General features: G+C 34.6%; 2 protein-coding genes across 2 annotated transcripts; both read right to left on the bottom strand.

Annotated features, from left to right (window-relative positions):
- Positions 1-13,843: 13,843 nt before the first annotated feature.
- Positions 13,844-14,449, bottom strand: LOC138334504 (uncharacterized). The gene has a single exon (XM_069283163.1). The coding sequence runs from the start codon at positions 14,447-14,449 to the stop codon at positions 13,844-13,846; it is 606 nt and encodes a 201-aa protein (XP_069139264.1).
- A 4,522-nt stretch (positions 14,450-18,971) lies between these two features.
- On the bottom strand, positions 18,972-54,195 carry LOC138334505 (pyrokinin-1 receptor-like). The gene is made up of 3 exons (XM_069283164.1): positions 53,853-54,195; positions 19,627-19,810; positions 18,972-19,287 (listed from the first exon to the last, which is right to left on the bottom strand). Exons 1-3 carry the CDS (start codon positions 54,193-54,195, stop codon positions 18,972-18,974), a joined length of 843 nt encoding a protein of 280 aa, XP_069139265.1.
- Positions 54,196-60,313: the final 6,118 nt, after the last annotated feature.

Here is a 60,313-nt window from a genome sequence, read left to right on the forward strand (position 1 = left end):
GGGGAAATATAATATATACGTGATCAAGTTATAAATAGGGTTTTTTCCACTTCCTAGGCATGTCCGCAGGTATATAATGTATTTTGTCAGATAAGGAACTTTTTATATCTTAATTTGAATTCATGCTGCGTATCACTTTTGTAAATAATCACGTTACCAACAATTTTATAGCTTAGCAACCATAAATCTTCCTTCATTTATTACTATGGCAGATGCAGAGTTACAGTAAAAAATTAATCTAATATCCGATTATTTAAAACCCCATATGTTTCATGTCGTATTTGGTGCAAAGGGATTAATAAAATGTACAAGGACTGTCGAGACATGCAGCACAACCAATTTGAAATAAATTGACAGATAAAATGAAAATCAGAAAATAAAAACAAAGTGAATATATGCTAGTACATTAACAATTCAACCCGGAAGATCCTTGAGCGAGAAAGTGTCCCGATATGTGAATATTTTAAGAATTAGAATGTTGAACTTTACGCTCTATTAAGAGATCATTAAAGGTACTATGTTTGGGTTTTAACAAATTGTGAAGATGAGATACTTTACAGACGAATAATTTCTTAAATATCGCATCGCTGAAGGCGAGGGTATCTCAGTATCTCGGAGTTGGACAGGGATAGGCTTGTGTTGATCCAAAATGAGAAAAGTTGGCTTCAGGAATAGCTTAAAATTATTTTAAAGAGGTGCCAACATAAACCAATTTTAATTTGTAATCGGATATTAAAAAAAAGATATATATATATATATATAAGCAACAAAAGGAATCTCGATTTATTATATAGATATCCAAATTTAATAAAGCCCTTCGAAAAATCTTTTCAAACTGCGTTGACTTGCACCAGATTAATTGCACTTTGAATTCTTTTCATTATAGTAGAGCATTTTATTTAATTTTTTTTTTGCAAAAACATTAATTGCCACAGAAACCTGTACGTCTGAAAGCTGCCAAGGCTGATTCTAAGGCCCCAACCTTGGCAGCCTTCAGACGTACAGGTTTCTGTGGCATTTAATGTTTTTACAAAAAAAGCTCTACCATTATAAAAACAAACATTGAGCTACTATGCTTTTCAACGAACATCGACATAAACATCAAATGAATGATAATTGAAGCATATTCCTTGTCATCTTCGATTTAACATTGTTTAGTATCATTTCCTTAATATCCACACCAGAAATATGTCATAAAAAACTGAAGGTTATGTGTGTGATAGCAAATAAGACAAATACGATCAATAAATAACAAATAAACAGCAAATAAGACAAATAAGATCAATAAATAACAAATAAACAGCAAATAAGACAAATACGATCAATAAATAACAAATAAACAGCAAATAAGACAAATAAGATCAATAAATAACAAATAAACAGCAAATAAGACAAATAAGATCAATACATAACAAATAAACAGCAAATAAGACAAATAAGATCAATAAATAACAAATAAACAGCAAATAAGAGAGGTAGTTTAGTCCTTTGATGTACATCAATGGAATCGAAAAACGTTACACGATGGTTGACAGTAGGGGTTTGAAGTTAAACGTCGCTCTATTATATAACCTCCAAAGAAAGGCTCTGTATGCCAGGTGAGCTGTCAGGTGTTTTTTTTCTCCTGGAATACCTTCAGTTTTGATATGAAATAATTCAGGGGTATATATAACCCCTAGAATATCGAGATATATTACTGTGATGAGATATATATAAGAGTTACCTCCCTGACACCATGACTAGATAGACAAAATAAAAGATTGACGGTCCAGAATCATCTCCGTATTGTATATTGTTATAGACTAGTAGTCCTTGTTATAATATACATTTTGGAAAATCGAAGAATGTTGGTACATCGCATGTTTTATTCAAACTTAAAAGCCAAGTGAATTCATTAAAATCGACAACTGCAGATGGTACCTCATATATATTTCATGGCGTTGAATACACGAAAAAATGTTTATGAATCTTAAAGGACCATGACTGGTTTTCATTCAGATAAATTCAGAGTATAATATATTATGTGCATTACAGGGTTTGTACCTGATTTACGCGAATACCCAATACATGTTACACGCCAACGCTTGCCAAATAAATGACAATCAATCTTTGAAAGAGATCCAAAGTTTAAATGGCTGGTGTTGTCAAGGAAACAGATTTTGATTTGTTTTATTGGTTAACGTCCAAGGACCATCTACGTACGTGGCCCTGACGGGGAGGGTTTTTGATAATAGAGGGGTATCGTTCAATCATTTAGCCATGGCAGCAAAGAGTGCTTCCTCGTCCAAAACAACTACATAATGTGTTTATTTCATTCTCACTTTTTCTGGAAATCTTTGTATAGGCCTGGATTTCTCGAAACGAACTAAGTCAAAAACTCATGTAAGTCATATAAGTTACATAGGTCCGTGTTTTTATGTAGATTGTCCCGAGAACCCCGGACCTGTACAAAAATTTCCAGATATGCGAGGAGAATAGAATCAGTTCCATAAGAAGAAAAACTACAGCTTTTACTTAAGTCTGCACTTTTTTTCATAAAATTAGAATCATATTTTTGTTTTATGTACGTTTTGTTGCCGCCATATTCATTAAACAAAACCAGTCTATTGAAATGAGCAATATAATTATAATGTTCCAATAGCCTCGATCGTTATTTGCTAAAATTAACGAAATAAACCTTCATATATATTGACCACATACACTTTTGTTTGTTAAATAATAGGGTTCGAGAATTTCTTTGTAGGCGAAAGCTCAGCTAAACACTGAAACGCTAAAGCGGAGCCAACATAACAGGAACAAAGTGCTAATTTGCTTTAATCTGCTGTAGAATTCGCAACAAATATATATATATATATTTGTTAGTAAAAATAAACTTACATATATATTGACCACATATAAGACTTTTGTTTGTCAAATGATAGGGTTCGAGGCTTTCTTTGTTGGTGAAAGCTCAGCTCAACACTGAAGCCAATGTAACAGGAACAAACAGGAAAGGCTTCTCTAATTTTTCAAATAGGTTTAATGCATGGTTGTGGCAGTAATCCGCATTAAGACGTGATCTTATTACACCAGATGTTGTTAAATATAGCAACACAGAAAAAAATAGATTTTTTAATGTAAACTATTTTCGCTGATTTTATCTCCTAATAAAACCTTATTAAGTTGTTCGCAAACTGAAAACTGAATTAATCATTAGATTAGTGAACATTTTCCAATAACCAGTATAACAGAGAAGAGAGTACTTATGAAATTACAACAACTTTCTTCAAATTTTGAATAATCTAATCAGGATTTGAATACTGTTTAAATCACTTTGCCGCATCTGGGCTCTCAAAGCTCGATATCCATGTAAAGTATAATGATATAAAAACATGATTCGTAAAAAGTTTAAGATTTTCTTTTTAAAAATACCTGTTATGATGGTTACATTACGCCACAGAACAACATTATGTAGTAGTTAATAGCGCTGAAAATTCCACGAAGCGTCACAATGTATCGCTTAGAACGAAATATCATTCATTACTTTTGATAGCGTTGCAGTACCACCTATGGTCTACCAAATGCCCGCTGATTGGTAATTAGTCGGATATCTAAGTAAAAATGAAGTTTCGATTTATTGTTCTCTTCATCTATTGCATCCTCGATACTCCAGAGGTTCCGATCGCTTATGATATCTACACCCCTGGACTATCTCATAGTAAAACTGGAGGCAACAGAACAGAACAGGTAATTTAGTCCTTTGATGTACATCAAAAGAGCCGCATAACGGTACACTGTGGTTGACTGTGAGGCTTTGATGTTTGGCGTCGCTTTCTCTGTAGTCTTCAAAGGAAATCTTTGCTGGCCTGTGATTGGTAATATGTTTTCTGCTGAGCTGCCCCCAATTTTACTGAGATAGTCCATGGGTGTAGAGATCGTAAGTGATCGGAACCCCTAGAGTATCACGGATGCATCTATTGTAATTGAGAGAGCACTATACCTTCTTTTGAATTTTATTCACTTATCTTAATACTTATTTTTGTTTTTTTTAGCATTATTTTATATTTTATTATTGTACTTTATTGTTCTCTTCATCTATTGTAATTTTACTGAGATTTTTGGATTTTTTGGATTGCAAAAGGATCTGATTATGCGATTACATGAATGCTGTGAGGTACCCTTCCAAAGAAAACATTTTCTGTGTTTACAACGTCATCGGTCTAAAAATATTTCCAGAGACATATTGACAATTAAAATTTACTTTCAATTTCAATCTTAATTATCATGACATGGCGATAGCATATTAATGAGCACATTTTGTGGCTATATTAATACGCGACCCACTCTCACGATTATTGAAAGTTGAAATAACGAAGTATCTCTTAAGAAAAGTGATATTTTGATTTTCCTTTTAGTTGTAGGCCACCAGCTACGTATTTTAATAGTTTTGTCCATTGCAATGTTGCAAGACCATCATGTTATAATAATGACACAATACGTCTGCGTTCAGACTTTCGTCAATTCGATTTTGTGTCTGTCGAGGTGAGCCTTTTCGTGGCATGAAGTAGGCCTAACCATGTCGGTGCTAATCAAATAAAGCAAATAAGTGGAAAAGATTATGGATTTGAATTTGAATTTGTATAGTCTGTTCATATGGACTCCTCTTCATCCCTGATATGTAATCAATAAGTCATATCCGTTGTACATAGAAACTTCATTTATTCTAAAAAAATATTCTGGCAAAAACACACGACTTAGGTGAGAAAGAACTCACATTTTTTCTATACGATTGTCTCAGTATGGCTTACATGTATGACATTTGTTAAATTAAAAGTGACTGTCTGACTGTTTTATTTCCGACGTTTCGATCATTACACTGTAATAATCAGACGAAGGCGTAAAACGAATATATAGAATTCTCAGCGGAACCCCAGCCAAGAAGGACTATATCAAAAAAATAAATAATAATGATAATAATAGTAAAAACAGCCGGAGTCGCAGATCAACAAATCGGCTGTTATAGACAATGCAAACAGATGAACCACCTGGTGGACTGGAGAAGAACTCCTTATCATTAGACATAGAAAGTCATCCTTTGAAAGGGCGGATAAAAGAAGTCATCTGGATACGCTGCAGTGGGTCAGTATCAAACCGAGACAGTGATGAAGGGAGTCTATCGCATACATATGACTAGCTATAGGTGTTAGCCAAGAAGTAGCGAGGTCACAAAATGGTGGTAGGCCGTATTAAATGGTAAGATTGTAATAAAATAAAGCGGCTTTAAAGAATAGAAATACTCATTCATATGTGGATATGAAGGATAGGGATCAGAAATTGTTGTAAAACTCGAGTCAAGCCATTTTGTGACCCGGGGTAAGAATTCTCGAGTTTTTACAACATGTTATGACTCCGATGGCGGATTATCCATATCATTCATATCCACTTATGAAAGAGTCTTAAATATTTCACCTAGCAACCGAGCATTAGGGCAAAGTCATTTTTCTATTAAAAAATTGAACAATGTTCTAAAATAGAACTTTTTGTTGGGAATCTAATCATACTGTAAAGAATCTTATTTTCGCGAGAAAAATGAGCGCAATATTAAAATTTCTGACAAAATATAGTGTAGTTGCTAATATTCTCGGGGATCTATTTTACTAAATTTGTGGTTAAATCCAAATTCACGAAATTTAAAATCATACGAAATTTATCAAAATCATTAATTTATATATGGTAGCCTCTCTTATGAATGGCACTTTCAAAGCCTATGAAGATTTTTCGCGAAAATAAACTCACGCGAAAAAAGTTACAAACATTAAATCGCAATTTTTTACGCATTTTTAACAGCTGTACAATATAATTAACGCAAAAAATAACGTGGTTTACAGTAGTGTAAAACGCATGGGAAAAAAGTATACATGTTATGATTACTTAAAAATCAAAATAAATAAATAAATAAAACATTAGTCAATCACGTTAAAACACAGGAACACAGTATACACGTTACGATTACTTGAAAATCAAAATTAATAAAAAAAACATTAATCAATCACGTTAAAACACAGGAACAAAGTATACACGTTACGATTACTTGAAAATCAAAATTAATAAAAAAAACATTAGTCAATCACGTTAAAACACATGGGAACAAAGTATACACGTTACGATTACTTGAAAATCAAAATTAATAAAAAAAACATTAGTCAATCACGTTAAAACACAGGAACAAAGTATACACGTTACGATTACTTGAAAATCAAAATTAATAAAAAAAAAAACATTAGGCAATCACGTTAAAACACATGGGAACAAAGTATACACGTTACGATTACCTGAAAATCAAAATTAATAAAAAAAAACCAAAACCATAAGTCAATCACGTTAAAACACATAGGAACAAAGTATACACGTAATGATTACTTAAAAATCAAATAAATAACAAACAAAAAAACCATTAATCAATCACGTTAAAACACAGGAACAAAGTATAAACGTTATGATTACTTTAAAATCAAAATATATAAAAAAAAACATTAATCAATCACGTTAAAACACAGGAACAAAGTATACACGTTATGATTACTTAAAAATCAAAATAAATAAAAAAAAAACATTAATCAATCACGTTAAAACACAGGAACAAAGTATACACGTTATGATTACTTTAAAATCAAAATATATAAAAAAAAACATTAATCAATCACGATAAAACACATAGGAACAAAGTATACACGTTATGATTACTTAAAAATCAAAATAAATAAAAAAAAAACATTAATCAATCACGTTAAAACACAGGAACAAAGTATACACGTTATGATTACTTTAAAATCAAAATAAATAAAAAAAAAACATTAATCAATCACGTTAAAACACAGGAACAAAGTATACACGTTATGATTACTTTAAAATCTAAATAAATAAAAAAAACATTAATCAATCACGTTAAAACACAGGAACAAAGTATACACGTTATGATTACTTTAAAATCAAAATAAATAAAAAAAACCATTAATCAATCACGTTAAAACACATAGGAACAAAGTATAAAAGTTACGATTACTTCAAAATCAAAATCAGATCAATAATTAACTCCTCGTCAAACAGAGGAGAAGGCGTTATTACTGGATGTGAAACAAACCTACTGGAATACTGGTTTTACTCAACAATCATTAACATATTTCTTTCAATAGAGACATGTATCAATGTTTTTTCAATATTGGAAACCATTCTTCATCAATATTTTTTGTAATGTCACATTATCACCACAATGAGAAAGGGATTTTTTTACTTTGAACAGCAGAAAAAAATGTCAATATTTCAATTCCATGGGAAGACGTACTGTAAATTAATACACTCTCCTGAAACCTAACATGTTTGGCAGAACATTGCTGTAGAATTATGTACTGTGACAAAATAATCCTATGGCTTTCGTCCTTAAATTCTTACAATGTGATAAAAAATACCACTAAAGCAAGAATTACATGAGATATATCTGCATAAGGATTAAAAAAATGAATGTTTTCTCTTCTTTCATCAATGCATTCAACCCTAAAAATTGTTCAGATCCTTTGTAAGTATAATTTCGTTTTTAAATGAGTTTCCATTTAGGTCATTTTGTACGTACACTTGATGCATACAAGCCGCCATTTGCTAAATATGGTCCCTAGCGGATCGAGTCTCGGTCAAACAGACTCCTATTGACTACACATACTACGCCAGAAAGAATGCCTAGTATCAAGTGTTTGGATGAACAAAACTATTTGTGAAACCATTTCCTCCGTTACTCTAGTTTTTTCCTTATTTCAGCTAAATCCTTTTTGCTAATTCGTTTGGTTTGTCTGGTTTTGTGGGGGTGGGTGTGTGTGTGTGTGTGTTGGGACGCTGCGGTATATTCGTGTCGTGTTTCTTTGTAATAAAGAAACTTTTGCCCGTTGCAAAGAGCTATCTCACTGGAGTATGCTACCACAGATACCGAACGTGCGGAGCGGAGGAGTAATGGTATTAAGCCACAGAAATGCGACTAATATTTTATATAACTCTGCTATGTCCTTGGTTATTTATTACATATAGCATTTTTAATTGACATGGTGATATGGTATTTCTATTTTATCCACATCAAAAAACACATATAAATCTAATTTGCTGAAGTCACCGTATATATCTGCTATAATAGAGCCGTATAGAAAACAAATTTAATGACATTTGCACACTCCTTATCCTTTTTCCTGCCAACTCATTTGTAGGCCTTGGATTTTTGGATATAGTAATACCCTGCCATCTAAACTGTAGGCCTTGGGTTTTTGGGATTTATTAATACGCTGCACTGGAATAACCATAGTTTACATTCTAGAAAATGATAAGAATGCATAAATGCATTAATTAAGCAAAATGTTTGTCTGCCTTTTAGGCATCTTCAATTACAGCAAATATGGATATTTCATCATACACATTGCATTGCCAAAGCAAACCAAACCCCTTGTAACATATAAGAAAATGTACAACGCATAAGGAAATCAAAGTATGTATCCGAAAATAATAATGACCCAAAATAAAACCAAAAGTCTGTGTGGTGGGACTCGATAAAGCATTGTTCAATCTTCAAAACTGAAAACTACTGATAAAACCTAGGACAAATATGAAATTGAAAATCTGTTGAAATTTTTTTTCTGGCACGCAATACAAGAATACTTCCCATGATCCTTCGCTATTTCCAAAATACAGTTGTCAGTATAACGTGACCGGATGGGTTGTGTTGCTTGGTGTCTTCGACGGCATGCTTCTGTAATATAGCACTATACAAATTACAATAGTTTCACAAGAAGACACAGCACGAATATACAACAGTCTCCCAAAACACAAACCCGTAGTTCATACGCAAGACACAACATCAACAGAATGGCGTCCTTAAATGACTGGCTGTTAACAAGACGTAAACATATAGTACTAGTGAAGCCCATAAACGATACTCATTTACTTACTTTAACAATAATTGGCGTTTAATCGTGTATATATATGTCTTATTAACACAAAAAAAAAATAAGAAATAATTTATTTTGCTTTTGTGGATGCGCACAGAGTGCCACGTTTTTTAATTACTTATTTAATTTTAAATAATATTTTTGTCTTGAAGTAAAATTATCAGCTCAAACTTTTCATTTGTGGCAATAGTGTAAAGTAAGTAACTTATAACCGAAGAAAATACTTATTCGTCTTGTCCTGTTTTTGATAGAAAAAAACTACCATTTGTCAGCGGTGGAGCATCTTTAAGCAACCTAATGTTATAGTCTTGTTGGACACCAAACGAATATACTGGAATAGATCAACTCGGAAGTAAGTAAGAAGATATAGAATGTAACACTACTAGACATTCAAAGAAAAATTTTTATCATAAAATTAAGCACAAAAACTTCAAATGTCAGTGTAGCAAAACTATTATGTTGATAATAACAATAATAATATGTTAGATTTCTGTGATTGTTATAAAAATCTAGTTAGATAAAATGGCGACTTATCATGGAATACCTCATTAGACTGACAGACAAATGAATAGCTTTATATATATTTACATTTATTTTGGCTGTAAAACCGCGTTCCACCTATCGATAATGATTATATACAATGTACCTCTGTGTAAAATGTCTCCCATTTTGTAACGTTGTAACACGTCTACGTATATTATGACACAGTTTTTTGGACAAATCCTCACAATAATGGAGTCTTTGTTAAAGTTCTAAATCTAGCAGAATTACTTTCAATAATTGTTACAAAAAGCACGCATTTGACTCTCATTTATAAACACGAGTAATATTGTTGGAAGTGAATTACGAGTCGTACATCTATACGTATAAGGGTCCCGATTGATTACACGTGTCTAATAAACAAGTTAAGAATCCCGACCATGAAGATGAAGATCCTGGTGAGGTTCGGCATTGATCCCGCATTAGACAGTACATCCATAATCTGGTATTACAATCTATATCATAAAAGGCCATCATAGAAATACAGTCGACTTGATTTCTGTCTACGGACCGTCGCAGAAAACCATTGTGGATTGAATTAGCCAGGGATATCGCTGCTTCTGTCGCGTTTGCCTTGGTAACATTTGGTTCAGCGTTCAGGTCAATTTCGCTTCTTGGATGATGTCAATTTGGAACTCTGATTTAGGCGACGCCGAAAATGATCGCGTCTGCTTGGTGCTAGCGTTAAGTGAACCGCTGTAACCAAAACACGTGATTCCCTTGTCGTCCCTTTCTCCTTGTCCGCAATTCAATCAACTATTTTACCGGCAAATATGTCATGGTTAATATTAATAGCACATTTCGTTTTCACGAAGATGCGCATCATAGTAATATATTTATGTAACATATTACGGCCACACTGTAACGTGGTATCCCAGAAACTGTTCATGGTTTCCACAAACGAGTCTATAAACGCGCCTTTGATTGTCATGAACAAAAGATATTGGTCCGTCACGCTTAGCGAGCAGAATGACCCTCCCGAAGCTGGACCAGTGTAACAACTTGCATGAGATGCAAAGACTATATTCTTGATATCAGAACAACCGGGTTCCATTCAGTTACGAAACATTTCCTGACACCATCAATCTAAATCTGCCCATTTCTAGAAAACGACTGGTAATGGTCGGAATACAGTTCACAGAATTTTTCAGCGTATGTGATGGCACGGATATCGCTGCTCCAAACAGTCGTGGTACCAGGAACAAGTTTTACCATCGGGGCTGAAACACCAGAGCGGTAATGTTGTTCATGGTGTTAAGGTGGTCGTGGATGTCTGTGTTTTGTTAGGATCACAAGCACAGGTACTATTCACTTCTGGACCATCGCAATTATCAGACGATTCGCCCATACATTGATAATAGCAGTAAGATCTAGTGATGTCTTCGCAATGATGCTTTTGTCCGAAATTTTTAGATTTGGCTCTGATGTAATTGTCAGTCAATCATGTCGCCCATTGGGGAACATTATTGTACCTTGAAAATGCTACGCATTCGTAAGATCCTTAAGGTCCATTATATCTGTTACATGCTATAGTGAAACAAATACCTAACAGGTTGATCAAAGCTAGACCAGTCGCCATGTTCTCACTTCTAACAGAGTGACTAGTGTCTTAGAAGTGTAACAGCCGAGTGACAAAACAGAAAATCTCCTTTTTCTCCAATACTTCACAGGGATATCCCGTGGTTGCTAGGGAAAATAAAGTAACTCTGTCTTACACAGGGGTGTGTGAGATAGCTCATAGCTAGACACTGATGACATCAATTTTGACTCATAACGACGTTTCTGCATAATGGCGCAAAGAAACAACTGGAAGCAAACAGGAATTTCGTTTTTTCTACTAAGTATGGGAGAAAAAGAATTAGACATGGGTCTGCGAAGTGGACATGGGGATCTCAACCCTCGTGAAAGGTTTTGGAGTCAAAATCTTTCACTCGGGTTGAGATATCCCTGACCACTTAACAGACCAATGTAAGATTCTATTAATCTTTAATGTAACCATGATATAAGTGTTGAACGGAGTGTAATATCCATTGTAATGTTGCAGGTCCGAACCAGTTTTAATAGTACGTACATCGCTGTGTATATCCGTACACACTAAGTATTGCTACTAATTTTAGCGGTAGATGAACGGAACACCTATATATATTGCAAATATTTGAACCATTATGAGCATATTAAGTGTTTTCAAGCATTATTTCATTTATATAAATTTTCTAAGAGACATTCATAAGTTGTATGTTCTGTTGTTGAGGGAACGCTGTTTAATTTAGCATGGTCTGTCTAGTACAGCAATCACTTCATCAAATGAAGACGAATAACGAATGTAGATGTTTTAACCCATTAATATAGTAATGTTAGCTTCTACAGATATCTAAGGATGTATAAAAGCATGTAAGACATTTATAACGTATGTTAGTAGATCACGTGACAGACTACTGGGTTCTTATTGGATACACACATGGGTAATATTTGCCCTCTCAACCACACCATTGTAAATGGATATGGTCAGGAAAGTTATGAAAAGGACCGATGAAATGGGCGTTTTATACGATGTATTGTTTATTAATGAAACCTTTACTATACGGTGGATTGAGATTTCATAGAACGGGGAATTGCTCTGTAAGATCTCATAAACTTGAATGCTTCCCACCAAAGCAACCTATGTAACAAATAGTGACAATAGAAAAAAAATCGTTAAATTTGTACTAATCAATTTGTAGTAAAAATTATTAGTAAATATCATTATAAATAGGTATGAAATAAAGAATGAAGTATCTTTTATTAACAAAAATGATTGAAAAATTAAAAATATGTTCAATAGGTGGACACAATGAAACATCGTTTTAGGTCCTTTATGCATTTTTTCAAAAATACAAAATAGATTAAAATCTCATATAAAGTAGTTACTATGTATGTACCCAGACCTCTAACACTGCAAAATTTGAAAAAAAAAATCGGAACGTGAGCAGATTTTGCAACCCGACATTTGAAGTAAAAGCTGTTCAAATCTTAAGCTCTTCTGCAGCCTATTATGTGGATAGTATTTCAACGTATACCAGTATAAATGATATAACATGTTTTTCCCTACTAGATGTGAATGTAACACTATTGAAATCTCAACAACATCACAGACACATAAATCTAATTTGTAAAAGTCACCGTTTTGTCAGATGAAAAAATAAGAGATTACGGAAAATAAATTTAATAACTAAAAAGTGTTTCTTTGCACTATCCTACAAGAATTTTATCACGTTCAGATCTGGACTGCATTTAATCCACACTGAATTGCTTGATCTGATGAACAAACTACAGATAACGATGTGCATTATTGTTTGAGATAGCTTGTAGTATTTTCAGTGTTTTAGTGTGTGTCATTGTTTATCAACTTTGGGGCTAAAATAATTTCAAGGGGTCATTTTCGCGGCAATGAGTTTTGTTAGCTTTGCTAATCTTTCGATTGTTTCAAGCGATTTAATATCGCGAATTTTAAGTAATGTGATTTTAATGGAGATGTACCTTTAGTATTTTTGCAGCAATTTATTTTCACTATTTTCTTCTTGCCCACGAAATACCACGAAATTAAGTCCACAATATAGAATGCTTGGCATCTCATCTTACAATCAACAGTCGGCATGGCTAAAAACATATTTTTAAAATCAATCTGATTAAAATACATATCCTTATTATCACTACGTCTGATAAGATGATCTGACAACATACCAGTAGGGGTTACCTTCTGGTGACCTTTGGAAATAGCCAATCAAATTTCTGCCGCCAAAATCTTGACTGGGGACGAAATACATACGTAGTATGTAGTTTGAAAAAAAACTATCTGAATTATTTTAGTGTATGTAGCCATCTCCTCTAAAAAATACAACAATTTTTTATCTCATAGCAATCTGTATTTTAATCATAAAACATTACACATGATGAAAAAGAACAATGTTCTGTTTTTGAATGTATTTTTATTCATATCACAGAACTGTTTGTTGGTCCGTCCCGTATACAATTTCCAATGAGCCCTTTTATCTTTTATATACACAGACAAAATATAAAACACAAGCAATAAAATGATATATTGGAGTACTCTTTGGTGACACGTGACTAGCGTGTCAGACGGAAACAAACAACAGTATAAAAAGCACTGTTCTACTGTTTTATCTACTGTAATCTTTTTTATCTCACAAAAAAAACTTTTTTTTTCAAACAAAGGGAATATTCACTAACATAGCAAATATTATAAACCGAAGTTTCAACAGGTTCTCTCAACAGAAGCTGTACTCACAGGTAGCTTTCACCTGCTATCCAGCAGGCTTCTTCAGCCCTAATGACAGGGGACAGACTTAGTGGTGTTCCGAAATACCGCCGATGTATGGTATGGTAATGTGTCCCTTGGCTGGTTGGCGCTGGTGTGACCGTTCAGTAGTCTTGTTCCTGCTACCGGGGAGGTCCCAAGCCCACTTACTGTAGCCCGAAACACTGAGAACTTTCTTCAGGTGATCTTCTTCCTGCGTTTTGGCCTGATGGGTAGAGCGTATGGAGATGGCTCTATGGGTCAGAGTTCTTACAACAACCAGTTGATGACTGTCGAATTGGAGATATTGGTCATTGTTTGTGAGTTTAAGGTACACACTGAACACAAGGGATCCATCATCACGAAGCCGAATGTAGGTGACTTGTACTGGGATAGAGTTGTCTTTCATCCTCTCGATGGTTAACTTAATGGCTGGATGACAGTTGTTAAGATGGTCAGTAAAATCGTCTACCACATTGCTATGTATGATGTGCAAGATATCATCCACGTATCTCCCACAATACAACTGTATCTTGGGCTGTCCCGGAAGGTCCTCAGAGCCAATTCCTCGAATTGTTCCATGAAGAGGTTGGCTAAAATAGGGCTGTCTGGGAGCCCATCGCCACACCTTCGGTTTGTTGGTAAAATTTACCATCAATTACGAAGTAAATGATACTTAGGCAAACTTCTAGGAGGTCCGTGATCTGTTGGGGGATAGTATCGTTCGTTCGGCGAGTGTCTGATACATCTCGAGTCTCTGTCGGATGATAGTACGCTCTCCTGTATTGGTACACTGTTGAACAGGGCAGTCACATCGTATGACACTAAACACTCATATGGTTCAGGTTATACTGTGATAGTGTTTTCACCAGTTCAGTACTGTTCTTGATGTGGTGAGCTGTACGGCCTCACAGTGGAAATAGGATTTTGGCCAGGAACCTAGCTGTGTTATAAGTGATAAAGCCTCTAAACGCTACAATGAGTCTGAGAGGAACAGCTTCCTTATGTACCTTAGGGAGACCATAGAACTTAGGGACGTCTGTGGTTGTAGGATTAAGTTCCTTAACTTGTCAATAGTCAGAAGTCGTTGGTCCTTAAGAGACCTAAGAAGCTGTACTAGTTTGGTGTTATCTTTATTTCTAGCTGTAAGAATATCCTATCTCAAGGATCCGTTCTTGGCCCACTACTGTTTGTAATATTTGTGAACGATCTACCAATTATAGTAAGCTCAGATGTATATTTATTTGCTGATGACACAAAAATACTTAAAATAATAACAAATAGAGAAGACGAAATTTACATTAAATCAGGATCTGAACACTATGAGTACCTGGAGCGACACATGGCTTTTAAAGATGCAACCTGAGAAATGCACATTGGTCGTAAACATAAAACTGCTGAAGGGCGAATAGCATCATATAAATTACTATGAAACACTATGGTGAAATATGACAAGGAAAAAGATAATTGCGTAATTTTAAATACAGAACTTTGTTTCGAAAACAATATGAGCGAGAAAGTTGATAAGGTAATACAATTTTCGGACTTTTGAGAAGAACAAAAAGATTTATGAACTATATAACTTTCAATTTGATGTACAAAACTTTAGTACGGTCACAGCTAGATTGTACGCTAGCTCTGTGTGGTCTCCGTGGAAGGAAAAGACGTCGATTGATTGAAGGCAGTGCAACGAAGAGCAACCAAAAGTTTACCAGGAACGAGTCATCTACCGTAATCAGAGCGGCTCAGGAAAACTACCTTTTAAAAATAGCATACAGAAGGCTTCGCGGGAATATTATTGAACTTAACAAAACTTCAGTGTCATATATTATAAAGACTCCTGCGAGTTTATCAAGTTATGGAAAGAAGTGGCCGAACGGCACAGCAGTAGAGGAAACTCAAAAATGATAATTCCACAACCACCCAGGACCACACTGAGAAGCAAACCCTTCGCTAAGAGAACTGTTAGAATATGGAATAGTCTTCCTGAAGATGTTAGATCGGATAAATATAAACATTTTTAAGATAATATGATGAAATATGGAAAAACCAAGTCATTTTATACAATTATAAGGCAACCATAAGTGGAAATAAACTTTATATACAATGTAGATTAATAATATGAGTCCGGTGTAGAGAAACTTGTCAGTTCCTGTACTGGAAATCAACTATAACTATCTGGCCTGGCTAGGTTTTTTTCCTGTTTTTTGTGCCAAAAATTGCACGCACGCACGCACGCACGCACGCACGCACGCACACGCACGCACACCACCACCACACACACACACACACACACACACACACACACACACACACACACACACACACAACGTATTACATAAATGCAAGGTTTCATTGAATAACCTTTGTTGTAAATTGGAGTTGATAATAAAAATAAACCGGAACAAAGCACACTACACGCCGACGCTATCATGACGTTATCAGAAAAATCAATTGAATCGTTCGTTTAAGTGTATTTTATTAGGTCATCAGGATGACCTATTGTCATCGTGTTTTGTCCGTCGTCGTGCGCCTTCAGCCGTCCGCCGTCCGCCGTGCGCCGTGCGTCGTGCGTAAGACTATTTATACAAAAGCCTACTCCTCCTTCATCCTTCGATGGATTTCATCCATATTTGGTTTGAAACATCATTTTGGAAGGACAATCATATTTTATATAAATGAGCCTGGTCCGACCCCTTGGGGCTGAGGGATGGGGCCCCAAAAGGGCAAATATTCTTAATTTTAGCTTTAAAATCCTACTCCTCCTTCATCCTTGGATGGATTTCATCCATATTTGGTGTAAAACATCATTTAGGAAGGACAATCATATTTTATATAAATGAGCCTGGTCCGACCCCTTGGGGCTGAGGGATGGGGCCCCAAAAGGGCAAATATTCTTAATTTTAGCTTTAAAATCCTACTCCTCCTTCATCCTTGGATGGATTTCATCCATATTTGGTGTAAAACATCATTTAGGAAGGACAATCATATTTTATATAAATGAGTCTGGTCCTACCCCTAGGGGCTGAGGGGTGGGCCCCAAAAGGGCAAATTTTCTTAATTTTAGCTGGCCCACTTCTTGTTTTCAGGTTTCGGTCTCCGATCTCAATGAAAATTGGTCTATAGGAGTTATAATTGATGCCGAACAAAATTCAAACATTTTCGTAAAGATTTTGGTATTCCAAGATGGCCGCTGGCCCACTTTCTGTTTTAAGGTTTCAGTCTCTGATCTCAATGAAAATTGGTCTATAGGGGTTATAATTGATGCCGAACAACTTGAACATTTTCGTAAATATTTTGGTATTCCAAGATGGCCGCTGGCCCACTTCCTGTGTTCGGGTTCAGTCTAGGATCTCAATGAAAATTGGTCTATAGGGGTTTTAATTAATGCCGAATAACATGCAAACATTTTCGTAAATATTTTGGTATTCCAAGATGGCCGCTGGCCCACTTCCTGTGTTCGATTCAGTCTCCGATATCTCAATGAAAATTGGTCTATATGGGTTTTAATTGATTCAGAAGGGGGAACTTTAGATGAGGACAATCATATTTTATAAAGGACCGAGCTAAGACCCATGGGGATAGTACGGCGGAGGTCCAAAATGGGAGCTTTGCTGAAATTTGGCTTTAAAATCTGACTCCTTATATTAATCCTTGAATGGGTTACAACCATACCGTATATGGATGAAGGGCTACCAAGTTTGTTCAACAAATGACATTTACCTATTTCAGAAACTTACACATTCAACTAAGGAGTTCCTTGTATTGTTTATATTAATTGTTAACCACTACTATATACTGTGACTTTGTTGTTTTGTGCCATGAGTCAGATGACCGTTAAGGCAAATGGGCCTCTTGTTTTATCAAGTAGCCTGAAAAATGAATTAAAAGCATTGATGTCACTATTTCTTAACTTCATCGAGATATGAAATAAATTTTGTTTTCAAACTTTTGTAAGAATCCGCGTACTAATTCCTGCTTTATAGTACTGACTCACTGAACATTACCTCCGGATACGCCCTGTAGGAAACCCCCGACAACAACTTTGAAGTAACAAATATTGAACACTCTCTGCAAATCCCGAATTGCTCAACGTCAATAGTAGTTGGGATTCATACAGCTACATCTTGTAGATCTGTTCTCTTGATGGTAAAATCGCTATCATGTAAGATTTTGGCGAGTACCTGTCCCTCGGAAACCTTTACACATAACATGTTTAAAAGTAAATCATCACCAAAACGTTACGATCTAACCATTATCTCTACCTCAGGAAATTATTATCGCAAAACTTGTTCCATTAACACAAAGAGGTGAAATTTGAATAAAGTCTATTTGTTGCATTTATCTACCTTTCTCGTGGGAAATTCAAAATGTCTGCTGAGACTGTGTCTTATTTGGTTATCATATTTAACAACAACGATTCGTGTATTGCGGAATTTTTATTCTTCCCATAAAATACATATTATACACACATGCAGTTACATCTTACAATGCAGAAAAATCTGATTGAGCAAGTTTTAATCATAAAAATTACCAAATTGATAATATATATTGTACATATATATTTATATATACTACTAAGATATACCTGATAAAAATCCCAAATTAGCTGCCTTCTTTCAGATGTAAAGGATATAAACACCTAATAATATACAATTGTGCTATATTTATCGACTTTACTATTTAGCAAAAGTGTTTTGTAAAAAGAGTATTTGGGGGCAGTATATGTAGTATATAGTTCAGTATAAGTCCTATATCTTTAACTTTTTACACGCAGGTTTTGTATGTAATCCACATCATAATAAAAATATGCATTGTAAAAGAGAACGCGAACTAAAGTAACAAGTGTATGTGAATACATGTGAATATAGTTTCAATGCTGAAATGATCGTAAACAAATAATATATCCGAAAATATCTGTATTTACGGTAAGATAAAGTTAGTTTCCAACAGAATTATTTCATTTGTAAGCTGTTAGTGTCATTTTCCCTCTTGAGAGTATATGTTTAAACGTTATTATCTTGTATGAAATCCGCATTAACAAATACCATACCAGACATTACTTTTAAACAAAAAGACACCTTTGCCACCAATTAAACAACAAACTTTAACATATATACAAAATGTAGCATATACTCCCTTTGAAACCAGTATAAAATAAAGTGATAAGTAATAAATTATGTGATTGAGTGAAATGATATCTCTATACAGATTCTCCGGGAATTGTTACTATTATTAGTATCGAGCTGATTTGTTGTAAAGCGTTTCAAGGTCAAATCTTTCATGGCAACTTTCTGTCTGTTCTTGTAGAGACGCTGGCCTCTTACTGGACTATACGTGCCCCAAACCCTTCGCACGGCCAGTTTGAACTTAGTAGAGGTCAAGCTATATATGACCGGGTTACCTGCACTATTGAGGTAAAACATAGCCCTTGTAAAAGCTAGAAGGTTGAAAAAGCCCTCTATTCCCAGTGATTCCACGTTCTGTGGGGGACTATAAACGACCCACAACGTTACTATTCTTAATGGAAACATCGATAAAAAAAATAGCACTACTATGGCAACCAACATCCGCACCACCTGGTGGCGAGTTCTCTGATTATATATAGAACTTGGGTTTTTCCGTGATAAGATTGACGCTGAGTCGTATATCAAGCAGCGAATTATTTTAGCGTACATGAAAACAAGAATAAAGAAAGGTAATATAAAGAAAACGGAAAACATAGACAGGAGGTAGCCATGATGCCAGGTTTCCTCGATCTTGGTGCGGCACACCTGGCACGGCGTTCCGTCGTAGAAACGTGTGTCCTCTATAGATGTCATAAAAACAAACGGCATTGAAGTCACAAAGGACAACATCCAAATCACCCCAGTCACTTTGACAACCACACTAGCCGTGAATTTGAGCGATCTTCGAAGAGGGAAGCAAATGGCGTTAAAACGCTCCGTTGTTATGGCGAGGATAGTAAGAACAGAGGCATGCACCACAGCGTTTTCCAACAGTGGGATGGCTTTACCTGCAACGAGAGAAACACGAGAACTTGTAAAACAAAAGGTAGATCAACCAGATAGGGCATGTTGATATAAAGCATTATGTATACCTTATATTTTCTTAGTATATTAACATTTCAATTTTTGATGTTTTGTGCTGCGTCTTGTACACTCTAATAGATCATATTTATTTCCCAATACACTTGTACACTCTAATAGATCATATTTATTTCCCAATACACATGAGATAAAAAAAAAAATATATCCTATATTGATCTCAATATGTACTTTAGCTTACGTACATGATTTATTATGTCTGACAAACCATAACCGTAAGATGCAGATAATTCCCAGCTATACGGGGATATCAATTTATATTATTTCGTAAAGGAAACAATAAGGCCATACACGTGTTATAATCTCTTATAATAACGCCATTAACGTATTTATTTCATAACGTCGCAACATATATGTATTTCCTCTCTGAAATGTCAATCCTATATTTTTGTTACATCCTCGCGGTAGCAGTTTTCCAGCTTCATTAAGAATAATGCTGGTATCTTCAATATCAAATAGCGTGTTCGTTGTTTATATAACAGTGTGATATAAGAATATGTAGCCGTTGATAATGGTGGCTGATATGTGCCATTTCGTTATATCGTTATTCTCCATCTAATTAGCGACTTCAATAATTTCGTTATTTTGTTCTGTTGCTGCTAAAAGACGATGTTTATCGGGGCGAAAAGACGATGATTATCGCTTTTATGAGGCGAAATAACGATTGAACTTCCTAATCATGTGACTTATGCAACTTCCTCCGTGTTCATGGATATTGGGATATGCACGGGACTTGATAAGTGACAAAGGGATATAGAAGGATTAGGTTACCTTAATGACATTTTGTTCACTTAGTGCCTCCTCATGATATCGTCATCCCATTATCGTTTTGATTAACACCTCGTGAAATACCCGTAGCAATTCTAGGATATGGTTAATATTATGGGATGGCTAAAGTGTTATGATAATAACTAGTGTTGTTGGATTGTCTGGTTATTCATAACGTCAAATCAACAGTTTAGGTAATTGTAGTATGACATTGTCATCAATGTATTGTTATGTCATTCGTCGTAAATATACGGGATTTTATTCATGTTTCATATTAAACTGCAAGACAAGATATCCAGTGATTTCGCCTATGTAATATTTTTGCCTGTCTGAGTCACTGATTTAAGTCCTATTTGACTACAAGTATTAACCTTCATCATTCCATTTGGTCACTCGAGGCAACGAAGAATTTAATGATAAACTACATTTAGTAGCTACATTTGGTAGCTTATCACTATTTTACTTTCAAAAGTCACACTACATATTCAATACCATCATTTCTTTACGTGGATTTTACATGAATGACCTCAGATATTGTGACATTCACGTTAAGAAATATTAACTGTGTGTCACAAAGAGACACAACAAGAACATGTCCATTATACCCTCAATAATGCATAAACTGAAAGCGTCCCTATAGATGACCTCAGATGTTAGGTTTAATCAACGAATAGTTTCAATTGCAATTGAAACCAATGTTATTGCAAAAAGCAAACGTATTTGGAATTAGGCCTATTTTAGTCATCTCCAAACCAGTAATCAGGAAGGACTTTATGAGTGTATTGTCTCAATGTTGACAGTCTTATGAGTGTATTGTCTCACTGTTGACAGTCTTATGAGTGTATTGTCTCACTGTTGACAGTCTTATGAGTGTATTGTCTCAATGTTCACAGTCTTATGAGTGTATTGTCTCCATGTTCACAGTCTTATGAGTGTATTGTCTCAATGTTGACAGTCTTATGAGTGTATTGTCTCACTGTTGACAGTCTTATGAGTGTATTGTCTCACTGTTGACAGTCTTATGAGTGTATTGTCTCACTGTTGACAGTCTTATGAGTGTATTGTCTCACTGTTGACAGTCTTATGAGTGTATTGTCTCACTGTTGACAGTCTTATGAGTGTATTGTCTCACTGTTGACAGTCTTATGAGTGTATTGTCTCACTGTTGACAGTCTTATGAGTGTATTGTCTCACTGTTGACAGTCTTACGAGTGTATTGCCTCACTGTTGACAGTCTTATGAGTGTATTGTCTCAATGTTAAAAGTCTTATGAGTGTATTGTCTCAATGTTAACAGTCTTATGAGTGTATTGTCTCACTGTTGACAGTCTTATGAGTGTATTGTCTCACTGTTGACAGTCTTATGAGTGTATTGTCTCACTGTTGACAGTCTTATGAGTGTATTGCCTCACTGTTGACAGTCTTATGAGTGTATTGTCTCACTGTTGACAGTCTTATGAGTGTATTGTCTCAATGTTAACAGTCTTATGAGTGTATTGTCTCACTGTTGACAGTCTTATGAGTGTATTGTCTCAATGTTCACAGTCTTATGAGTGTATTGTCTCAATGTTCACAGTCTTATGAGTGTATTGTCTCACTGTTGACAGTCTTATGAGTGTATTGTCTCAATGTTCACAGTCTTATGAGTGTATTGTCTCACTGTTGACAGTCTTATGAGTGTATTGTCTCAATGTTAACAGTCTTATGAGTGTATTGTCTCAATGTTAACAGTCTTATGAGTGTATTGTCTCAATGTTCACAGTCTTATGAGTGTATTGTCTCACTGTTGACAGTCTTATGAGTGTATTGTCTCACTGTTGACAGTCTTATGAGTGTATTGTCTCACTGTTGACAGTCTTATGAGTGTATTGTCTCAATGTTCACAGTCTTATGAGTGTATTGTCTCACTGTTGACAGTCTTATGAGTGTATTGTCTCAATGTTAACAGTCTTATGAGTGTATTGTCTCAATGTTCACAGTCTTATGAGTGTATTGTCTCAATGTTAACAGTCTTATGAGTGTATTGTCTCAATGTTGACAGTCTTATGAGTGTATTGTCTCACTGTTGACAGTCTTATGAGTGTATTGTCTCACTGTTGACAGTCTTATGAGTGTATTGTCTCACTGTTGACAGTCTTATGAGTGTATTGTCTCACTGTTGACAGTTAAATGTGTACTATACCAACCAAAGATTTTTTGTGGTTTAACATAACATAATGCTACACTACAAGTTTTCAAAAGTAAGACATCCACGGTCTTTAACAGTCTCTGGACATTAAATATTAGATATTAACTGCACACGATCGTTTTTAAAGTGTGTGAACCGTGAGCTGTCCTGTGATAAAGCGTCTTTTTGATTTATGAACTACACGTCATACTAAGAAATTTATAGAAACTTACATGGGCTTGTCAGGTGGACAGGATGTATATATCTCAACCCGAGGGTTGATAATCAAAATCTTTCGCGAGGATTGAGATATCCCTGTGCACCTGACATGCCCATGTTTGATTCTTTTTCTCCCATACTTTAATGAGAAATGGTGAAAATTCAGTTGAGACAGGAGAATCTCAAGCCGAGGGGTAAGATTCTTAAGTTGTCAAACACGTGTCCACTTTAGTCCATTTAACCTACCATTTTTGATTCTATTTATCTTGCCCTCACAAGACGTGAACAGGTTGTATGATATGTACTTCACGTAACACCGGAAAGTCCTCTTTTAATTTCCATTGTTAAAATACATCGTTATTTATTGAGTAAATATGATATACACTCCATTTGGTTGTGACTTCTCAGCCTATAATGGATACTATGATAGGTCTTTTGATTATAGTCGGAGCACATCCATTTGGATCAATGAAAGCATTAATGTAATACAAATGTCATTTTTAAGTCTTAGAAATCTAACACAATACATAGACGTGACAAGTTTGAATAATTATGGTTTCGCTGTCATAAAAGTACAAGGCAAGCATACCGACAATACTAATAGCAGACTGACAGATTTGTTATTTCTAAAACACCAAAAATCTACCGTAGCTGCAATACTGTAGCTCAAAAAGTTTTTAGACAGAAAATGGTGTCATCTTTAGGGCTACAATTGGTGCCCATTACTGGTAATGGAACAAAGTAATGTTTATGCAAACCATTATTAAAACATATGATTCCATTTTATCAAGTATGATTTATATCGCTTACCTACTAGACAATAAAACTGTACCGTATAAAATATCAAATTCTCAGCGAGACTTTATTTTTTAACATATACTTAAGAAGGTCTTTCTGAATTGAATTTATACAAGTCTATAAATTGTGAAATTGATGCCCTGTGAGCGGTACGGTAGATATTAAAAATGGAAGTTATGTTTGTTTTGGACAAAAATAATATATAAATGCGTGTATACGCATAAAATAATCGGAAACCTACAAAAAGTATATATAGTTATAGAAGGCCGGTTACGTATATACGTTCTACACAAAATCCACCACTGTTCATGACGTCATAGCTATACTCATGATTCCATTGGCCACCATCTTTGTGGTCGTGGTATCTTGAACATTAACCATTCTCGTCAGTGAATTAATGATAGTGTCGTTTGGTTCTAAAGTCACTAAAGGGGACAAATGGGTCATTGTATAAAGATAGAATATAGGTAAGACATTGAACAAGGTAATTAACTTTAATCCTCCCAACGCTTAAAAACCTGTCCCACTTAAGATGTCTCGCTGTACAATGTCGCAATTTATCTGGGACAAAAAAAAAGACATTTGCTACTCGTTCAAGGTCACAGAATCGGGTCCTGGTACTTGTGGAATGTAAGTTTTGATGGTGATAAATGTTAAATGTTGTACAAATTAAGATTAAGTATCCGACATGAGGCACGACCAGTAGCCAAGAGAAAGAAGATAGACCTAAAGAGGAATTTAGAGTAGTTGCTATTGAATCGGTGCCACCACAGCGTAGTTTTTTTAGTAAACACAAAGTATTTTGAATCTATATATGGATACAACTATTGTCTTCATGGAGTTTTAAAAGGAGGGATGTTAATTTGGGTCCTCAGGTGGTTATGGCCGGTCAGCATTATTTTCGTTTGCAAATACCCGGGGGTTAGGACATTACGATATGACATAACTAAAACAATATTTTGAATGGTTTGTTATTATATAAATATATTTTATATAATTATATATAAATAAATATCAAATATTATTATATATTGATATGTCAAAAATAAAACAAATTGGAAGATGTAACTATAAAAAATCATAATCATATGTCATACCATAATGACCAAAAACCCTGGCACCTGTAAACCAAACATAATGTTTATCGGTCATGGTCACCAGAGGACCCAAATTGACACTCCTCCTTTGGGGTTTAAGTCAGAATTTATTCAAAATTTATTTTCGAGGACATAAGGGGGTAACAAGAAATGCATAATTATGCTAATGATTATGAATCATGATCAAAGAAAAAATCGTTATACAGTATCGGAAAAGCATTTAACTAGCACAAATTTCCTTTATAGGTATTAAATGTAATATTATAAGACTCTTTCATACGTGGATATGAAGGATAGGGATATTCTACCCGAGGGTCACAAAATGTAGTAAAACCCGAGGCTTGCGAGGGTTTTGCAACATTTCGTGACCCACGAGGGAAGAATATCCCTATCCTTCATATCCACGTATGAAAGAGTATTTTTCTTTCATACCTCGACGTTTTATTGCAATTTTACAACGATATATCCCGCCATTTTGAAATAAATTCGAAGAAATCAACGACTGGAAGTCAATTTTCCATACATGAAAAATTACTTGATATTTTCAACACAAATTCCGTTGCTTGCATCTTTAATAGTACAACCAGTCAATATTGTGAAAAAAAAATTTACAGAGGAAATATAAATTTTGTTGACGCCGTGACGTCACGATGCTTTATTGCATGGGTAGCCATGCAATACAGCCTCAGGCGACATGAGTGTATTGCCCTAGACCACCAGTATTACACGTGTAAGTATGAAAGAATAAGTATTGCTTTAAGATCTATAAACATTTTGTCTGCCAAAACAAGACCAATTTGGCGACCGACAGTTTAATATCAAATAGAAAAAATATTTTCTTATGTGTAGTATAAAAAAGGAAAAAGGAATTTATTTTTGTGTACAAGGACATCGCTATGAAATTTCAGTGAAACATTATGGAAAAGATAGAAGTCAGACAAACGCTTAATTTGAGTCTTTTCAATGTTTATACTATAGGTCACACTAACCTAGATTTGCACCGCTAATCAATGTATGATGTTCAATGACAGTTTACGCAGAATTTATACCGCAAAAGGATCAACATTTAGCGGGGTTTTTTTGTGCGAAAATGTGAGTGAGCTAATTACACTTTTTGCGTATCGTTAGCGTTGCAATTATTACGAATGCGCGAATTCTTCCCTGCGCTAAACTGTTCAAAATCGGCGCTATCTAACTTAACTGATATGACAAAATATATGACGTTTTTTGACTATCTTTTGTTCATTGATCAGTAATATACACTTAGACTATGTGACAAAAAGACAAAATGCACTCGTTATATACAAAGATATAGTGAAATATGAAGAAAAAAATCTTATGTAAAGAGGAATGGTCTGACGGATATGACAGATGGACAAAAACACAGTAACTCTGCATACCATAAACAGGTCAATAAAACAAAGGGATCATGTTGTTTTCATGATTGTCATCCATTTATTTTTTTGACAAAGGCTTATATCCGAAATAACAAAGGAGCGCAGTCGGTGATAATGATTGCGTGTACAATACTATCTATAACTGGGTCGCTGAAAACCTCATGACATTGTTCATTCAATCATTGAGGAAGTCCAGCTGATAAATAGCCAAACACTAATGTCAGCAAGATGGATGTAGTCAAGTATGACGGTATGAGTCGTAAAGTTCGCGACCATTAATAAAAAAAAATAACTTCGATGTCTCGGAAAAAAAGAAATATAATAACAACACTTGGAATAAGGCTATGCCTTGTCATATTTAAAGGGTATATTAAACATATGAAATCAGGAAGTCTCTGGTTACTGTTTACCAATTCATTGTATCAATCAAGATTTATCACGAAGGTCTTGGCACCAAACACCAGAGAGTTCGCGAGCACTTAATTTTGGACATGCGCAATCAAAACGTACCATTTTAGCTGTTGACACATTCAAGACATTCTAGGTTTCGATTTCGATATAAACATTTGTCACATTGATGAATTACGGTAAAATTTCAAATAACGTATAGAACTGTTTACTTGTGAGTGAATTATGTTTATAATATCAGATAAGAATCAGCACAGAGTATTTCACTGAGGTTTACATATATCTATGTCATTCTTGGATCTATAGGTCGCAAGTTCGAATCCCATGTGGGGCAGAAACCAGGCACTGATCAATAGTCGGTACTGTGACTTTCTTTCACCTGCTTAACCTGACACATCCTTAAATAACATTGACTGTCAATAAGACGTTTCACCAATCAAATCAAGTGTAAAGTAACTGAAAACAGTTTTGCTTGGTACGAAGCAAACAGCTGCATATGCTATTAAAATGCTAACATAATTTATTAAACTACTCAATTACATCTGCAACAAATGGAGTGAGGTACATTGTTTGCAAAATACGACAAATTGTGCTTTAATGAAACAACAGTTTGTTATAGTTAGTAGACAAATGTTCCATGATCCCAACACGATTATACTTCCCAAAGTATGCACATGCACCACACGTGAATATCGTATAATGTGAATTAGACGTCAATGATCATAGCTGTCAGAAGGACATCATAAGAAAGAAAAGCAATCGTCTAACCGAGCAGAATTTCTAATTAGCCAACCTTTAGTCAACAGTTCAGTGTCCGACCAATATCTCAGAAATGATGGCCACTACTAAGTTATAAAGCCGATACCCATTCCAAAAATAATAAACAAATACGAATATTAGCAATATTTAGAATATTTTAGAACCACGTGTCAATGAGTAAGAACCGTCTTCTGTTTCATTAGTGACACCAAACATACAAAAGCATCGAACCACAATATCAAATGTTATACATACAGCGATACAAGAAGGCAAGTTACAACCAACGCATATACTCTTCTGAATGTACTACTGTCTACCTGTATGTTTGTATGATGTGATATACCATTTGGATGCCATGTATTAGTGTACGTATGTATATATATCTAACTGATGAGTCAGCGGCAGACTCAAAGTAAATAAAACTTGAACTACTTATAAATGATTTTTTTTTTTGAAGATTATGTTTTAAACATCAGTTTTATGCTTTATGATTATCCGTTCAAGATACACTAAGATGTGCTGCAACACATTGGACCCTACACAGGCATAATGTCCTCAGCTACATTCAGGTCAATTTCTGGTGAATTTCAGGTGATTTTTTTCAGGTCTAATTTACCTGGAGACATATTGCCTGTGTAGTATTTCTTATCGTTACCCAAAACATATTATAAGCACACTGCTTATACACGATTACCAGAACACAGCGTCAGTTAAATCCTACCTATCTTATCTTACTGTACAACTATGCTCTACGCTTTTATTATAATTCTTCAGATGTTCAATACGTTACATTTTGTTATATTTTAAAAAAAACCCGAGACAATGGGGACGCCAAGTATTGCCATCAATCTGATATGTCATGATTCTTTTAGTCTTTGTTGAAGAATATGAGAGATATTTTGTAAAAATAGATTCATTTTAATGGATGAATTCGAACCAGTATACAAGAGTAGATTGCATTCAAAGCAGGTAAAAATAAACGCTGCTCTAAGCACAATAAAACAATCGTAAAGGGACTGGTATGCTAAAGGAAACGGCCGTTATCGAAATGTCACAAATGATACCGGTAACTCTATTAGTTATGTTATGTAACTGTCTGATACATGTTCTCATGAGCCTAAAGCATTTGATTCTAAATACAAAAGGGTGAACGTCTTAAGAAACAAATTATGCGGATGACTCTCTTATCGACATCATCTTTGTTGAGGTTAGTGACTCAATGTAAGAACAGACCAATGCCATTCTAAGGCGAACCAATTACACACCACTGTGAACCGATCTGTTTCTATTTTATAGGAAGTCAAAGTAAGTCATGACTAGCAGTTCTGATAGGAGGCTAATCTTACCAGAACTTATAATGTCAATTCTTAGTGTATGGATAATGCTTGGTTCCCCCTGAACATAATTGTGTCGACTCAGAATCTTATATGAACATTATTATAAAATGAGATTGTAATCTTCAGTTTGGAGGAAATAAAGACAATTATTATTAAACATGATTTTGTCGACTCAAAATCTGGTCGACACTTGTCTGGTATACCCTGTGGCTTTAAAAATTAGGCAATAGCCTTGATATTTTCAACATCAGACATTCATTACAGCTAACATTACATTTCCCTAGGGATGTTCTAAAGTAAAGATAAGATAACCATTATGCTGGTTCAGTAACATCTAAAGTCTTCTTCACTCATTTCCATTCAAATACATTAAAACGATATGGAGTATACACAATGATGGTTTTCTTTAATAATTCTTAATTAATTAAAAAAAACATGAAAAAAACCACAACAAATTATGGTTTTATATAATAATTCTTTATCATTAAAAATAAAGAAGAAAAAAATGAAAATAATTTTCTAATAGTTATCAAATCTATTCTTAAACGATGATTACCTAAATACATCTTGGTATTGTTGACGCAACCCATAAAAGGTTCTGAATGCGAATGGCTACCGGTCGTTTAGGAAATTACGATTATTGTTGTGAGAGAATAAATGCTCATGAATAAATATGTCCACAAGACACGAGAGATGATGATCTTATTAGGAAACTTTATCACTTTGATATGAGGTCTGACTTGTTCCATGTTCATTAATGAAAAACAGCTTGCTCCTCCGGAGCCCATGGTTCCATTATGATTTTACTTTTTCATAAGATTCCATGCAAATCTATATTTTGTTATTTTTTGTATAAAATAGATTCCAAGATTCCAACGAAACTGTTGATAAAACGTATTTTGAAATAATTGTTTTTTTTATTAAATCTGTCATGTTAATATTTCCAAACTCATCGACAAAAATTAGGATCAATCGAGAGATAAAGAGAGTATTTGCTACGAAAGAAAAAATGACATTAAAAGAGATGAAATCAATAAGCATTTTGTTTGAAAACTTTGTTTATTGATTTTTATTATTACAATAAATTGGTCATAATATCAACTTCGAACTACCACCATGCAATATTCAGCTTTCATATATAATAATATAAAACATAATTAACCTCGAAAAAATATTCATCATTATCACAAAAGATTATTTGGCATCAAAATTATCATCAAAAATAACTTTTTTTTAACATTTAAGATATTTTTTGTTCAATACTCATAGGACTTATAATGTGCTTACAAGTATTACAAAATAATCAACAGAGAAATTTTATTATTTGATAGAAAAAAACATTTCAAAAGAAATTATTCGCACATAAGCCAAATATTGTTGTCTTTATTATGATTGGAAGTAAGTGATCAGCTCAAGGCGATTGTAGTAGCTGCTTTAATGCTTGTTCTCTGGTGAAATCAGGTTGATTGGGACAGGGGTATACTAAAATACTTTTTAGTACAGCTTAATTTGATATCAACTGCAATCCCTTTCCACATGCTTTCTTTTACTTTCCCTTTGGTCATGTGGTAAAAATTGATAAAGTTTCCGTTGACTCAATGTAACCGAGTTCGAATTATTTCAAAGATAGGTTACTATATATTACTATTTCTGAGAACGTGCTCATTTTAAATTAAACGATACTATCAAAGGCGCATTTTCTTTCATAAAACAATGAATTTTTACCATAACGGTTACCTGGTATTCTTTGCGAGCACGATATTTTCACAATTTCACATGGTATTTGTTTGTTTTTATGTTTTGGAGAAAACTCGCACATGTATTGCTTGTTGTTCAATCCTCTTGAAATTTTTATTGAAACAAAAATGTTCAAATTGAAACTGGTGTGTTCTTGAATGTAAATCTGTCCAACTATATGACAGTCAGATCGGAAAATTTGAACTCTACGAGGAATAATCTCGTTCACGAAGTTTATACTCCGGTGTGCTAAATCAATACCTATAATTACCAACGCTTCCGTTATTGCTTTCATTAGAAATTAGTTAAAAGCAAATCAGATGCGTGAATCATGATAGTTAAACGAGGACCATGCAATCAAATTATACGTCATTAGCTGTTGATAATTGCAGATGATTATACAAATTAAGTAAAGCTTAACACTTCTCTTTAATTAGAAAATATTAATTTTTCATACCTGTAAAGTGTCATTGCCCGTTCATGTGATTTGCACTGATGTTGTGTGAGTTGAAGTTTTTTTTGTGGATGGTCAAATATAATAAAATGTACAACATTTAAGGTATATTCCGTCTTTACATATCATAGAGTTAGCTCCCTTACGGGTAGGTATCCCTTGTAACGTCATTATTTTGTGGGTGCAATGCACGTCGTTTTTTTCCGAAAAGTATGACGCTACGCTAGCACACACATGACGTTAGAATAAATACCTGCCCGCAAGGGCAGGTAACTCAACTCTGTAATATGAAAATACAGAATATGCCATAACTGGCAAAACATTTTGGCATACTATTTGTTCTTTGGTAATCTAATTTAACTGTGAAAATCATTCAAATACACGGATAAACATGTATGATGCTTTTTAGACATTAGTTACAACGATTTATGAACGTTTAAATGAAAACATATTTGAAGTCATTTTATAGTTATTGGTAACACTGTAAAGATGTGAAACGAAATGCTTGACCACAACTTGGCTTCTTGGCTTGACCATGTGTAGTCATTTTACTGCTGTGTACACGTAAATATCATGATCTGTGGCAGTGAAAAATTACAACCTTTGTAATGTTAGTATTATAATTCTTGCATATTTAAAGCTCTTCTTGAAAATTAAGGGATATACAACTTTCAGAAGGTGGCCAGAAAGACCCAAAGGAAAGCGTGAAATTGAAACATTTTGATCGACAATGTCTCTTTTCTTCTTGTAACAATGTTAGCCAACAGACTATAAATATATGCATACCTATGGGGAAGATGTCCCTTCCTGACCAGTTTGGTGTTTTGTCAATATAATGCCGAAAATATTATGGTTTACGAGATTATTTGACTGGACTTTTTGTACCGAATAAAGAGCTTAAATTCAATATATATATGGTTAACGTTCAATCATGTAAAATATCATTTCCAATCTATTGCTTTTCATGTTCTAGTTCAAGCGATATCATGGGAATTGTTACCATTTCAACCGTGAAAGATTCATGTGGAGTTATGTATCAAATCGGCTTATGATACGGACATTTTGATACAGACTATAGCTAGCCTCACTATGGGATTCTCGTTTTGAATGCACTCATAATTAATTGAATAAACCCTAGTCTCTCGCATTCCCAAGACTCTCGTCGCTGCTGAACGCTTGGCTAATCTCCTTGAGCGGTAAGAGGTCGGACTGAATAGACCCGTCAATCATACAGAAGTCTCCAACATCTGTTTTACCGGGTCAACAAAAAACAATGTCAACAGAGTCGTACACAAGTCTTGTTGACAGAGTTCCAGAAAGAAACATAATGGAGACATACCGTACGTTCCATTGGCGGATTCGTACCAGTTGTATCGATACGAATCTTCTGTATCTCAAATAGAATGCGCCGTACCAGCAGAACTGTATTGTACCGGTACAAGTGGTTGAATTGGATCCAATATGGCGGACTCGAGATTTTTCATCTGTCATCGAAATGTTTTCTTTGTTGAAAACAAAACAGAGATTATCAATATCCGATGAAATTACATGGATAGTTCATTTCAATGTATGCTGAAACTATTTAGGTATTACTTTTATACCCATTTTATTTCATATTGTTTCATATGGGTGCCGCCATCATGAAAAACTCCAAACTCGTTCCGTAATCCGGTGCTGTATTAATTTAATACAACTGGTACGAATGCACGGATAGTAAAACGCCATCGGCACAGAAGGTTGATGGTAAAATACCTCCCTCGCACAGTATGACAACTCCCTGTGGTTATCGCTCAACGAAATTATCTCGTTGAAAAATATTCTGGTTATGATATAAGGTCAGGATTGCGTTTTATTGAGAAGAATATTGATATTTGATATCATAGACGGAGTACAACGCAGAACAAAAAAGAAAATGTCTTCCGGGATTCTCACTTACAATCGGTAGTGGGAAAGGTGAAACTGAATAACCTTTAAGTGAACTCGAGATGACAGAACTGAGCTGTAAAATATTAAAAAATACATAAATGTAAAATAAATGACACGGAACGCAGTTGAGCAGTCACATTAAGGAGGGATGCCTTCACAAACAACTGAAAACGATTTGTTTTCGATCAGATGTGTGTTTGAATCGGTTTGGTTTCATTTGATTAATTTGAAGTTCTATCAAGATCGTAAATGACGTGCGAGGTCAAGAAAGTAGTGGAAAACCGGAGTTACAATAGGGTATCCAGCTGTTAGTGCCTAGGGTTTTATTTGTCCTGTAGCGTCATGATATTTTCCCAAAATCTTTACTCTTAAAAAGAGTATTCACACACAGTTCCTTTTTTCATTTAGAATTTGTTTGTTTGATTGATTAAATAAACGTCCTATTAACAGCCAGTATCATGTAAGGACGGCCTCCCATATATGCGGTGTGTATGAAGAGTGTGGTGCGTGTTTTGGGAGGCTGCGGTATGTTCATGTTGTGCCTTCTTGTGTAGTAGAACTTGTCCCCTTTATATAGTGCTATATCACTGAAATATGCTGCAGAAGACAACAAGAAACACATTCCACCAGGTCACTCATTTAGAAATATATTCTTCAATAATCAAAGGTCACATGATGTTAATTTACTTTAGCTTTATAAAATTAACGTAACCTATTAACAGTGATATTGGATGATTGGATACATAACACATTTAAACAAGGTCTAATTGTAACGGGTGCCGTCACATAAAGTTCCCCCAAACTCCATAGAGCCTAATATGACAAGTGTGGCCTCCCCTGAGTAATGACGTGACACTGTTTTACCGGTAAATCTTTTTTTTTTCGCAGAAGAAAAATGCTATTCATTAAGTCACATGATTTAAAGTTGATATATAAGGCACAACAATTTCTATAATTGTATAAGATTAATTGTGTTCTCAACTTTGGTCCTTTTTGTTCAATTTTGACCAATTGCATGCCGTGGCGGTCATCTTGGTTCCTTGTCTGCGAAAGTTGCACATCTACAGGTCACCAAAAATGACCTCAAAATAGTTTTATGTTACTAGTGACAATATGATCTATAACTTAAAAATACAACAAAAATGAACTTGCTGACCAGTGAATACATAAACTCTTACTGGTTTTTTAGAAAATTTGAAATAGTCACAAAATGTGTTTTTGTACTCATAATTATGGTATTTTTCACTTTAAAAAATTAGAATATTATTTAAGTACATATTCAAACTGAATCCTTGCAAATCGGACAATAGTTAAATATATATAAGCAGTTCAATTTCGAACAATGAAAGGCTGTGGCGGCCATCTTGAAAGCTGATCAGAAAAAAATAAACTGGTCGACACATCTACATGTCACAAGATATGACCTCGCAAAAGTACATGCCATTGAAGCTGTTGATAACTGAAGATGCTTGTAAAGATCAAGTTCAACACTTCTCTTCTTTCATCATATTTCAACGTGTTGCGTGACAATTATTACCCGGCTATTGTGAGTGATAGCTGTTCCAGAAAAGGCAAACGATGTTTTAGTGCGTGAACTGTCAAGTACTTAAACGAAAAGTTCATCCGACTTTAAGACCATAAGAATACCATCAGAGGAGCAATCAAAAACAACTTTGGACAAAAGTCTCTTTATTTTAGTGGTAACTATGTTTGCCAGCTGACTGTATGTATGGGGAAAGTTGTCCCCTCTTGGCCGGTTTGATAACTTCAGTCATCACCACACATAAATACGTGTATAAATTGGCGGGTTTTTAATTCTTATATGTAAAGCAAAATAAAACGATTTTGACTGAATTCGGGAAATCGATATACAAGAAATTGTCATACTAAGTCGATAAGATTACACAGTTATCGTTCTTTGCCCCTAACGCCATTAGCAACAAGATGGCGGTCAAGTAACGCTTCGCGACGATGTTACTCAGAGAGGTGGAAACGAAACATGTAAATGATAATGTTGATGACCACTTTTGAAAGCAAAAAAAAAATCGACAAGACTAATGTAGGGTTATTTACAGAAATGAACCATTACAACGCAGCTTTATTCATTCAGTGAGGTGAAAATGGCTTAAGCTCTGAAGCATTTTGGTTTCCATACATAAGGCATGATACAAGTTTATTTTAGACCCAATATTAGGTCACTCACAATTTGTGTAACAAATAATATCCAGTTAAATATCCGCCTATATGGTATATTGAACATAAGAAACCACGACATTTTTTTCTAAGAAAGGATCAATACGACCTGTTCATAGTGTTCAGTTAATCATAGTATTCCACTCATCGAGCATAATGCATTGACCGCATTATTAAGGCAAACTGGCGAACGACAATACGCGAAGACTCTTCTGATGTCAAGAATGACGAATACATTTCGTTTTAAAGCTGACAATGCAAATTGAAAATGTTCATGTTTAGAATGGGTTACCGATTACCCCATTAATATCATCGTTGCTTTGGAAGAGACGGTAAATTTTGTTGAAAAGTCATCTAGATACCAGTTTTTGATTCGTTGGAAATAGAAAACGCAAAACCTGCCGAACTGGTTTTCATTTCAACAGAAAAAAAACCAACAAAACAAAACAATGTACTCAACTTACAACCGACGAACGATTTCACAGGAGACATCTATAAACCACATGAACATATCTTATTTCATCTCAATATTTTTAAACTTGCATTGTTAGCTTTAAAATGGCGGACCAAACTTGTAATTGTCATCCTTGATTGTGATAAATGTTAAAATAAATGCTTAATTTTGATGAATGTTAAAGTAAATGCTTAATTTTGATGAATGTTAAAGTAAATGCTTAATTTTGAGGAATGTTACAGTAAATACTTAATTTTGAGGAATGTTAAAGTAAATGCTTAATTTTGAGGAATGTTACAGTAAATGCTTAATTTGATGAATGTTACAGTAAATGCTTAATTTTGAGAATGTTACAGTAAATGCTTAATTTTGATAAATGTTACAGTAAAAGCTTAATTTTGAGGAATGTTAAAGTAAATGCTTAATTTAGGGGAATGTTACAGCAAATGCTTAATTTTGATAAATGTTACAATGCATGCTTAATTTTGATAAATGTTACAGTAAATGCTTAATTTTGAGGAATGTTACAGTAAATGCTTAATTTTTGACGAATGTTAGAGTAAATGCTTAATTTTGAGTCATGTTAAAGTAATCAACTCCTGGTCAATCGCTTCGAGATGACTAATATGTTGCAATAGGTATTGTATTTCCTTCGTTGTATCAAGTGTAATAAAACAGAATATAGTTATTTTCTATAAGGCCTACTAATTATATGCACCTATTGATATGGTATCGGTGTTTTTAAATGAAGAGTCTAATTGTCTGCGTTGACGATCTTTTTATAAAAACAGAAAATGTGAAAGAACACAGCTCATTTTGTACCAATAACTCATTAGTCTAATTGGATGTTATGTTCCCGGGGCCCACAATGTCAATGTCATCCTGCTGGAGGATGTTTTGAGAAGAAGAAGTCGCTAGATGTTTCCTGACCCCTATTTTTGTAAAAAATGGCCTATTGGTGTAAAGATACGTTGGACTGATCACTTCATGAGAAGGCGTTTGAACTCCTAAGGCTTTGACAGATCCAGTCGGAGATACAGAAGTTAATGGATTTATAAGGGGTTTTGTTCACGACATTTTTGTTTGAAACAGTTTTTACCCAAAGCTTACTGAGGATTTAATTACATCTTTGTAATCCTACGGTAAATAAACTTCTTTTTTTTTCAGAAAGTATCCATGATTTGTTATTGCGATTTTACTAAGCCTATATTTCTTTCTAAGATACTGCCATTTTGAAAATTCTCAACTCATTAATTTTTCTTGAATTCTCGAAAGCTGAAACATCAATTAAAAACAAGAGATCCCAGAGGGATCTTGGCGCCCACCAAAGAATGATCTATGTCTGACAATGGAAAGAGGGATCTTTTCTCTGCTTTTCAAACTTTTTCAAAAATACTACATATAAAATTTGAGACAGATCGCTTCAGTACTTTCTGAAAAATAGCAGTAACAAACATCTACTATCAAAATCAAAGATGACTCCTTGGCGGCCATTTTGTTGATCAATTGGTCCCAAATCAAAATATGCACAAATAGGGTCCTAGGGGAACCTACATATGAAATTTGAGAATGATCCCTTCAGTTCTTTCTGAGAAATAGTGATAACAAACTTTAACTATCAAAATCCAAGATGGCTGCCTGGCGGCCATCTTATTAACCAATTGGTCTCAAAATGCAATATGCACAACTAGAGCCCTAGGGAAACCTATATATGAAATTTGAGACAGATCCCTTCAGCACTTTCTGAGAAATAGCGATAACAAACTTCTACTATCAAAATCTAAGATGGCTGCTTGGCGGCCATCTTGTTGCGGCCATCTTGTTGACCAATTGGTCCCAAAATGCAATATGCACAACTAGGGCCCTAGGGAAACATACATATGAAATTTGAGACAGATCCCTTCACTACTTTCTGAGAAATAGCGATAACAAGAATTGTTAACGAACGGAGGGACGGAAGGACGGAAGGACGGACCACGGACAAAAAGCGATTTGAATAGCCCACCATTTGATGATGGTGGGCTAAAAAAGATTGAAGCACAACATTCCATCATTTACGTTTGCTCCACCGCTAACAGAGCATAAACGATACACAAAAATAATACAAAAGTGCAGTCAGTACTTCATTCCATATAGGATATTGCGCAATGGAATTTTAATAATTCTCCTTTATAATAGAGAAAAAAATACTATTTGTCAGCGCGGCACGGGCTTACATGTATATAATTTAAAACCTCCATTTGCATGAGAAGGTCAAAAAGGATTAGATTAGTATGATCCTTGTACATACTACATTAGAAAGCATAATGACATAGTTATTCTCTGACAGAAATACGTGCCAATCCTGCAGACTTTTTCCCTGAAACATACGTTTTTTTCGCATGCTTTGTCAAAATGAACAAGCCACGCAACAATATTTACGAGTCAACAGTAAAATTTAAACTAAGTCCAAACGCATACAAACTTTTTATCAACATAACTTAATTATGTTCAAGTACGCATAAGAAGTGACATATAACCATATGTAATGCTTATAACTAGTTTAAAGAGGTTTTGCTACCTTACCTAGAATAACGTTCGTATTATATAATTATGTAACCGGTGAATAATTAATATATCGATGCCATTTTAAACTCTGTGCACAAGCCTAGTAATGGCTCAGGAGCCAAATGCTTCTTAGACATTAGTTTCGAACTCACAAAATTGATATTATATTGCACAAATTCTAAGATTTATAAGCATATTAACAGGAAATGCTCACACCTGGTAAGAATCATTTGACTCGGGCGTGTTCGACAGGTAATTGGGCTAAGACGTATTCGATACGTTAGTTGCAGAGTACGTGTATATTACAATTCCATTCCATAACACTACCTACGTAACTTACTATCTGTGTGTTTCGCGCCAATGCATTCATTAATGAAGAAAGTTTAAGCTAACAAAGATTTTTTTTTGTTCTCATGATTATTTCAAGCTTACATTATACATGTATACTGTTTGAGTTATTTTTTAAAATTTTGGTTTTACAAACACTGAAAATACAAAACTGTCATCAGACCAATTTAAAGTCGCGTCCCAAACTTATGATCTAGTTAAGCAAGTACAAGACCATATTCCGCTCTTCTGTTGGAGAAGAGAAAATCAAGTTGCTGACAGGCATCTGACCAATATTTTTATTGACAATAAATGACAAAACAATAAAAGCATTAATGTGTTTTCGTATTTTCTTGTTTATTGCTTCAATTGCATATTATGTTTTGCCTTTACCGTTCTCATCATCCTGATTTCTTGAAATATTTGCAACATTATAAGTCTATAACTGTCTACTATAAGACTATTCTCGTGGATTCCGTTTTATGAAATAATAATATAATGATTTTTCTATGAAAAAGGTAGTTTTTATGGTCACGCTAAAAGAGACTCTAAGGATACATAGAATTCCATTATTATGTAAAATCTTGCTCAACTGACAGTTTTGTTGGCGAATCCAATTATTTTTTATAATAACTAACAAACTTGTGTCTCGGTCACCAAGGACTACTAACTCATATCATATGATTCTATTGTGGAAATGAAATTCCCAGAGAAAATTTAATCATGAGATTACTGAACAAAACCGGCATATGACTTTAACGTTTAACGTATTCAATAACTCGGCAGTGACAGAAAAGACATAAAATCACTGTATCGACTTTCTAGAACATGGGTACACCATACCGTTGACAGACTTCGATAAGATGACAGTAGTATAAGAGACATCAAACATCTGTTTTCCCTTCCAGAGCTCGTCAGTGGTGCTTGCTAGAGATATCCAACACACTACTTTTCTCTTAGTTTCTTTACTTGTAAAATCAATTATCCTGTTTTTCTTTCTTCATTGCGTATTTAATCTTCCATATGTACTTTTGTGCATGGAGCTTAGTTATCGGGATTCTATGGTGTTTGTTTAACGATGAAGTTGAGCGGCACTGTAAATCGATGTTGTTTAGTGATTATTTAAATATATTTAAGAAGCTGGAATTTTTGCCAGGTCTGATCCCTTTTTGGTGAAGAGCAGGAGAGCATTTTGGAAGGGAAGCATGTCTAAATAGAAGAAAATTGATTTCCAAATGGTTCCTGCTTTTAAAACACTAACCAATTTGATTTGATATGATCTCATTTTCACAAAACACGAACTTTGTAAATATAAACTCAGGGGTCAGCTTCTTCCATTTATCATTTGTGTGTTAATGAATGCATATGAATTCAGTCCAAACTTGACTAACGGTCAAGCACGTAGACTTCTGTCAGTGCTCTCGCACAAAATGATTTATTAGAAAGGGTCACGTAAGGTTCATGGTCAAGCATGGACTTTTCAGTGAACTGTCAGAAATCATCAACCTCCCGTACAGTTATGGCTCCATCAACATCAACACAGCATATCAATGTAGAAATGGCCTCGTTTACATAGTAAGTGAGGTTTATCAATCTGTTGTGAATAAGTAGTCGATGTAGGTATGGAGAACATCCCGTTTACCGACGTCTGTCCATCCGTTATTTAGACCAGTTTACCAGAACCTTAAGTATATTGAATTCTGGCTGTTCCGGATATCATTCATGGCCCCGATGACAATAAAATCCCAAGTCCTCTGATTTATAGTGTTGTAAATCATAGCCTTGAAATTTTAATACGAAATTAAGTTCAATGTAAACTTTTGAACCTCATGAAATGTTAGAGGTAAGCTGCCGGCCATGAAACGTATTAAATCCCTTTCTACAATATTTTATTGCCATTTTCATAACAAATCTAACAAAGGGCATATACAAACGAAGGGCGCAGATCCGAGGAATCGTGTTTTAGTAGCTCTGTTTTGTTTCCAAGCTCCCGTAAGTAAGTTCTGCGATCAAAAAAATTGATACAAAAACACCTTGCCCTACAGTCTGGAATATGCTATTGAAAGATTTGATTTAGAATCGTATCTTTTTACTTCTTCTTAAACACATTTAAGCCAAGGATTAATTGTCAATTTTGTTGCTTGCATTGACTGAGGAAGAAAGTTGATCTCGTGCAAATGAAGTGAACTGCGAAGCAGTTCATGTAACATTTGCACGAGATTAATTTTCTTCATCGGTCAATGCAAGCACCAAAAACCTTAAATCTTCAGGGTTTATCTGCAACAAGTTCTGTGCCTGCAAGAATTACTCATTTTGCTCTTGAAGTTGAAATTAAAGAAGAAATGCATCTGCCTGGTTTTGCTTTATTCATTATCACCATAACATGTCATTTCTAAAGTTATTGGCCGGACCCACCGAAGAGCGGATTAATTGCAGATGAATTTAGTTTACAAATTTCGACCGTTCGTGGTCATCCGCAACAAAATTGGCCAAGATTTCGGTTATGTAAGCAGCATTTACGAATATATATGTATAACGGATGTATTAAGGAAACATACTGGAAGTATTGCGATTGTTACGGTTACATTAAAAATGAATTGATAATGCATAACGGTTGTGTTGCGCATGAGGGCATCTGCATTGCGGTCATAAAAGAAGCCCACTCGGGCCTTCCGGTATCTTTTTACAACAACACCACAGCAACAACATGTCAAAGAAACAAGGGGTGTAAAGGTAGAAAAATGCTGCTGGTGCAGAAGAACGGGTTGCATCTCCCGCCCTATCTTATCCAGATATAGACAATGACCAGTTCGCTGCCGGGATGTTATTAGACTGAAGCCATTAAACAGCTGCCAATGAAAAGGGAAATGGAAGTCGTTCCGGGCCCTAGTGATGACGCGTATGGCCCGCTTACACTCTGTGTTACTTTTACTGTCTACCAGAACCAGAGAAAGCTTCGTTTGAGTAACTGAAGGAAAACGACATGCAGTGGAAATAGTGGCACAGTTTGTTCAAGGGCACCAACATGTAAAGTTTTATGGAAAGAGAAAAGGTGAGAACTGTAAGCTTCCTTCATTTATCATCTGAAGTCAGATGGAGGGTCTTTATACCCGGTATAAGTCCCTGCATAAGGTTTTGGCAGCATGCAAAGAACCCCGCAACCAGCCATTGGCAATTTGCCGTCATCCCTAACTTGTAAGGCAAGTCACCTACTAATCGTGGTTCTCTTCCACATTGGTCTCACATAATTTATGGTTTTAAACAGACTCTCCTGTCCGGGGTAAGAGAAAGCCTTTTCTTTTCTGTCTGTGAAACAATTTATGATTTGGACAAGTTGATTGGTATGTTGCTGGATACCATTGATTGCTTCATTGGTATGTTTTTGGGACACATTGCTACATTTGTACTTCTCGACAGACAAAAAATGACGGATAGATATGTCGAGTTTCGCCAAGTTACAGACTAGTACTGGTTTAGGCGACACGTTTGCTATGCATTCGTAAATTGTTCGCAAATCAAATTGCGAAACAGACGTAACACAAACGTTTTGTTCAGTCTGCATTCGTTATAATTTACTTTAATTCATGATGTCGACGTAATAGGTACGCTATATATTCGTTTTACCAACTGTCCCCTTTTAATTCATGTATGAAAAATGATGAATTTTTAATATCTTGTTTTTACTGAAATATGTTATTGCCTCTATCATGTATTTCTGACACTCACTTCAAAGATTAAAGTTTAAAAAATCAATATTCATTCTTACGCCTTTTTGCATAACCAATTTGATTTCTATTTGATTTTGGAGATTTTCTTATTTTAAGGTTTGTTCGAGGTATTTAAAAAAAAATCTTATATGGATACCATTGTCAATTTCAATAGTCCTTTGGGAAGATTACAATATATTTAAACCCAATGTACCGTATAGAAGACACAAAAAGATTACAGAACAGACAAATAAGATAAGCAACATTTCAACACATTGAGAAATGAGTTATAGAATTCTAGCATGCCATGAACTGCGCCACGCAGCTGCTTTGTCTAGTGTTTGTATGTGATGTTATCATTCAGAGTGATGTTACAAATTTGTACAGAACGCGGATAGAAAATTAAAATTATTCCAAAGACATCTTGAATAATTTAAATTAATTTAGTATCTATGCATTTTGTTCATTGAATGGCAATAATGTTTTATTTTTCTTTGAGTGAAGTAGTAAGGGTCTAAAAACTCATAGATAATTTAATTTTGCTTACCACTGTCTTGCAATGTGAACGAGTCACACGAAATCAGAACTTTTTAGTCTAAAGTTGGAAGGATTCACCAGAAATTAGTTAATTGGCTACATTCCGTTAATGAAAATCGTAACCATTAAAGTTGTATTGCTGCTAATTTCACTGTAACGATATGTAACTTAAACATTTGATATTTAAACATTGAAATGTAACTTGATGATTTAGCTCCCCAAAAGCATATGTCGGCCTATAAGAGAGCCGAATTCTAGGAATCATATATTCCTGGTTTTGAATAAAGCGCCTTCAATCACCACCATATTCAGTGACTTCGGATTCCGAATCGTGTCACGTGACTGACGTTCGACACGACCTGCACGTGGTGAGCCAGATAACTAGCGTAAGCGCACATGTGTTTGTTTACGTTTTCCTTCTGGCTTATATGAGCAAATCATGCTGGTATATGTCCACAGATAGAGTATTTGAAACATCCAATTTACACATTACCGTAAAATATTGTGTGTATCAAATATAGTAATGTGCGAGCATTATTTTCTTTGTAGATAGAGTCTGATGAGGTCGACCACATGTTTTGTTTATGAAAAATTGTTGATGTTTTCTCTTGGTTTCACAACTCTCGTTTTACTTCGAGATTGTCGCGACGATGTTCGGAAGAGTTCGGAATGATTCGGCATCTTTCGAGCCTATTTTTCACGTGTACACGTTAAAAAGATTTTTTACTTTTATAATTAAAGATACTTCCAGTGCTGCAACTTTATAAAAAGTGGTAAAATTAGAAAGTTTAAAACTCAGGCAGACGGAGAAAAATATGTATAACACTTAAACAGTTTTCACTATGACAACAAGAGCGAAAGTTATAGACCATACAACTTTAATAGCAATACATTCAAGAATTCATTCCTAAATTACAGTACAGTTTTCTTTGTTACCACTAACACGTTGTTTGTGACGGTTTGTTGGTCATACGATTTCAAAAAGAAACAAAAAATAGATAAATATTTTCTTTTTAATGTTCAATGAAAAAGTGAAGCGAAATAAATGTTTTATATTTCCTTCTATTGCTTATAATTGCGGAACTAATTATCATTTTATAGTGTTATCATTCCGAACCATACTGTCAGACATAGAACAGCACACCTCGCTTGGTGTAACAAGTAACGTTTTGTTGACAAAGGCCAACACACTTGTTCCACTACCTGATGCAAAAGGTTAAGCAGGATCAGAAAATTACGAAGTTTATTGACTATGCCGCCTTGATAGGTATGATGGTTCATATAAAACGCTTTCAGCAGTAACTTTTGCAATTTTTACTTTTCATTCAGTGTATGTTTCCGTTGTATAAAAAAGTAATTAAAAGATAAATATCCCGCAATGTTCATATAAATATCGCTTTTTTTTTTTACAAAAGTAAAGATTCAAAACAATTTTGGAATAACAATAATAAAACGTACGTCTTTGATTCAGGCTATATAATGATGAATGGACAAAAATTGAGGGCATATATCTTACCTTTTTTTAATTTGTCACACCTATTGAAAAGTAAATGGTATAAAAATTGAAAACATTTCTTAAAGATGTAATCAGTTGAATTACTAGATGACGCACTTCCTGATGTGTTTGTCATCATGTTGTTTCCGCCAAAGAGAACTCCAGAAACTCCTTATCAAATTAGTTTATATCTTGTTATTTATACATGCTTACTTTATCTATTTTCTATATTATGTCATTCTTCTCCTTGTTGTGTATATCGTGTGTTAATAAAAACTCACATAGTTATATACTTTTGTTATTCAAGATATCAACACCCAATGTCATAAAAGGGCGTACACGGAGGAAAATCACTAACACAAAGTCCAATCTCCCCCAGGGTGCCTTGCAGCGAAATTTCAAGATTCTTGAAAAACGTATATCGGACGCATACTAAATTCTTTAATACATATTGTAAGTTTCCTTTTGTATCATTTTCATGTAACCGACTGACAGTTCTGACATAATAAAATTTGATCATTCAATATCAAACCAAACAATACTGGGTTCTTTTGGGGATACACTAGATTTACTTGTAAGTAAATAGTCAAGATTTGCATAAAACATTTCACCGTGACGTCATATATAAAGAGGACGTAATGTATTAACAATCGTCATGACGTAGAATTCTATGACCCGAGGTCAATAGACGGCCAGTTCGTGAGCCGTTGACAGAGGTGAAATTGTGGGGACCGCAATGCACCCTGGGAGAGATTGCAAAAAGTCAGTACCTAGCAACTGCCTCTTGTGTGCTTTTAACTCACAATCCAGAGTAGCAAGGCTAGTGATATTTTGTCCAAGTGCTCGTCCATATCAGAAAGGCTCTGGGTTCTGTCCACTGTCCGATACACACCATAGTGTATAATAGTGATAGTTTCTCCTTCTGCATAGCTTTCAGAATAAAGGGAGTGGAACGACTGGTTCGGCCGTTGTCAGTATAATATACGATAGTACTATAAAATTGACAAATGGACTTATTGTCAATTTAATAGTTTTACAGACCGACTACTCCGTTTAGCTATAAAATTTGTAGAAGTTTCGTGTTCGTTTAAGATACTTTCACACTATAATTACCTCGAACATACGTACGCCATCGCATATTTCTCTAAACCGGATGTCATCAGACCTGCATATTTTTGTCTTCGGCAGCATGCCGCAGTGGAGTAGAAAGGGCAAGAATTCCTCTATAACAAGATGACACAACACAAATATACCACAGTCTCCCAAAACACGCACCACGCAACACACTACCTATACACAGGCGGCCGTCCTTATAGCCTATTAGATTTAATACCGTCTATTTTTAGAACCCACTATAATTTCCTAGTACTGGGGCTCATCAACATCACTGAAGAAAACTGCCATTCTATATTTTGGCGTAAAGAATAAGCAGAAACATTAACTGTTCGAATTCTTTGAGCATTAGCCAGACACATAAAGATAAAACCTTTAACATTCCGTCAGAATCTAAAAAGCCAACTGAAAGTCGTTCAATGCTTAAAAGAAGCATTCCCCAATGAGCACAAGACTATGGTCATTCGTAATCGCAATGTCATTATATCTTCACAATCATAACATTGGCACGGAATACGTGCAAGGCTATTGAATTAACTGACATGTAACCCCAAAAAGGAAAAAAAATTGATTTGGTTTGGTTTTATTGTTTTGGCCTCCTATCACCAGTCAGGGTCTTTTAAAGACGAATTCAAAGCCGGAAAATCCGAAGAAAACCACTGGTCTCGCAACTCCCCAACGTGGCATTCCAACTCCCGACCCAGAGATGGAGGGCTTATGGTAATATGGCGGGGTTTAATGTTACGAACGCATTCTGAATATCAAAACGACTAATTTCTAATTTTTGCATTGCATGTATGTATGTATGTTGAACGGAACTAATTCTCTATTCTGAGTGCTGAAAAAAAAAAACAAAACAAAAAAACACGACTATTTTCCATGACAGATAAAGCATAACCAAAAAACTTTGTTTTGACAGGTTAGTAGTATAGTGGTGTAATTCACGGTGTCAACCCACTCTTTTTGTTTCTTAATCTCCTCTCGCATATTGATAGGTGCAAATCGCACATTTTGTTTATTTCAAAGATGCGTGGTGCGAACTTTTGCATGCCGCAAGCAGTTTAAATCTAACTCTGCCAAACTTTAATTTCTCTCATTTCTACGCATACTTTAATTGATTTGGTGGATTAAGTTTTGCGTCCTATCAATGGCAAGGGTTATCATGTTATATTATCCCCCAATGTTATATGTTATTATATTAATTATTTGACTACATTTAGATCTACTGACTTTAAACAGTGAACCGGCCAGTGTCTAGTACAAGCGTTATACGTAGTTCTAGATCTAGTATTGTATTTGCTTATAAACTTCGAATCTGATTGTAAATAATAAACTTGATTGTTAGCAAAATCAATCAGATCATCTTCATCAGTACCCTGAATGTTTTTATATCGCCAGTATTCGTTCTATTTGACGCATGCACGACGGCAGTTTTTCAGTTTTACAAAAAGCTAGCGGCTATGCTAGGCCTAGCGAAAGATTAAGTTTTTGTGACCATGACTGAGTGTGAATGGTTTTTATTTATTCACGGTGTAAAAAGTCTTCAATATCAATCATTCCCATGCCTCCTGATTTTATGCTATAGCAACAAAGTTTTCTTTCTTTTTGATGAATTTTCCCATCTTATATGAAATCCCACATCAATTTACTTATTTCTATTTCGTATTTTTCCTAAAATTCCCCTTATTTCTATTTCATAACCCATCGTTGATATGACCAGTGATTTGATGATTAAAACTTTACATTTGAAAGTTAGATTTCTTGTTTTCCATATCTGCAGACAGTTTTTTATTTTGATCATTTTCTCTCTCCAAATTTTTGCATCATCTATCAAATATCCATGGTTAATCCCTAAAGTCTTCACATTTGTGTTTGTCCATTTTATTTTATCAAAAGTTGGAATTCTGTGTTCTGATGCCCCAATATATAAACCTTCGGGTTTTTTTCTAAACTGCCTTTTCATATGCCTCTAATATTTTGAAAGCTGATCCTATAGATTCTTCTGTTTACTAAATAGTTGTGTGTCATCCGCAAACATATTTATTTTAATCTCTGTTGCATTATTGTTAGGAATCTTTATGCCTTTGGTGTTTGGGTTCGCTCTGATTGTACATGCTAGGGGTTCTGCTAGTCATTTAATTAGTACCTCCCGTTTGTCACATTCAATTGTATGTTGAAAGTAAGTAATATGAAAAAATGGTATATTAATGTCTTTTCTTAATTCTGGAAATAGTGTATCCCTGTTGGTGCAATCGCATCTTGCCAAATATAGGCCGACCTTGGCAGATAACAGTAAGTAAATCAAACCTACAAACTTAAAATAAGAAACGACCTTCATACGCGAAGGTGCGGAATCTATCGCTGATAATCTCATTTATTTTCTCCATACAATTCTTGCAACATGCCATAAACATTGTCTCAAACTAATATGTTACAGAATAACATTTCTTTCGGTCATTTTTTATTACACGTTAACAAGGTACGTATTGCACAAAATGATTAAGTTTATGGTTTTCATTAATATTCTTCCGTTGTTTTTAAAGACGTCGATTACTTAATCCAGTCTTATAATTTGAATATATTGCTTTATTGACTTTCAATTATTTTATGTGATATTATTAGGTTATCATGGTAATAGGAATGACTGTCTTGTTAATTAACTTTAAGATTTCTCTGTATGAGGTCCCTTTGGTTGCTACCTCACTGTTCCATTTCAGATTATGACAAACCCCTTTATCCGACTGTACATAACGACTGCGGTCGTTAAAGCATGAGATGTATTTACCCTACTGCATTTATTTCTATTATCATTGAGTTTTTTCATGATTTCATGAATGCAGTATTTAACGTTTACATTTTCCCCTCGTTTCATTACATTTCATTGCATTTTGATTTGTGGTTTTGCAATAATGCTGGTATTGTTGCCTTTTGAACACGGAGATGCTACCGTCTAGAAATGAACAATTAAAGATATTCAACCGAAATCAGTCTTTAAATACTTATAACATGAATTGTTCGTGGATAATTTTTTTGTGGTTTATTGAATTTTCATAGTAGGTAGAAATATTTGAGATTGGCGCTTAGAAAGCTATTCCAATAACAAATATACAAAACATGACATGTTCAAGGATATCAAGGATATATATATATATATATATATTTTTTGGTTTTGAATTTTTTATAGTAGGTAGAAATATGTTTATCCGATAGGAAAGGTATTCAAATAAAGAATATTCTAAATCTGGCTTTTTTATTCGTGCTTTAACAGCGATCTCAAAACCAACGAAAATAATTACACAACCAATAGTTTTTATTGCACAGAATGTCAATTATCATTGGTCTCCTCTTAGTTCAGATCGAGGTTAAAGCGTAACGAGTGGTGTCAACAGGTCAAAAGGACAAAATTTCATACTATTGTCTAGAGATATCTTCATATTTAAACTTTTTAAAGGTTTGACAAGATGCTTTGTTATAAGTCTGGGTGATAAATTCAAATGTGACATGGAAATTTGTTTAATCTGTTACCATAAAAACGTTAGTTTCGATGGATATATTCTTACTTTATTTTTATCTATTAGGCTATTTCAAATACCTTTTTCGTTCAGACGTAAAATTCACAATATTGCTTTTTAAATATCAGAACGAAAAATGCAGCATCAGAAATAAAAAATAGTTTTGATGAGCTGTCTGATAGCATACTGAGCTAAGACCTATCTCAATCTTTAAGTCGTCATTAAGTAATCATATCGGCAAGTTGGCTAAAAACATCAATCATTTCCTGTCGTTTGGAATTTAATGAGTGATATGACGTACCAGAAAATAATAAGCGACATTATTTTGTCATATGAAATTCTCTTTTCTAGTCATGAACTACCTTGGGCATCCATTCTCTATCGATTGTTAGAAACTATAAATATTTCACGACGATCCTCTTGTCGAGAGGCAACATGTCAAACCCATATTTAGATTAAAATGATTTGGGAGTTGCTTTCCGAAATCAAGAACAGCGCACCAATTCGCGAGTTGATGTTCCCGACATTTTTACAATACCATGAGGAAATGGCAATCCTGACAATCTACTAAAAATTCAACAATTTTGTTTTTCTGTTTTTGCTTTTTCTTTTTTCTTTTTTTTTCGTCGTCACCTTGGACGCTTTTAGATATGAGTATAACATCATTAAAGACAAATAAACGTCTGAATGGTTTTCTAGATATCACAGACATAATTCGTGGTTATATAACGATCCTGATCTCCCTTAAATTATTGAAATGTCAAAAGAGGTAGAAAAACAAAGCAAAGAAACAGTTGTACAGCATAGCTGGCAGATAAAAAGGACTGAACATTGGTTTTATGTTCCTCGCGTCAACAAAACAGATACAAGAAAATATTGCTACAAAGACCCAAAGATTCATGCAAATGACAACTCAAAAGTAAATCTCCTCTCACTTTTCTTTACTAAATATCGTAAATATGAGTTACAAATCCGAAGTTAACTAAATAATTTTAGATATGATGAAGATAATTTTAAAATCGTGACTATGATAATGGGAATTATGGGTTGTTAAACTGTTTCTCACTCCAGATTAGTGTATAGCTGATTACTTAACACAATAAGGACTGAAGAAGGCAAGCTACTCGTAAGGAGAATTTTATTGAACGACTTTGTTTAATGAATGGAAGCTATTACAAAATTATCCACTCGTTAAATAAGTCGACTTTGTTTAAGTTTCGTCTATAATAAAAAATTATCCTCTCGTTGAGTAAGTCGAAATACTGCTCGTCTGTCAAATGGAACTAGTTCAAGACAACATCACCGGTAGCTGTTCGAGATGTCATCAATGTTACAGCTGTTATACGCCATGTTATATCGGCCATAAGGAATAAAACACGATAAGGCCTTCCTCATAGACTCCAATGTCAAAAGGGAGGTAATTTCAGGATAATATGAGAAAGACAAAATCTTACAAAAATCTGAAAGCAAAAATTCCCAAGAAGGGTCATGTTTGGCTATATTTAGGTCTGCCCATGATAAGTACAACTTTTGCACAAAGGTACAACGGTGACAGTAATTCATTGAAATTGTTAAGGCGACTTCAGAGTTGTGCTGTTGTTGTTTTACTTGGTTTTTGGTAATTTTGCGCGTAAAAGTTTAATAAAAATTCCTATTGCTTTAGGTAGATTCAGATTAATGAATATATCACTGATTCTAGTCAATAAATATATCACTGATTCAAGTCAATAAAAATATTACTGATTCAAGTCAATAAAAACATTACTTATTCAAAACAATAAATATATTATTGATTCAAGTCAATAAATATACATGTATTACTGATTCAAATCAATAAATATATATTACTGATTCAAGTCAATAAAAATATTACTGATTCAAATCAATAAATATATTACTGATTCAAATCAAGAAATATATTACTGATTCAAGTCAATAAATATATTACTGATTCAAATCAATAATTATATTACTGATTCAAATTAATAGATATATTACTGATTCAAATTAACGTTTATATTATTGAATCGTTTAATCACTTTTAATCCGATGACCTTTGGTTTGCAACATTACCACTAACCCAGAAAAAAATAAATGCTTGACAAATTATAAACAAGCAGTCGACCCCAATGTATTTACTTTGCAGAGGGATCACAAAATGGCTAGCTAAATTAAGTCGGTTTCGAGAAACCAATTAGTCCTACTTTCCGGTGAATGCAACGTCATATTTTGATGTATTTTATAACGTCATAATCACCGGAATGTGTAATTATTCGTACTCATCCCGCGTCATTTTGGTATCTCAAAGCGTCTTGATTGTCGCAACATTTAGTCGATTTTTTTCAATAATTCAATGGGGTAATATGTATTATTCATCACGCTAAATGCAGGGTATAGTGTAAAATAATATAATTAATTCATTGCCATTTTCCATTATTTGATCGGGTCGACTATGTTTACACTACCGATATATTGGCAGACATAAATCCCACCTTCCTATGACGGGAAGGGATAGATATGGTTCAACAAGTTTTCCTTCCAAAATTATCTCTATTTTAGAATTATTTTTGTTATAAATTATCATAAACTTATTTCTTTACGGTAATTTATCCCAATGTTATTTTTTATAACCACACCCGCCCTTCTGGCCTGGTACGGGGTGGGGTTGTTCACATAAGCATCATATGACCCTGGAACCCTAATCAGCATACAATGGGAGACAGTCGTCAATCTACCTGGTAAGTACTCTGTAACTGATCCCGGCGACTCCCACAACACCTCTCTCAGTGATTTAAGCTATCTAGGATATGTGATAATTAAGATAATTGGGTTCAATTTTCATTTAGTAAGCAGTACAACTAATTGGATATATGATTTATATATTATGCTATAAGTGTATCTTATATGTATAAGGTTACATTCCGTCCACATTCAAAATAACATTTTAATGATTCTTTCAGTGGTCGTGTGAATGATTATTTATTCACAATTATCAGAATTACCATAACTTTCATTTGTCGACCTTTTCTCATTTTTTATCATTGGTTACCATAAACAAAATAATTGATAAGTATACAACTTATTTACATCTTTTAATTACTCATGCAGCTGTGCTAAAAGTATCATAAAAATAATGTCATAACGTTCAAGTTGGTCTCTCAAACGTTGCTATTTTGATCATATTATGACTTTGCATATTACAGAGTTATCTGCCCTTGCAACTTGGCATCGACGTTATGATTTTGAAAGCGGAAATTATGTTGTTATCCCTGAGAAATATGACGTTACGCCCACAAAACATGACGTCACCATCAATACATATTCACGTGGGCTGATAACTATGTAATATACAAAAGCGGTATAGTCTTTGGTTTTTCTTTTTAAATAACATGCATATATGCTTATCATTTTACAAATTGTGAGTATTCGATACATCATCGAATAAATATATTAAGCAAAGTCAATCCAATCAAAACAATTAACAACATAACTATTTTAATTCAAAAACAGATTTCAAAATACAGTAAGATGAAGCAAAAACATTATAATTTTATACTTCCTTGATATATACTAACGGATACCGGCCTCATTTGAAATGTACCAAAAGGTATATAACAAGGTGATTTCTCAAAATCTTCTAAGAGAACAGTAGATAAACTTTATCACCATCCCTTGATGAACCCTACAGCACACCATACAGGTATAATGCAAGTAACTAGAAACATTAGTGTCAAATAAATGTAACCAAATTTTACAATTCAAATCTGTTTAATGTTATATCACAGCACGACTTAAAACTTTCGTATTTTATTTAACTTTCACTGTTAAGTGTCCTATAAGCAAAATACGGATTTGAAACTACTATCTTACACCTACATAACACAATTAGCATCAGAGATGGTCCACAGAAACATACAACTCATTTGTTCTGTCGGAGGGATCGCGGAGAAGAGGTTGTCCTTTCTCGGCTTCGAACGGTTCATACATATTTTACCCATGTACATCTTCTGAGAGAGAGGAGGCTCCCCTTGCATGCCATGAATTTGACTCTCCTCTCGCAATGAAGCACATTTTACTACACAGTGCAGATTTTAAATCAATGTCTCCGACATGCTAATTTTCTTTCTTGTCGCGAGTCTCAATGCTATTTTTATGTACCTGAAAGAAATTGGCTTTATCACAAGCTTTGACTCTTGTCAGCTTGTGAAGTTACGTTTCATAGTTTTTAACATTTCTCATATAATTGTTACTGTAGAATTGCTTATGTCCGTGGGGTTTTTATTTCGCTAAAATCGCGGATCCACCCAAATTGGAGAAATTCAATTCCTCGCGATATGTATCAAAATCATTGCTTTACATATTATAGCCTGACGTTTAAATGACATTTTCAAAAGGTATTTATGTAATTTGCGAAAATAACCCCAGAGAATATTAACAAAACAGCAAATCGCGAAATTTTACATCCGTGAAATTTAACAACTATAAAGTACTTTGTTTTAACTAATTTTTTTTACCATTCACAATTTCATAATCGCCTATAGAAGCATTTGACTTGATATGTTTCATAAGCTATATCATTGATGTCTTTTGATCATAAAAATGACCTTGGCGGTCAAAAGGCTGCTTAACATAAACAAACAAACAAACAAAATATGGCTGGTCATATTTTTCCATATGTATCAGAGTTATATATTTGTTTGTTTATGTTTAAGTCATATTAACAGCCATGATCATTTAAGGACGTGTCATGTTTAGATAGTGAGGAAACTCCGCAGTGTCCAGAGTAAACCCACCGACCTACAGTCAGTAACTAGAAAACCAGGGTGGAGGGCTGGTAGCAATAAATCTAAACCATGCGACTACCCATACTTCTGTTTTATATATAAATTACTGTTGTGAATTATGTGTTACACTGAAAGATTACGTATCATTATTATTTATTGTATACCTATATATATCCCTATATTTCATTACAAAAAGCATAGAAATGAAATACTTACACATTGTCGGTCCTATATACCATCGATCCTTGGCGTAGAACTCGAGAAGGGCCGACGGCTGACAGATGAGTAGGACGAGGAGATCAGCGATACTCAGATTCACCAGGAAATAGTTCGTTGTAGTTCGCATGTCCCGTACCTTAATGACAACAATTATCACTATTATGTTTCCGACAACTCCCGTAATAAAAATCACAGCATTGACCACTGTCACCCATATATAGATATAAATGGACGCCTCTACAACTATGGCCGCTCTACTCAGGTTGTTGGCCGCATCACTGAGCATGGTGGAGGCTAAAGGAGTGTTCAGAGTAATATCTCTATCCAGGCTAAAATTCATGGTCACTGGAAATTAATTACACACGTCGACTCGTTAATATTTCGTTTGATAAACTTTAATTAGCACCGCTTTGATACAAGTCGTTGCCGTTTGCTGTTGTTGCTCCTGACAATACCGTGTCTATGAAATCAAGTAAATTCGTTTCTTACGTTTGTCTAGTTAGCAGCTGGAAGTTTAGTTTTTTGTCATTTCTAAATGTCAATTGACACTTCAGCAATCATCGATGTTATAAACTGCATCTGACAGAATGAATACTTCTTTTGGCTAATCCAGATGTGTTTTGAACCCCTAAAGAACTCCACATATCCTTTTATGGTTTTTGTTTATCTATTAGCGATTACGCGAACAATAAATCCTTGTCAAATAACTTCAAAGCACATCGCATGTTACGTTTAGCTTGCTTTATGTCAACTGGCACTACAGCCAACACTTTTGGCTTATTCAGATGTCAGTTGATGCTTATGTCGCTGACGGTGAGTTAGATAACATACACTCCCTTTGCTTAGTGTAGTGCAAAAAAGACAATAATGCTTGCCAGTACTCAACACGTGACTTGTTAGGTAAGATCCCCTACGTCATTGAGAAAAAATATCCCTGTCTTAATATTTGTTCAACAGATGATGCATATTGTAAAACAGACAGCCACCCAGACACGTACCAAATCATAGACTCCTCTTTACATGCCGATTGTTAATTACAAGATGAGAATATGAACGTGTTGACTCCAATTTAAACAAAAGATTCTTGGACTCTCAAGACATCCTATAATTTCGTCTGAAGAGATGATGATTTTAACTCTTTAAAACTCCATTAGAATGTTATTACTTGTAACCAATTGCAGGAAGGAACGGACTGATATAACAACCTGCTTAGACACGTGCAATCAGAATTCCAATTAAATATGAAGTGTTTTTTTCTATTAAAAGTTTTGATATAATTAACAGGATTCGCAAAGAAACACATTTTCCCTCCTTCCCTGTCTTAAAGTTGAAATTCCAAGAAATGTCTATATCCAAATTTCAGAGCAGTAAAAAATAATGTCTACTAGTGTAAGACAAGTGCTTGGCCTTCGTTAATTGGACTGCTGTATCATGCTGACTCTTCGCTCACATGCTCCTTACCAAGCAAATAAGCGTTTGGTCAGGGCTATATAATGGCATGGACGCGATGGAGACAGTCAGCTACCGCTCTCCATTCCAGCTGTAACAGCCGAACTGGTCGCTATCGATAGCCCACTGACTGGCGTTAGAAGTAATTAAATGGGAAATATTGATGATTGACATCTATATAGTATTAACCTGGAGTCAGGTATCATTATATAGCTCTCTCATTGGTTGATTATTGTTTTAAATTTTTAAATTAAGACGTTTAACAGGTTGCAAATGACTATAATTAATACGACATATCTGAAAACGCCTTGGTGAACAATTATCGATAGTGTTAGGCTGCACCAAGCAATTCTGTATTTAACAGAGGTGAACTAAATCAGATACTATTAATCAAAAGTTCGTATTCAAAGTGGCTTCATGTAATCTGATGGCATCGAACGTCATCTTAGTACACTTAACTGGGCACAGAGCCTACATGTATGTGTGGTTGACATGTCACATTATGTTTGTATTTGATGAAGGTACAGTGGTCATACATTATTAACCCCCCCCCCACACACACACACACACTTTTTGGTATTTTTCCTTTAATTTTTACATAAATTAATCTTATTATTAAAGACCGAACAATAAATATTTTTCTACCAATATTGATTTTTTTTTAAATCATAATTATTTTATTTATTCAAATGAAAAGTTAATCATATTCAATCACAATTATGAAAATTAGCTAATTGTTATTTCGATGTTTGTCCTACACCTGTGAATAAGAATATACAATTAAATGTAATCGTTTCGTAAGGCACCTGATATTTTATTTTTCATTTCAGCTTTAAATGCCTCATTATTTTTTAAACAAAAATCTCAAATGAAATGTTTGTGATAGGAATACCTCGGCTTAGGTTATTGACAGGAGATTTTCATATAAAAATTAAATGTCACACGTAATAGCTCTTTTGTGTTAGCGACCCTAAAATCCCTGTCAGTTCCGATATTAATGAAGTCAGCACCATTCCTTTTATGTACGTTATCGTTTTTTTCTGATTTAATTAGACGAGTAGTTTTGTGTTATGGAGTTGGGATTTGTTTTATTCTCCGTCATATGTCTCATGTCTCTTGTGTTATATGTATTATTCTGCTGTCAGGACTCGGTTACATTTAATTGTATTGTGATACCTTTGGTGGAGCAGTGGAGATTTTTCTGCTGATTAAGATGTACCTTTTCCTGCTAACCGTTATCTTTTTAAATGTTTTCATTTTGTCTTCTCACAAACCTTAGCCCATTGCATTATTGTGAAAGGCGACAAAATTTGAATTTTGTACTTTCTACTCTGCTTACCTCTTTCTATTCTGTCTACCTCTTTCTATTCTGCTTACCTCTTTCTATTCTGTCTACCTCTTTCTAATCTGTCTATCTCTTTCTACGTTGTCTACCTCTTTCTATTCTGCCTACCTCTTTCTAATCTGTCTACCTCTTTCTATTCTGTCTACCTCTTTCTATTCTGTCTACCTCTTTCTATTCTGTCTACCTCTTTCTATTCTGTCTACCTCTTTCTATTCTGCCTACCTCTTTCTATTCTGCCTACCTCTTTCTATTCTGTCTACCTCTTTCTATTCTGTCTACCTCTTTCTATTCTGTCTACCTCTTTCTATTCTGTCTACCTCTTTCTATTCTGTCTACCTCTTTCTATTCTGTCTACCTCTTTCTATTCTTCCTACCTCTTTCTACTTTGTCTACCTCTTTCTATTCTGTCTACCTCTTTCTATTCTGTCTACCTCTTTCTATTCTCCCTACCTCTTTCTTTTCTGTCTACCTCTTTCTATTCTGTCTACCTCTTTCTACTTTGTCTACCTCTTTCTATTCTGTCTACCTCTTTCTACTTTGTCTACCTCTTTCTATTCTCCCTACCTCTTTCTATTCTGTCTACCTCTTTCTACTTTGTCTACCTCTTTCTATTCTGTCTACCTCTTTCTATTCTGTCTACCTCTTTCTATTTCTGTCTACCTCTTTCTATACTGTCTACCTCTTTCTACTTTGCCTACCTCTTTCTATTCTGTATACCTCTTTCTACTTTGCCTACCTCTTTCTAATCTGTCTACCTCTTTCTATTCTTCCTACCTCTTTCTATTCTGTCTACCTCTTTCTATTCTGTCTACCTCTTTCTATTCTGTCTACCTCTTTCTATTCTGTCCTACCTCTTTCTATTCTGTCTACCTCTTTCTATCTGCCTACCTCCTACTTTCTACTTTGCTACTCTTTCTATCTGTCTACCTCTTTCTATTCTTCCTACCTCTTTCTATTCTGCCTACTCTTTTTCTACTCTTCTATCTATCTCTTTCTATTCTGCCTACCTCTTTCTATTCTTCCTACCTCTTTCTATTCTTCTACTTTTCTAATCTCCTCCTCTTTCTACTTTGCCTGCCTCTTTCTATTCTGTCTACCTCTTTCTATTCTTCCAACTTCTTTCTATTCTGCCTACCTCTTTCTACTGAGTCTATCTCTTTCTACTCTATTCTTCCTACCTCTTTTTATTCTTCCTACCTCTTTCATTCTGCCTACATCTTTATATTATTTCAACCACTTTCTATTCTCCCTACCTCTTTCTACCTCTTTCTATTCTTCCTACCTATTTCAATTCTTCCAACCTCTTTCTATTCTTCCTACCTCTTTCTATTCTTCCTACCTCTTTCTATTTTATCTACCTTTTTCTATTCTCTCTTCCTCTTTCTACTTTGCTTATTTTTTTCTTTTCTTCCTACCTCTTTCTAGTCTGCCTAAATCTTTCCATTCTACCTACCCAATTTTATTCTCCCTACCTCTTTCTATTCTACCTACCTATTTGTATTCTCCCTACCTCTTTCTATTCTTCCTACCTATTTTTATTATTCCAACCGCTTTTTACTCTCCTACCTCTTTCTATTCCGTATTGCTTTACACTACGTTAATTACTTTTTGCCTTCCTTTTAGTGTTATAAAGGCTCTTTATACTGTACCATGACACACCATACTATATGGTTGTTAATATTGGTGGGAGTTTTAAATTTCGATCCAAAAACGGAAATTTTAATACCTTGTTAAGTTTATCAAAATTATTACTTTACACGTAAGGGCTACTAAGGTTAAGTTCCAACCAGTAAATCGTGAAATTTTACACCCGCGGGAATACACGCCCTTTCCATTTGATTATATACATGTATCTAGTAGCACATTTTTGAAAGTATAAGTTTGAGCCTAATAACTTTGTCCACATGATGTGATAATGTTGATCTATGGTTAAAGAGTTATTTTTACGATGACTTGCCATCATATCCCTCAATAGTATGAACCTGAAGCTTTCCTGATGAAAATTAACCAGTGAATATTTCTTATGTGACGTTCGATGACTATTATGATGTGTACACTGTCACCTTCATCAGACAAATCACCAGGCAGAATTTATATGTACTCAAAGGTGTAAAACTGTACGAGTTGTTTTTTGTTATTAACTTCTTGTTGTTTTATGTGATATTTGATATGACATATATCGGAGGTATTCTTTGAAACCAATCGGACGGCAATTTTCAAAATTCTTGCAACCCCGACAGTTTTGAAGGGGTGATTGCGATGCACATTTCATATATCTTTCATTACATTAATAAAACGCCAAATCATTTCCTCTCTAGCGGCCATCTATCTGCATTAAAGAACAATAATCTTCGGAAGCTTTTGATTTTCTAACAAAGAAACGGTGTATTGTTCGGCAAATTACACTGTAGCGAGCACGATCATTAAATTCACTCCTACATTTGTATCAGCTTTTAGATTTATTGGGGTTTAAGTAGTTCGTTTCCAGGTTTCTTGAGTGTATATATATTCATTCTGTCATATATGTGTACAGTGATACAACAATATTTATATTTTACTGCAATTGAATATCGAAATCAATGTGTGTTACCATTCTTTGGTATTACTGTATAAACGTATATTTAAACGAGTCCAAATTTCCGCGATTAAAAAAAATAACTTAACTGAATATTAGTTATTATGCATTTCAGGATAGATAAACCATTTTTCAGTATTTTGCGGATGAAATTCCCGCGATCATAGCACTATCTCTCGAAATTGCGAAAAAGTTAAAGTAACATTGGTTTGGTTCATTATATAAACGTCATATTAATAGCCAGTGTCATTTACTGACGGCTTCTCGTGGATGTGGTGTGTTGAGGTGTTTGGATATCTATGTTTTTGGAGGCTGCAATATATTCGTTTTCTGTGTAATCTTTAAATGGCTATCTCTCTCCTTCCGAACAACTTATTTTGAAAAATCATAACAAGGATCGTCTTCTGTGTTCCTGCCGTCGTCCTCTTTACCGCACTTATTAACTATCACTGCGCCAGACGGTAAAACAGCAAAATGTTAACAAAGATTACACGGGGTAGTCTTGCATTTGTTTGGTGTTGTGAACGTATCTTAGGTCATCGATATGATGTTCTTAAATGATATTTTTGTAAACTTTTTTTTTTCGTAACGTGGTGGACCTTTAACTAATAGCCAAAAATGACACGTTTTGGTTTATTCTAATAACGTCCTATTTATAGCCATGGTCATTTAAGTATGGCCTCCCGTGTGTGAAAGGTTTAGTGGTGTGTAAATTGATTTTTTTAGAGGCCGCAGTATAATTGCGTGTGTCTCCTTGCAATAGCGGAACTCTTACCCTTATTATAGTGCTATTTCACTGAGAAATGATGTCCAAGACACCGAACAATATACCCAACCCGGTCAAATTATAATGACAACGGGCAAACCAGTGGCACCCTCCCTTAATGCTGAGCGCTAAGCAGGAGTAGAAACTAACTCTGTTATAGACTGTGCTGTGTCTCGGCTAGGGGACAGGACCCAGAGCCTACCTCATAGTGGCGAACGCTCAACTGAAAGCCAAAAGTGAGGCAGTGTCAATGAAGATGTGAGGGAGAAGTCAGTGGAAAAGGAGAAACTAAAAGATCCTCAATCTAATCGGCTGTTACGAGC

This window comes from Argopecten irradians, chromosome 11 (assembly GCF_041381155.1).
Source record: "Argopecten irradians isolate NY chromosome 11, Ai_NY, whole genome shotgun sequence".
Taxonomy (NCBI): domain Eukaryota; kingdom Metazoa; phylum Mollusca; class Bivalvia; order Pectinida; family Pectinidae; genus Argopecten; species Argopecten irradians.

Coding starts and splice junctions, on each gene's coding strand:
- LOC138334504 (XM_069283163.1), bottom strand. CDS start 14,449: ATGGTAAATTTTACCAACAAACCGAAGGTGTGGCGATGGGCTCCCAGA.
- LOC138334505 (XM_069283164.1), bottom strand. CDS start 54,195: ATGAATTTTAGCCTGGATAGAGATATTACTCTGAACACTCCTTTAGCC. Junction 19,811..53,852: donor GTATATAGGACCGACAATGT/GTAAGTATTTCA, acceptor CTCTCGTTGCAG/GTAAAGCCATCCCACTGTTG. Junction 19,288..19,626: donor TCCTTTGTGACTTCAATGCC/GTTTGTTTTTAT, acceptor GGTCGTTTATAG/TCCCCCACAGAACGTGGAAT.